The following is a 72,089-nucleotide window of genomic DNA, read 5'->3' as shown; positions in this document are numbered from 1 at the left end:
TTTGGAGACACGGTTTTACCTCTCTCTCTCGGCGCAGCCCTGCTCTTCTTTCTCCTCCTCTCTGTCGGTGCTTGGCGAAGCCCTGCCAGGAGACCTCGTCTCTCCATCGACACCACGCCGTCGTGCTGCCAGAGATCTTCCCCAACCTCTCCCTCCTCCTTGCTGGATCAAGGTGCGGGAGACGTCACCGGGCTACACATGTGTTGAACGCGGAGGTGCCGTGGTTCGGCACTAGATCGGAATCACACCGCGATCTGAATCGACGCGAGTACGACTCCATCAACCGTGTTCTAGTAACGCTTCCGCTTAGCGATCTTCAAAGGTATGAAGATGCACTCACCTCTCTCTCGTTGTTGCTCTCTCCATAGGAAGATCTGAATATGCGTAGGAATTTTTTTGAATTTATGCTATGTTACACAACAGATACTGCTTTGCCTGATGATGCTAGAGATGCTATTTTTCCTGATGATGTTATGCCTGATACTGCTAGAGATGCTATGCTTGATACTGCTAGAGATGCTATGCTTGATACTGCTTTGCTTGATGATGCTAGAGATGCTATTTTGCCTGATGATGCTATGCTTGATACTGCTAGAGATACTACTTTTCCTGATGTTCCACTAGGGGTGTTCCTTGATACTCATATTGCTAGAGTTACTGCCAATGCTCGTGATGCTTCTGATACTGCCGATACTATTGAGATAGAACCTGCTTTTGCTCCTGCTAGATCTAGCTCTCCTAGATATGAATTGCCTGATATACCTGAGGGTTATGTTATGGAGGGAGAGATAGATGAGGATTTTCTTGCGTGTAAGGATGCCTATGACGCTGCGAAATTACTTCTCAAGTGGAAGGAAAAATCTCGGGAAGCTAGGATGAAATACGACCCTAAGTTTGCCACTTCATCTATCTTTATCACTGATAAGGATTATAAATTCTCTGTCGATCCTGAGATAATCTCTCTGGTCGAATCTGATCCTTTTCACGGTTATGAGTCTGAGACGGTCGTAGCCCATCTTGCCAAACTACACGATATAGCCACCCTTTTCACTAATGAGGAGAAGATCCACCACTACTATATCCTTAAGTTGTTTCCTTTCTCTCTAAAGGATGACGCTAAAGCCTGGTTCACCTCTCTTGCTCCTGGATGTGTGAGTAGTCCCCAGGAGATGGTCTATTACTTCTGTGAGAAATATTTCCCTGCCCATAAGAAGCAAGCTGCCTTGCAAGAAATATACAACTTTGCTCAACTCCAAGAAGAGAGTCTTCCACAAGCTTGGGGGAGGCTCGTCCAGCTACAGAATGCTTTGCCTGATCACCCTCTTAAGAAGAACGAGATACTTGATATCCTCTATAACGGACTTACCTATGCCTCTAGGGACCACCTAGATAGTTGTGCCGGTTGTGTTTTAGGGAACGAACTGTAGAACAAGCTGAGACTTTACTGAATAACCTCTTGATCAACGATAATGCTTGGACAATTCCCTAACCACCTCCTAAGCCAACTTCGAAGAAAAGAGGTATTTTATTCCTCAGTCCCGAAGATATGCAAGAAGCCAAGAAATCTATGCAAGAGAAAGGTATTAGATCTGAATATGTCAAAAATCTACCACCTATCGAAGAGATCCATGGTCTCGATAACCCGATACAGGTAGTAGAAGTGAACTCTCTGCGTAGGTTTGATGAGAGTGATATTCCTTTTGACAAACCTGCTAGCCTGTGCTTTGATGAATTTGACAACTTTGTTGCCAAACAACAGAGTTTCAATGATTATGTTAGCAGACATTTGGAACAAAGTACTCGTATGCTTAGCCATTTAAGTGCTTGTGTAGACAGAAATGTCAATGATGTGAAGCTTCTGAGTAAACATGCCTCTATGATTACTACTCAGGTAGAACAACTACTTAAAGCTCAGAATGACTTGCTCAATGTATTAAATGACAACTCTGTCAGAGTCATTACTAGTGGAGGCAAAATGACTCAGATCAAGATTCTCAAGGAATCAATGCTGATACACCCAGTCATCCTAAGGAGAAGAAAAAGGATGATTGAAACCTACACGCCAGTTCACCAAATACTGTCACACCTGAAGAACCTAATGATATTTATGCGTCTGATGCAGAAACACAATCTGGTGATGAACATGAACCTGGTGACAATATGGACAGTGATGTTCATAATAATGCTCAACCTAGCAATAATGAGGATGTGGAGATTGAACCTATGGTTAATCCTGATAACCCACAACCTAAGAAATACGATAAGAATGACTTCACTGCTAGGAAGCATGGTAAAGAAAGGGAGCCATGGGTTCAGAGACCTATGCCCTTCCCTCCTAAGCCATCCAAGAAAAAGGATGATGAGGATTTTGAGCGCTTCGTTGAGATGATAAGACCCATCTTTCTACAGATGCAGTTAACTGATATGCTCAAGATGTCTCCGTATGCCAAGTACATGAAATATATCGTGACTAATTAACGGAAGATACCAGATCTTGAGATATCCAACATGCTTGCCAACTACACTTTCAAATGTGGAACTCCTAAGAAACTTGGTGATCCCAGAGTGCCCACTATACCTTGCTCTATTAAAGGAAACTACGTAAGAACTGCCTTATGTGACCTTGGAGCCGGTGTTAGTGTTATGTCGCTCTCCCTTTATCATAGACTTGAATTGGATAAGTTGACACCCACTGAAATTTCTCTGCAAATGGCCGACAAATCAACTGCTTGCCCTATCGGCATTTGCGAGTATGTGCCTGTTGCGGTTGCTAATACCACTATCTTAACAGACTTTGTTATCTTGGATATTCCCGAGGACGATGCCATGGTTGTCATCCTCGGAAGACCCTTTTTGAACACTGCATGGGCTGTTATAGATTGCAACAAAGGCAATGTCACTTTCCATGTCAAGGGTAATGAGCACACAGTGCACTTTTGAAAGAAACGATATCAAGTACATTGCATCAATCCTATCGAAAAGACTTCATCGATTCTCATTGGGAGCTTTGAATGCCCTATTCCTTGTGTCAAGATGAAGTATGATTTGCTTGTTGGGGAGATACATATCCCCATTGAGGTGACTTAGTGGTTATTTGAAAATTCTCCGTTCTCTCTTGCGATTCGAGAAGGTTTTGTCATAAGGACTTGATCAATCCCATTGACGGATTTCTTTCGATGACCATGAAATGGAAGAATCAAAGAGTCACATACCTGTGTTTTGAGCTTTCATTTGTTGTTGCTTAGAAGAAAAATGATAGAATTAGTTTAGTTTTTCCTGTTTTATGTTTTAGCGTCCCAGAGAAAAATACCTCGAAAATAAAAGTTCTCCGATGGTCCTGAAAATTTAGTATGATTTGTTTCTGGAATTTTAGAAAATTACTGGGCCTGAGAGCTGGCCTGGGGGCGAGACCAGTGGGCCACAAGCCCTGCGACCGCCACCTACCCCCCTGGTGGTAGAGTGCAAGCTTGTGGGGCCCACAGGGACCCCCTCCACTCATTCCAGCTCCCAGCCTCTTCTTCCACCTCCAGAAAAAATTGTTTCGCAGCTCAAACCCGTGTTCTTGCTCATTTGGCTGTGATTTTCGATCTCCTTGCTCAAAGCACCATTCTCCGAACCGTTTTGGGGAAATTACTCCTTGGTAAGTGACTCCTTCATTGGTCCAATTAGTTTTTGCTCTAGTGCTTTATCTTTCGCATATTCTTGCTACCTTGGTGACCCTGTTCTTGAGCTTGAAAGGTTGATTTTAGCTAGTCCCAAGTAGTTTTAGCACGTGATACAGTCTCTAGGCACTAGTAGGAGTAGTTGCTACAAGTTGGGTTAATCCTTATTCACTTTTCTTTCGAAGTCTCTAAAAATTTCAGAATTTTTCAGAGCTAGAAAAAGGAAAAGATGAGGAGGTTCTTGAGAGGCTCTTCATGTCGTAACCCCAAGGAGGATGAGAAGAACCACCCCAAGTACGTAGTCCCTCGAGTCACAGAAGTTCGAGCGTGCGAGTGGCCAAGTGATGAATTTTTGCGCACCGCCGGACTTTATGAAGACTTTTATTACTTGGTGGAGAACGCAGGTCTTACTGCATTCGTTGAAGATAAGTGCTCACAATACCTCCTCCTCACCAATATTTTCGTTCAAAGCTTCAACTTTTATCCGAGGAAGAATCCTCCCATGGTTGAGTTCATGATATACGATGTCCCCTAGTGCATGATGCTGCAGGATTTTTGCAATGTATGCAAATTACCTTATGTTGGGGATATCCGTGACCCTCGTCCACAGGACTTGGAGGATTTTATTGGTTCTATTGTTGTTGGAGAGGAGAGAGGAGTATCTCGCGCTAGAATTGCTACCATACATTTTCCTGTGCTTCGGTACTTCTCATTATTTGTGGGAAAATGTTTGATTGGCTGTGGGGAGGCTGGATCACTTAGTTCTCCAGACCTTGCGGTTTTGCGCGAAGGCCTTTATAACGATAAGACTTACAGCCTAGGTGCTATAGTGGCCCAGCGATTGAACCTGAACCGTTCTAACGGTGTCATCTATGGAGGTATCTACGCTACCCGTCTTGCCAGACACTTTGCGATACCCATTAGACTGGGAGAGGAAGGGGAGATGCTTCTCCGTGAGAAATATCTGGATTATGACAGCATGGTTCGCCATGATTTTCTGGATAGAGATGCTAGTAGACGGATGATTTATAACCTGGTATTTAGTCAGGGTACTCGAGAGACTATTACTTTGGCTGCTCCTTCTTTGTTCGATCTTCATGCAGACAGGTACACTATTATGCCCGCACACATCTACGCATATTGGGGCTTGGCCCAACCACAGGCGCCCGTGCCCGAGCCGCCAGTCGAGTACCAGACAGCAGTTTATCAGTGGGAGCCAGAGGAGCTCACACATCAGTGGCATCCACAGTCTGCTCCGGAGTATCCTGGAGCTGGTTATTTCCCACCTTGGGAGTAGACCAAGCTAGGCCAAAAGCCTAAGCTTGGGGGACTACATGTGCTCACCGACTTTACATTCATGCTTATGCTTTCTCTTTGTTAGCCGGTGTTTACACTTTGCCACTGTATTATCCATGCTTGTTTATTTTCGTTTTCTTGTTTTCTTGTTTTGTGTCCTTTTGAGAAAACCCAAAAAGATTTTTTTTCTTTCTTCTTTTGCTTGTTGGGAGCTTTCCTGTGTAAATAGTTTTCTTTTTCTTTGTGTCAAGGTAGAAGATATTGGTTACAATGTTTATTGGTTCTTACATGCTTACCTGTTTAGCTTTCAAAGAGTCATATTACTTTGTCTTCTCCTTTGTGTTTGCCTGCAAATTCAGCTTAGTCCAATGCATGAGCACTCTTATTATTGTTCACATCGTTCGATCGTGCAAATGAAAGGCAATAATGATGATATATGATGAAGTGACTGAGACTGAAAAGCTAGTATGAACTCTATCTATTTTGTTTTTGTAAATATGACTAGCTTGTCCACCCAGATTCAGCTTTGTTGTGAGAGAACCATGTTTGCAATGACAACTTAGAGATCATAGTTTCTGATGCCATGCTTATTTAGCTGAGAGCTTATAATGGTTTGTCTTGAATGCCAAAATAGATTTTGAGATGACTATGATGTAGTATGATAGGATGGTATTCTCCTTTGAATTTTTCAAGTGGCTTGACTTGGCGCATGTTCATGCATGTAGTTGAAACAAAATCAACATAACCTCTATGATGTTCGTGTTCATGGTGATTTATATCCTGTTCATGCTTGCATTCAATGTTAGTCAAACTCATTGCATCTTGATGACTATTGTCGCTCTCTAGCTGGTCGCTTCCCAGTCTTTTGCTAGCCTTCACTTGTACTAAGCGGAATACTGCTTGTGCATCCACTTCCATAAACCCAAAAGTTTTTCCATGAGAGTCCACCATACCTACCTATTTGCGGTATCTACCTGCCGTTCCAAGTAAAATTGCATGTGCCACTCTCCAAACCTTCAAGAAATAATCTGTTTTGTATGCCCGAACCGCTCATGTGGTGACAGGGGGCTATTGGTATCTTCCATGCTAGGAGTGTTATCCTCGACATGTGTTTATTCACTGTCATTCACGAGAAAGGGGCTGATAATTGGAATGCCCAGTTCCACGCTTAAATCGAAAACATAACTGTAAAACAAGACTCCCCCCGGATTGATGTTAGTATGGACGGTACCCGAGGATTCGGCTAGCCGTGGAGTGTGATTGATTGGTGGTGGGGAGTTAAAACTTTACTTTTTTGTTTGGGAACCGCCTATAGCATGAGTAGCATGGAAGATATTTAGAACTCTTGGTCATTGCGTTGACAATGAAAGCATGCCACCCAAAATTATTATGTCTGTTTTCAAAGCTTGAGCTCTGGGACCTCTGCAAATCAATGCTTCCCTCTGCGAAGGGCCTGTCTATTTATTTTCCTGGCGAGTCATCCTCCTCTTTTATAAGCACCAATTAGAGAGTACCTCTGTCATTTTTATGCTTTGCTTTTGATTGATATTGAGTATGACTATGACTGGATCTTCGTTGCTATGAATTACAATGTTTAGTCAGCCCTTGATCTTTGAAAGTGCTCTGCATTTATGTTTTGCGGTCTCAGAAAGAGCTAGCGAGATACGACCTATTCATATTGCTTCATGCTTGTTTTGATTGAAGTGTTGGTATTTGAAACTCATTATTATTTGCTCGTTAGCTGATTATGCCTTTGATATTAGTTTACCGTGAGACCTTTGTGTCATTTGCTTATGTGGTTAACTTGTGATCTTGCTGAAATTCTGGTTTTGAGTTAGACATAGTTGCAACAACAAGATCAGACAGAGTTTGTCAAAGTTTTTCTTTCTCTCTCAGTTTGTCAACTGAATTGCTTGAGGACAAGCAAGGTTTTAAGCTTGGGGGAGTTGATACGTCACCATCGTATCTACTTTTCCAAACTCTTTTGCCCTTGTTTTGGACTCTAATTTGCATGATTTGAATGGAACTAACCTGGACTGACGCTGTTTTCAGCAGAATTGCCTTGGTGTTATTTTTGTGCAGAAATCAAAGTTCTCCAAACGTCCTGAAAATCTACGGGGAGCAGTTTTGGAAAATATGAAAAATATCTACGCCAAGTTCCACCAGAGGGGCTGGGCCAGTGGGCCACAAGCCGTGGCTCCGCCACCACCCCCTGGTGGCGGTGGGCAGGATTGTGGGGGCCACACGGCTCTGCCGCCCCCAATCTCAGGTCTATAAGTTCACTTTCGTCCCAGAAAAAATAAAAAGAGAAGTTTTCGTCGCGTTTACGATACGGAGGCGCCGCCACCACCTGATCTTCATCTGGAGGGTAGATCTGGAGTCCGTCTTGGGCTCCGGAGAGGGGAAATCGTCGCCATCGTCATCATCAACCTTCTTCCCTCTCCAATTCCATGAAGCTCTTCGTCGTTCGTGAGTAATCTATTCGTAGGCTCGCTGGGCGATGATGAGTAGGATGAGATCTATCATGTAATCAAGTTAGTTTTGATGGGGATTGATCCCTAGTATCTACTATGTTCTAAGATTGATGTTGCTACTACTTTTCCATGCTTAATGCTTGTCACTAGGGCCCGAGTGCCATGATTTCAGATCTGAAATTATTATGTTGTCACCAATATATGTGTGTTTTAGATCCGATCTTGCAAGTTGTAGTTACCTACTATGTGGTATGATCCGGCAACCCCGAGGTGACAATAACCGGAACCACTCCCGGTGATGACCATAGTTTGAGGAGTTCATGTGTTCACCAAGTGCTAATGAGTTGGTCCGGTTCTTTATTAAAAGGAGAACCTTAATATCCCGTAGTTTCCTTTTGGACCCCGCTGCCACGGGAGGGATGGACAATAGATGTCATGCAAGGTCTTTTCCCTAAGCACGTATGACGACACACGGAATGCATGCCTACATCACATTGACGAATGGGAGTTAGCCACATATCTCTCCGTGTTATAACTGTTGCATGATGAATATCATCCAAACAAATCACCAACCCATTACCTATGAGTTTGTCCTACTGCTGTTGTTACTTGTTTTGCTCTGCTGCTGTTACTACTGTTGCTACTGCTGTTACTTGTCTTGCTCTGCTGCTACTGTTGCTACTACTGTTGCTTACTACTGTTGCTACTTGCTATTGTTGTCACTACTACTGTTCCTTGCCACTGCTATTGCTCGTTACACTACTGCTACCTGCTACAATTTTGGTTCGCTGGTCATTGACGGGAACTGACAATTTCCGTCAATGAGGCAACTTGGCAAAGTTGTGTCTTAAAAACCCTAAAACCTCTATTATAAATAGGAGGAGGGGAGGGGCTAGCCTTGGGGCTCAAGAGAACCCCTAGGGCGCCTGCCGAGTGGAGGAGGAGGGGACTCCAACTCCAATTCGGTTTGGCGAAGGAGGAGTCCCCTCCTTCCTTCTCACCACCCTCTTTTTTTCCTTTGATTTTTCTTCTAGCCGACATAGCCCCATTGGGCTGGCCTCACCAGCCCACCAAGGACTGGTGCGCCACCCATGGGCTATTGGGTTCTCTCCCGGGTGGGTGGCCCCCTCCCGGTAAAACCGGAACCCATTTGTCACTCTCGGTACACTGCCGGTAATGCCCGAAATCTTTCGAGAGGCCAAATGAAACAATACTATATATCAATGTTTGTTTCCGGACCATTTCGGAAACCCTCGTGACGTCCATGATCTCATACGGGACTCCGAACAACCTTCGGTAACGAACACCTATAACTTAACTATACCGAAACGTCACCGAACCTTAAGTGTGCAGACCCTGCGGGTTCGAGAACTATGCAGACATGACGTGAGACACTCCCCGGTCAATATCCAACAGTGGGACCTGGATATCCATATTGGATCCTACATATTCTACGAAGATCTTATCGATTGAACCTCTGTTCCAAGGATTCATATAATCCCGTATACCATTCCCTTTGTCCTTCGGAATGTTACTTGCCCGAGATTTGATCGTCGGTATCCCTATACCTATTTCAATCTCGTTACCGGCAAGTCTCTTTACTCGTTCCATAATACAAGATCCCGTGACTAACACACTAGCCACATTGCTTGCAAGGCTTATATGTGATGTTGTATTACCGAGTGGGCCCCGAGATACCTCTCCGTCACATGGAGTGACAAATCCCAGTCTTGATCCATGCTAACTCAATGGACACCTTCGGAGATACCTGTAGAGTATCTTTATAGTCACCTAGTAACGTTGCGACGGATACACACAAGGTATTCCTCTGGCTTCAGCGAGTTACATGATCTCATGGTCATTGGAATGAATACTTGACACGCAGAAAACAATAGCAAAAAAATGACACGATCACATGCTACGTTTATAATCTGGGTCTTGTCCATCACATCATTCTCCTAATGATGTGATCTAGTCATCAAGTGACAACACTTGTATATGGTCAGAGAACCTTAACCATCCTTGATCAACTGGCTGGTCAACTAGAGGCTTACTAGGGACATTGTTTTGTCTATATATCCACACATGCATCTATGCTTTCATTCAATACAATTATAGCATGGATAATAAACGATTATCTTGAAACAGGAAATATAATAATAACTATTTTATCATTGCCTCTAGGGCATATTTCCAACAGAAATGATCTCGAGTGAGGACAACCTCCACACCCCGGGGCTTAGCCGCGAACCACCTTTCGCCTAAGTCGCAAACGTTCCCGAGTGAGGACAACTTCCACACTTGGGGACTCGAACACGAACCAACATTCGGCCGAGTATAAACAACCCCAAACAAATACGACCAAGCGAATAAGATCCAAAATCAATTGCAGATATATCGGATCAAGTTCAGCTAAAGGTACTCAAAAGAGAGGGCTGAGAGCCCACCCAAAGTTTGAGGTTACATAAAATCAATCGGCATACCGAGGCAAATTAAAGCTTAATGTTTTTCCTCCAAGCATCACTCGGAGCTCGAATACTCCACCGCTTCAACGAAGGTGTCAAGATCAATTCCCTCTGTGATCCTTGTGGCCGCCGCCATGAACATCTCCATGAAGTCTTAAAACTTGGCGCTTTTGCGATTGATGACCCGAAGATTCTTGAGTTTCTCTTCATCCACTCCCTTGCAATGGATGTGGACGAGCGAAAGTGGAATGTCAAATTCGGCCCTTGCTGATGACTTCTTCCACAACTTGAGTTCACTGGGACTGACTTTCACATGGTTCACAATGGACTGGGCATCCTTCACACGAGCATCTTAAGGCACCTTCTCCTGGTCAATCTCTCCAACGGCCGACTGAAGCAGCTTGAAACAAGCCACTACATAATCGACGCGATCCTCCAGCCTGAGGAGAGACAAGGCAACGTTGTCCTTCAGAAGCCCTCTCTTGGGATTGAGCTCCTTCTCTATTCGCGTCGTCTCTTCTTCAATGTCGGCAGAAAAGGCTACACCCAGCGGAAAACGGAGGATGAGAAATGTTAGTCGGAGATTTCAGAATGACCATGGGGAAGTATTCGGACGTTGGACATACCTTTGAGCTTCTCACAGAGCTCCACGCTAAAGTCCTCGACGAACTTCTCCAGCTCAGCTTTCTTGGCAGTGGCTTTCTCGAGGTTGATTTCCCATTCGACGCAATGCTTCTTCAGCTTGGCAAGCTCCATCGTGGTCTTCTCCGCACCGGCTTTCAGAAGTCGATTCTCTTCCTCCAAAGTGCTAACCGACTTGAGTTAGGCCTCGACTTCCACAGTTTTGTGCTTAACATCCTTCCAAGCAGATGCGAGTTCTTCATCCCTCTTCTCGAGGGCTTCCTTCATTGTCACTATAGAAATGGAATTCTTCAGCCTCTCAGAAAGGCGATCGGACAAGATAGCCTCAATCGGATAAGAAAAGACAACCTAATGGAGTGTTAGTCGGATGGCGAGGCCATACCTTCAGTTGTTCGCTTTTCTTGCTCCAGTCGCTTGCTCTTGGGTTTCTCCACCTCAAGGCTCAGTCATAGTTCCTGCAACTCTTTTTCCATCGCGTCATCACGGCCCATGGGCCCACTAGCAGTCTGCAATCAACAAATACAAGAAAGGCATAACATTATGTCACAACTCTAAGACAACCGCCGACTGCCTCAATCGATGGTATCCTCGGGGACTACACCCAGTGGGTGCGCTCAGCGCACCCCCACTGGAACGATAGAGGATAAGGGATCCGTACCCGATCGGCCTCTATCAATCAAAACAAGGAAACTGAGACTACTGCCAACTGCTTCAGTCGACAGTAGCCTCGGGGACTACACCTAGTGGGTGCGCTCAGAGCGCCCCCACTGGAAAGATGGAAGAAAGAAAAGGGATTCGCACCCTACCGGACTCTGTCAAACATGCAAAGAACGAAAAAAGACTACCGCCGACTGACACAGTCAACGGTAGCCTCGGGGCCTACACCCAGTGGGTGCGCTCAGCACTCCCCCACTAACACCGAGTGGGTGTGCCCCTAGGCATGCCTACTTGGGATTCCTACTAAGGACCACATTTAAAAATAAATACGTGCGTAACGGACTTACCCAACGTTCTTTCCATGGCGTCACTTGCGTCGTACGCCTCCTTCAATCGCCTAACCATCATGCCCAGCTGAGCCAAGGCCTCCTTGCGTGCCCCCTCCTGATCCTCTGGATTAGGTGGAGCTAGAAGATGTTGCGATCCTTGGGGTCAGACGATGAAGTGATCAGCGGATACTGTCCAAGTGACGCCCCAACCGAAGTGACCTCCTACAGCACAGGAGTCTTGGCATTAATGTTCACTCGGTCGGGAGTTGGAGCCTGTTTTAGCACTTCTCCAACTGCAGAAGGGACATCAGCGTCGAGTTCGATCATGTCATGCGGTTCTGCACATTTCCACAAGATAGTCCAAAGACCACTCGAATATCCAAAGACCGAATTTCGAATAGATTGTTGGAAAATCTCAAGGGTTACCTTTTGACTAGGCGACATCAACGTCAGCTCTACCTTTGTCAGAGGTCTTGGGATCCAGTGAAGCAGTCAAAGTATCAGGCCTCCAAGAGAAACAACAAAGCCCAATCATCACTCGGAAGACATTGTTCGAACTGAGACAAATCACTCGGTAAACATACTTACATGAAGCCACATGCACGTCGACCTTGATGCGCGACAGAACAACCTTATGAGGTTTGGAGCTCGAGATCTTGTGTTGATTGGCGGCCTGCTCCAGCAGTGCCTCGGGCTCACTCTGACCCCGCTTGGAGCTACGAGTTGGCATGGTTGATACACTCGGCTTCACTGTCAACGGGGTCTTTGGGGCGCGTGTGCGGACCCCAAGGTCCTCGCACGCCTTGGAACGGGTCTCAACCTGTTTCTCGACCTAAGCTTCATCGAACGGAAAAGATTTTGCCTCATCTACGCACTCCTCCTCGCTCTCCTCCGCCTCCTCATCATCGCCTTCATCGTCCTCGTCGTCCTCCGAGCCCTTTGGAGCTCAGCGTCCTGGTTTTCTATGTCACTCTCCACGTCAATGGACGAGTGGTGAATCGCCGGTATGGAACTCACCAGCCTTGTGAACGTCTACCAAATGAAGGAAGCAAAATGACAAGTGGGAGTTGAAACAACAAAGAAATTCACTCTGTACGGATGCTCGATGACTCACCTCATTCGGTTGATTATCTGTCGTGAAGGATTTCACCTGCCTAGAGCCTCTCGGTTATCTCTCACTGGGGTAATGGCCGTGAGTTTATTCTCCACCGCCTCCTCCCCGAGCTCCTCAGGATGGACTCGAGTCGGATCATCCGGGCCTTCGTATTTCCACATTGGGTGCACTTTGGACTGAAGAGGTTGGATCCTACGCTAGAAGAAGACCTCCAGAAGGTCCATCCCGTTCACGCCCTTCCGGATCAAGGAAACCACCGCTATCATCAAGATATCTGTCTTCTCCTCCATGGGCAAGGTCAAGGTAGGGGTCTAGTGGATCCTAACAACAGTATAGGGGTGGAGGCCCGAGTGACCCTCGCCGACTGGGACGTCTCAGCAATAAAACCAAGAGTCCTGCCAGTTCTTCACCGAGTCCAGGAAACTCATCTCGGGAAGCTACTCTTGCCCCTGAGCTGAATGCCTAAGCCACCACAAAGCTGTACTACATTTGTTTTCCCCCCGAGGAGGAAGACTTCTTCACGGTCATCACTGGACACATGAACAGGCGCTTGAACAGACCCCAATCTGGATGACACCCGAGGAAGTTCTCGCACAAAGACACAAATGCGGCTAGACACGAGACAACATTGGGGAGCAGGTGATGGAGCTGAGCCCCGAAGAAAGCAAGAAATGCTTGGGAAAAGGGGTGCAGAGGCAGATAAAAACCTCTCTCGATGTGGTTGACCAAGAGCACTCGCTCGTCGTTCTGGGGCGCCGACTCTATCTCGCCATCCCCGAGCAGTCACGAGCTCCCTCTTGCGATCAAGCCTCCGCCCTCTAGCTCCAGCAATCGCCCCTCTGAGACTCGGGACGGCAACCAGTCGCCATGGATCCATCCTCACAAGAGAACTCCGGTGCTCGAGGAAGATCCGCGCAACCCTTTCTTTGGCCTGCACGGCCTTCGACGTTGCTCCCTTCACCCTGGTGGGTGACGGAGAGGTCGGGGCCGGGAATCGACGGAGGCAGGCGGCGATTCTTGTTTTTGGTGGCAAGAGGAGGAAGCGGAGATGGAAAGAACCCGATTCTGGGGCACGGTCTTCTCCCTCTTGTGCCCCACGCTTAAATACCCAACAGCAAGATTCCCCATCGAGCGCATCGCCGACGCGAGGAAGATATGCAGTATCTCGAGGATGGCACGCACCGTAGCATGACAGGGACATCAGAGGCGCATAAATTGGGGCTTCACCCCACTAATCCCACTACTTGCGTCTCCACCGAAACCGCCGCCCGCGCGCGCTCCCTCAATTCAAAAAGTTGCAAAAAACCCGTCTCGCCTCATATACCGAATGGATTCCGTATCCACGGGTGTGACGAGGTGAGCCGAATGTTCTTTTCATTCGTCCCTCCGTGGGACCCCGATCATTCGGGAAATCAGTGAGTACGGCTCGATCGTCCTTGCTTCAATGCGAGTGGGGATCTGTCCCTACTCGCCAATTGAGCACGCAGAGTTCAGAGCTCGAGTGCACCCAACTCAAGGAATCTATCTTCTCGAAAGATAGTCGATCACTACCGACTGCGAACATACCCATATGACTAGATAGTCATAATTCGTCACTCTTGAATCCACGGAGGTTTGCCAAGAGTCCGAATGACACAGCCCCAAGCTACATCCCAAGAATATCCAAAACACTGGAGACATCGAAGGAAGTCATTCACTCGGTCTGCAAAACCTCAACCAATTCGGGGGCTACTGATAGGGTTGTACATTAGGTGTCCTTAAAGTCACCATTGTAGCCTCGACCTCACTCGGTTTAGAAACCGTCACTCGGCTGCCTGGAGTCACTCGGATCCTAGTAGGATCGCATTTTTTAGACGTCCTCTAATTTTGTTGTTGCAAGTTTTACGTGGTGACCAAGGGTATCTAGTAGGATCGCATCTTACTTACGCAAACACCACAACGGAGATGTATGAGTTGCTATTTAACCTCATCCAAGGACCTCCTCGGTCAAATCCGATTCAACTAAAGTTGGAGAAACCGTCACTTGCCAGTCATCTTTGAGCAAAGGGGGTTACTCGTAACGATGAAACCAGTCTCTCGTAAGCGTACGAGTAATGTCGGTCCAAGCCGCTTCAATCCAACAATGCCGCGGAATCAAGAAAAGACTAAGGAGGGCAGCAAAACGCACATCACCGCCCACAAAACCTTTTGTGTTCTACTCGAGAAGACATCTACGCATGAACCTAGCTCATGATGCCACTGTTGGGGAACGTCGCATGGGAAACAAAAATTTTCCTACGCGCACGAAGACCTATCATGGTGATGTCCATCTACGAGAGGGGATGAGTGATCTACGTACCCTTGTAGATCGTACAGCAGAAGCGTTAGAGAACGCGGTTGATGTAGTGGAACGTCCTCACGTCCCTCGATCCGCCCCGCGAACAATCCCGCGATCAGTCCCACGATCTAGTACCGAACGGACGGCACCTCCGCGTTCAGCACACGTACAGCTCGACGATGATCTCGGCCTTCTTGATCCAGCAAGAGAGACGGAGAGGTAGAAGAGTTCTCCGGCAGCGTGACGGCGCTCCGGAGGTTGGTGATGATCTCGTCTCAGCAGGGCTCCGCCCGAGCTCCGCAGAAACGCGATCTAGAGGAAAAACTATGGAGGTATGTGGTCGGGCTGCCGTGGAAAAAGTTGTCTCAAATCAGCCCTAATAGCTTAGTATATATAGGAGGGAGGGGGAGGGAAGAGGCAGCCTCAAACCCTCAAGGTTTGGCCGAAATTGGAGGTGGAGGAGTCCTACTCCCATCCTACTTGGAGTAGGATTCCACCTTCCCACTTGGAAACTCTTTCCACCTTCTGTTTTTTCCTTCTCAAACCTTATGGGCCTTAGTGGGAACTTATTCCAGCCCACTAGGGGCTGGTTTATCTCTTCCCATAGCCCATGAGACCCCTTGGGGCGTGACACCCCTCCCGATGGTCCCCGGCACCCCTCCCGGCACTCCCGGTACACTACCGATGAGCCCGAAACTTTTCCGGTAATGCACGAAAACCTTCCGGTAACCAAATGGGGTCATCCTATATATCAATCTTCGTTTCCGGACCATTCCGGAAACCCTCGTGACGTCCGTGATCTCATCCGGGACTCCGAACAACATTCGGTAACCAACCATATAACTCAAATACGCATAAAACAACGTCGAACCTTAAGTGTGCAGACCCTGCGGGTTCGAGAACTATGTAGACATGACCCGAGAGACTCCTCGGTCAATATCCAATAGCGGGACCTGGATGCCCATATTGGATCCTACATATTCTACGAAGATCTTATCGTTTGAACCTCAGTGCCAAGGATTCGTATAATCCCGTATGTCATTCCCTTTGTCCTTCGGTATGTTACTTGCCCGAGATTCGATCGTCAGTATCCGCATACCTATTTCAATCTCGTTTACCGGCAAGTCTCTTTACTCGTTCCGTAATACAAGATCCCGCAACTTACACTAAGTTACATTGCTTGCAAGGCTTGTGTGTGATGTTGTATTACCGAGTGGGCCCCGAGATACCTCTCCGTCACACGGAGTGACAAATCCCAGTCTTGATCCATACTAACTCAACTAACACCTTCGGAGATACCTGTAGAGCATCTTTATAGTCACCCAGTTACGTTGCGACGTTTGATACACACAAAGCATTCCTCCGGTGTCAGTGAGTTATATGATCTCATGGTCATAGGAATAAATACTTGACACGCAGAAAACAGTAGCAACAAAATGACACGATCAACATGCTACGTCTATTAGTTTGGGTCTAGTCCATCACGTGATTCTCCCAATGACGTGATCCAGTTATCAAGCAACAACACCTTGTTCATAATCAGAACACACTGACTATCATCGATCAACTGGCTAGCCAACTAGAGGCATGCTAGGGATGGTGTTTTGTCTATGTATCCACACATGTAAATGAGTCTTCATTCAATACAATTATAGCATGGATAATAAACTATTATCTTGATACAGGAATTATAATAATAACTATACATTTATTATTGCCTCTAGGGCATAATTCCAACACAAGTGATCCCATGGTATGGTAAGCATTGTTCATAACGCTTTTGTGTACTAACCCATGGTCTTCGTGAGAGTTCTATGTGGGGTTAGGTGTGTCTCCATGGGTTTGCGTCAAGAGGAAGATCTCATTCAACCTATTAAGGATGACATCAAGTGGTGATTGTCATCAAGATTGCGGTGTGCAAGTTCAAGTGGAGCATCACGAAGATGTCATGCTTGAAGCTTGTCGTCCATTGTGGTGGCAATGGACTTGTGAAGATGTGTTGAAGAGTGGCTCACCCATAGTGAGTATGGGGGAGCAATCAACTGGTCTTCATCATACCAACGCAATCAAGAAAGGTGGTCTGTCTTGAGGAAGCAAAGATCATCATCATCTAGCTCAAGAGGATTAGGTGCAAGGTACAGGTTTGCCCTTGATAGGTTTTCTATTTTAGGATAGATTCTCGTACTGTTAAGGGGGGATCTCAAGTGAGTAGCTTGATCGTATCGTTCGTTGAGAGCTCAAACCATTTGCATCCTTGCATCATATTTCTTGGGTCTTGTTTGGTGTTTCTCTTTGTGAGTTTTAGAGCTTATGGTCATCTTCATGACAAGCTCGAGTTCATAAAAACGGAGTCCATATGCATCTTCTATGATGTTTTCGATGTTGGAAGTTTTTGTCAGTTCTTCAATCATAGAGGTCTCACATCTCTATATCATTGGCATTTTCATAACTACATGTTCTTAAGATTTCCATCAAGCTTGAGTTTGCTCGATTCGGAGTTCGTATGCGAAAGTTATGGCAGTTTTAGTGGACAGCGGTAGTAGTTTTTTACTACCGCTCTGTGGGTGGTAGTACCGCTCTCGGGGCGGTAGTAGTTTTTTACTACCGCTCCGTCGGACTTTTGCGCATCCTTTTGCCTCAGCAGTGGTAGGCACGGTAGTAACTTTTTACTACCGTGGTTGGTGAACCTACCGTGCGGTAGTATCGCTCCTAGCAGCGTTGGTACTGCTCCTAGCACCGGTAGGACCGCTCCGCTCGGGCTGTGAGTGGGGGTAACGATCAGATTCTTTCCCCCACTATATAAAGGGTTCTTCTTCCCCATTGGATTTAATGCATCTGTTGAGCTCGTGTTCTTCTCCATTGTTGACCTTCTTAGAGCTTGCTAACTCTCAATCTCTCCAATGATTCTTGCTAGTTCTTAAGGGAAAAGAGAGAGGAGATATAGATCCACATCTCCACCAATCACTTTCTCCTCTATGTGAGGGGAATCCCTTGGATCTTGATCTTGGAGTTCTTTTGTGAGCTCCTTGTTCTCCCTCTCATATTTCTCCATAGCTTGTGTTGTTGTGGAGGGATTTAAGTGTGAGGGACTTGACCACTTCGTGTGTTCTTGACATTTACATTAGTTGCATCAGTTTGAGTTCTCCACGGTGATACGTGGAAGTGAGAAGTTGAGAAGCTTATTACCCTTGGGTACTTGGTACCCCTAGAAGTTTGGTGGTGCCTCGGAGCTCAATCATTATGGTGTAAAGCTCCGGGCAAGCGTCGGGGTCTCCAATTAAGTTGTGGAGATTGCCCTGAGCATTTGTGGTCACCTCGAAGCCATATGCCATTGTGGTGAAGCTTCGTGGTGTTGTTGGGAGCCTCCAATTAAGTTGTGGATATTGCCCCGACCTTGTTTGTACGGCTTCGGTGACCGCCCTAAAGGGTCCCTTAGTGGAATCACAACATCTTGCATTGTGCGAGGGTGTGAGGAGATTACGGTGGCCTTAGTGGCATCTTGGGGAGCATTGTGCCTCCACACTATTCCAAACGGAGATTAGCATCTGCAAGGGTGTGAACTTTGGGATATATCGTCGTCTGCGCGTGCCTCGGTTATCTCTTACCCGAACCCTTTACTTATGCCCTTTACTTTGTGATAGCCATATTGTTTTTTGTCATATATCTTGCTATCACGCCATGTGTCTTTCTGAGTGCTTCCTCTATGAGTGAGAGGTAGGGGAGGTGTATATATAAACAACACCTAAAATCCAACCGTTACACCATAATTGACCAACTCGGTGACACCGAAGTTATAAACTCGCTGGTACCGACTTGCTCAAAAGGTAGCAACTTTGAATCTTGGTGGAACCAATATACACAACTCGGTAGAATCGAAAAGGTGACTAACAGTCAGATGACACAAATCAGTGGCACCGATACTCAAACTCAGAAATTCTGATTTTGTGTAACGAGGCAACAAAAAGTTGGCCACCTAAACTCGGTAGCACCGATGCAGTTTCGGTTGCACCGAAAAGGTAGGGTTTGGCTGGGACCTGTCTAAGTCTGAAATCGGTAGGGCCGAGTGATAAATGTTGGTGGCATCGATTTTGGATATTTGGCTTGGGACAGATGTGTTTTGTGGAGGAGTGGCTGAGTATTTTTGGTGGCTAACTCTAAGCACTTAAGAAACCAATTCATCATAACACCTCATCCCCTTTTAATAGTATTGGCTTTCCTATGGAAACTAAATGTGATTTCTCACAAAGTGTAAAATGAAGAGTCTTCTTGCTTGAAGCTTTAGCCAATCTTATTCCTTCCTTCATCAAGGGGAATCTCCACTCAATCCTATAGCCAAAGCATCTTTGTACTTTTCTAAAACATACTTGGAAAAACTCATTACTCCAATGATGCATATGTTGTGATTAATTACCAAAACCACCTTAGGGAGCAATTGTGCTTTCAGATTCACTCCTGGCCAGTGCATCACGGTCCTTGCAAAGGCCATCCGAGCTCCCTCTATGCATACGGAGCGCTTCAGGACCTCGAGCCGAGGCACGACCTCGCACAACTTTTGCACTAAGCCAAAATAACTGCTTGGCAGAGGCTCGGTAGGTCATAACCGGATGCAGAGGTCCTTCATGGCCGGATCCGCCATCCTATGCAACTCCATGAGCTGCTTCATATGATTGACAAGAAGGGGGTTGGGCTCGGGAGTCTGAAACTGCTCCCAGAAAAGCCTTTGCTTGGCGTCCCCCTCGTGAACCGCATAGTGCTTGGCCGCATCTGCTACACTCCGCGGAAGGTCCATAAATGCGCCTCGGGAACGCCATAGCCGTGTAAGAAAGGCAAACCTATTTCCACCAAAGGCACTTTGTAGTAAGTATGGCTTACTATCCACAATCTTCTTGGCATGACACACTTTTTCTTCAAAGAAGCGCCTCTCTACCCACTCCGATTTGAGCTCGGAGAACAGCTTGGAGAGCTCGGTTGCCTGTTCCTTGAACTTCTGTTCCAAGGCCTCGCTCTTGGCGCTCGCATCTTGAAGCTCCTGCTGAACCTCAGCCACTCTAGCCTTGTGACCGCCGCTCTCGATCTTCAACGAGTTTAGCTCGGCGGCGGTTTGCTCGGCCACCATCTTATGAGCGTCTGCCTCCTTCTTAGCCTTCTCTAATTTGGCTCGGAGTTTCTCCAACTCCAGGTCCATGGCTACAGACATAATCAAAATCATGACGTCATATAAAAAAGCGAGACAATACTAAACTATTCTAGTACAACAAGAGTCTCACTGGCATGCATTAAGCTTACCTTGTTTCTCGTCTAACCGACTATTAAGTCGGCTAAGTTCCTCATCGGAAACCTGGAGTTTTCGATTCAACTCGACTAGTTCAAGGGCATTAGTATCCACACCCGAGGACAAGGCATGCGAAAACACGATAGGATTTCATAAGCATTCATGTTAACGGGATTGGGTTATTTGACCTAAGTACCCTACTGCGTTGTGATAGTTCATGGGTCCCCGAACTAATTATACTCGAAGATAACAAGTTCCTTCGAGCCAGAGGCAAGCTTTTTAACCACCCATGGCTCGGGGGCTATCATACCTACAAGGCAGGTAAAAACCTTATAAATAAAATAAACACTAATCGGTTTACCTCAAAGCCTGTCAGCAAACCGCTGAAGGCCCCCTTCAGTCCGCTATCAATGGACTGAATGCTTTGAAGAATAGGGCCTCTTCAGTCCGCTATCAATGGACTGAATGCTTTGCAGAATAAGGCCCCCTTCATTGGCGATGGACGCGCCGGATAGGGCCTCCGCCATCATTCTAGGCCATTCGGCCACAGCCTGTTCTTTCACAGGCGGCGTCAGAGGCAACGTTGACGATGCCGGAGGAGGAGAGCTCCTTGGAGCTGTATACGGAGGAAGATTGAACGAATCAAGGTCCCCCTCTCCTCACGTTGAGAGGGGATTGACCTCCCGTGTCCTGGTGACCGGGCCATGAACCTCGGTTGAGACCTCTTGGTCTTCGATGGCCGAGGTATTTACCTCAGCCATCACCACCTCGTCCCCCATGTTCGGAGGGGCTTGGTGGGAAATCACCTCCACAACCTCATCCGACGATGGAGGGATAGTAGTGTGGGATGCATTCCCGCTTTCTGCCAGCTCGTCTGGTAGTGAACCCCACGGGACTTGATCCGTCGGGAGATCTCGGCCAGGGCTGCATCACAGAAAAGAGCATGTATGATTAACAACAAAAGCTCAGTATAATTTATTAAATACAAATTGTATTTCGTACCTTTGGGACAGGGGCTTGACCTCGGGGTTGATACGTCTCCAACGTATCTATAATTTTTGATGGTTTCATGCTATTATGTTGTCAAACTTTGGATGTTTTGTATGCCTTTTATATCTTTTTGGGACTAACTTATTAACTCAGTGCCAAGTGCCAGTTCCTGTTTTTTCCGTGTTTTTTACCCTTTTCACAGGAGGATTTTAAACGGAGTCCAAACGGAATGAAACTTCCAAAAAGATTTTTTCCGAAACAGAAGAAGATCGAGGAACTTGAGAACCAAGGCAAGGGGGCACCAGAGACCCCACAAGCCCCCTAGCCGCGGCCAGGGGGGCCGCGCCTCCCAGGCTTGTGGGCTCCCTGGTCCACCTCTCCCCTAGGTCTTTCGCCTATATATTCCCAAAAATTTCAGAAAAAATCACGAGATCATCGAAAGTACTTTTCCACCGCCGCAAGCTTCTGTCTCCACAAGATCCCATCTAGGGCACGTTCTAGTGCCCTGCCGGAGGGGGATTCGGATACGGAGGGCTTCTTCATCAACACCATGACCTCTCCGATGATGCGTGAGTAGTTCACCATAGACCTACGGGTCAATAGCTAGTAGCTAGATGGCTTCTTCTCTCTCTTGGATCTTCAATACAAAGTTCTCCATGATCTTCATGGAGATCTATCCGATGTAATCTTCTTTTGCAGTGTGTTTGTCGAGATCCGATGAATTATGGATTTATGATCACATTATCTATTAATCTTATTTGAGTTTCTTCTGATCTCTTATATGCATGATTTCATATCCTTGTAATTCTCTTCGAGCTGTGGGCTTTGTTTGGCCAACTTGATCTATGATTCTTGCAATGGGAGAAGTGCTTGGTTTTGGGTTCATACCGTGCGTTGACCTCATCCAGTGACAGAAGGGGTATCGAAGCACGCATCATGTTGTTGCCATCAAGGGTAAAAGGATGGGGTTTTCATCATTGGTTTGAGATTAACCCTCTACATCATGTCATCTTGCTTAAGGCGTTACTTTGTTCGTCATGAACTCAATACACTAGATGCATGCTGGATAGTGGTCGATGTGTGGAGTAATAGTAGTAGATGCAGAAAGTATCGGTCTACTTGTCTCGGACGTGATGCCTATATGTATGATCATTGCCTTAGATATCGTCATGACTTTGTGTGGTTCTATCAATTGCTCGACGGTAATTTTTTCACCCACCGTAATATTTGCTATTTTGAGAGAAGCCTCTAGTGAACACTATGGCCCCCGGGTCTAGTTCACACCATATTTTCAGCCTTACTCTTTTTCTTCGTTGCACTTTCCGCCTTCAGATCTCACTTTGCAATCAATATTGAAGGGATTGACAACCCCCTTTATAGCGTTGGGTGCAAGATCTTTTGTTTTTGTGCAGGTGCTTTGGACTTGACGCGATTCTCCTACTGGATTGATACCTTGGTTCTCAAACTGAGGGAAATACTTACTGCTCCTGTGTTGCATCGCCCTTTCCTCTGCAAGGGAAAAACCAACACAAGCTCAAGAGACGACAGAAGATTTCTGTCGACGTAGCAGAAGGATTTCTGGCGCCGTTGGCGGGGAGGATCAAGTCAAGAACTCATCCAAGTAAGTGTCGCAAACTCATCTCTTGCATTTACTTTTTTGCCTCTCGTTTTCCTCTCCCCCACTTCTGAAAAACAAAAATTTACAGAAAAATATTTGCCCTTTTCTTCGTTTGCCTTTTTTCGTTTGCCCTTTTCTCTCGCTTTCTTTCTGTACGCTTGTGTGCTTGCTTGCTTGCTAAAGTCACCATGACTGAAAACACCAAACTTTGTGACTTCTCGAATACTAATAATAATGATTTTATTAGTACTCTGATTGCTCCCGTCACTAGTGCGGAGTCATACGAAATCAATGCCGCTTTGCTGAATCTTGTTATGAAAGAGCAATTCTCCGGCCTTCCTAGTGAAGATGCTGCATCCCATCTTAATACCTTCATTGAGCTTTGCGATATGCAAAAGAAGAAAGATGTGGATAATGATGTGATTAAATTGAAGCTTTTTCCTTTCTTGTTGCGAGATCGAGCAAAAACTTGGTTTTCGTGTTTGCCCAAAAATAGTATTGATTCTTGGAATAAGTGCAAAGATGCTTACATATCCAAGTATTTTCCGCCGGCTAAGATTATCTCTCTCCGTAATGATATCATGAATTTTAAGCAACTTGATCATGAACATGTTGCACAATCTTGGGAGAGCATGAAATTGATGATTAGAAATTGTCCTGCTCATGCCTTGAGTCTTTGGATGATTATTCAAATCTTCTACGCTGGCCTGAATTTCGCTTCTAGAAATATCTTGGACTCCGCCTCAGGTGGAACGTTCATGGAAATCACATTAGGAGAAGGCACAAAACTCCTAGACAATATCATGACGAACTACTCTCAGTGGCACACTGAAAGGTCACCTACTAGTAAGAAGGTACACGCTATAGAAGAAATTAACTCGTTGAGTGCTAAGATGGATGAGTTAATGAATTTGGTTGCTAGTAGAAGCGCTCCTTTAGATCCTAATGATATTCCCTTGTCTTCCTTGATTGAGAGTAGCAACGCTAGCTTGGACGTTAATTTTGTTGGTAGGAATAATTTTGGCAACAACAATGCTTTTAGAGGAAAATGTGTTCCTAGGCCTTTTCCTAGTAACTCCTCTAATAACTTTGGCAACTCCTACAACAATACTCATGGAAATTACAATATATTACCCTCTGATCTAGAGAGTAATATCAAAGAGTTTATCAACTCATAAAAGATTTTCAATGCGTCCATAGAGGAAAAACTACTCAAAATTGACGATTTGGCTAGGAGCGTTCATAGACTGTCTAGTGATATTGATGCTTTGAAAGTTAGATGTGCTCCTCCCAAGATCAACATGGATGAAGCTTTGAAAGCTATGCGTGTTTCCATGAGTGAGAGCAAAGAAAGAACCGCCCAAATTCATGCTAGACATGAATGGCTTAAAAAGGCGTGTTTTCGTGATAAGAATCACGAAGATCTTAAAGTGCTTGGTGTGGCTCCCATTGAATCTTTGTTTTTTTGTGTCAAACCTAATGATGATGGGGCTGGATATGAATCCACTTTGGTTGAAAAACGCCCCAATGATTCGAAGTCCATCAATCTTGATGCTAAAAGCATTGAAAGTGGAGTAGAAGATATTAAAACTTTGAGTAGTAATGAAATTACTACTTTCGATTTCAAGGATTTCAATTTTGATAGTTGCTCCTTGATTGAATGCATTTCCTTGATGCAATCCATGCTAAACTCTCCACACGCTTATAGCCAAAACAAGGCCTTTACCGATCACATCGTCGAAGCTATGATAAAATATCTTGAAGAGAAACTTGAATTGGAAGTTTCTATCCCTGGAAAGCTTTATGATGAGTGGGAACCTACTATTAAAATCAAAATCAAAAACTATGAATGCAATGCTTTGTGTGATTTGGGTGCTAGTGTTTCCGCGATTCCAAAGTTTTTATGTGATGTTCTGGGTTTTTATGAGATTGAAGAGTGTTCTCTTAATTTGCATCTTGCGGATTGTACTGTCAAGAAACCCATGGGAAGGATCAATGATGTTCTTATTATTGCAAATAGGAACTATGCACCCGTGGATTTCATTGTGCTTGACATTGATTGCAATCCTACATGCCCTATTATTCTTGGTAGACCTTTCCTAAGGACTATCAATGCTATCATCGATATGAAGGAAGGGAATATTAGATTTCAATTTCCTTTAAAGAAGGGCATGTAGCACTTTCCTAGAAAGAAAATAAGATTGCCTTATGAATCCATGATGAGGGCTACTTATGGTTTGAGCACCAAAGACGATGATACGTGATTCTATCGCTTTATGCCTAGCTAAGGGCGTTAAACAATAGCGCTTGTTGGGAGGCAACCCAATGAATTTATCTTTTTATTTATGTTTTGTTGCGTCCACACCATCATAATTCTGTTATGATAGTGTCTTTTGTGTTTCTTTTTGTGTTTGAGCCAAGTAAAACCTTTATGACTAGTCTTGGTGATGGTTGTTTGATCCTGCTGGAAAAAGATAGAAACTTTTCGCTCACGAGATTATTTTTCATTTTTATTCAGAAAGATCTTTTGAGTTGATTCTTTTTCTGCTGGTTGATATGCCTTTTTCCGAGGCAGTTGTAATTTTTCAGAATTTGTGAGGTACCATAAGTATACGAAGTATACAAATTGCTACAGACTGGTCTGTTTTTGACAGATTTTGTTTTTGTTGAGTTGGTTGCTTGTTTTGATGAAACTATGGATAGTATCGGGGGTAATAGTCATGGAAAAGTGAGAATACAGTAATGTAACACCAATACAAACAGAAATCAAGATTGCTACAGTACTTAAAGAGGTGGTAGTTTGTTTTCTTGTGCTAATGATATCACGAGTTTCTGTTTAAGTTTTGTGTTGTGAAGTTTTCAAGTTTTGGGTGATGTTCTCATGGACAAAGGGATAAAGAGTGGAAATAGCTCAAGCTTGGGGATGCCCAAGGTATCCCAAGACAAATTCAAGGACACCAAAAAGCCTAAGCTTGGGGATGCCCCGAGAAGGCATCCCCTCTTTCGTCTTCAATCCATCTGTAACATTACTTGAAGCTATATTTTTATTCACCACATGATATGTGTTTTGCTGGGAGCGTCTTGCATCGTAGGAGTCTTTTCTTTTTGTTGTGTCACAATCATCCTTCTTGCACACCTTTTGAGAGAGACATGCACTCATCGTGATTTTGCTAGAATGCTCATCGTGCTTCACTTATATCTTTTGAGCTAGATAATTTTGCTCTATGTGCTTCACTTAGATCTTTTAGAGCGTGGCGGTGCGTGACTTGGTAGTTGGCTTGTGCTATGAAAACAGTCCCAAAGGTGATAGGTACCCAAAGAGGATACAAAAACCTCCATCTTCATGTGCATTGAGTAGAAAGAGAAGTCTTGATTCCTCTCAATTAGTTTTGAGACGTGGATTTGGTAATATTAAGAGTTATGTTAGTAGGGTGTTGTGAATCTAGAAATACTCGTGTTGAAGTTAGTGATTCCCGTAGCATGCAGGTATGGTGAACCGCTATGTTAGGAAGTCGGAGCATAATTGATCTATTGATTGTCATCCTTTGTGTTGAGGTCGGGATCGCGCGATGGTTAACACCTACCAACCCTTCCCCTAGGAGTATGTGTTTAGCACTTTGTTTCGATTACTAACAAAAACTTTCGCAACAAGTATGTGAGTTCTTCATGACTAATGTGAGTCCATGGTATAGATGCACTTTCACCTTCCACCATTGCTAGCCTCTCTAGTGCCGCGCAACTTTCGCTGGAACACAAACCAACCATATGCATTCCTCAAAACAGCCACCATACCTACCTACTATGGCATTTTCATAGCCATTCCGAGATATATTGCCATGCAACTCCCACCGTTCCGTCTCCTGACATGTTCCGTCACTCTCATATTGCCATTGCATGATCGTAAGATAGCTAGCGAGATGTTTCAACGTCATACGCCAAGCTAGATCGTTGCACATCCCGATACACTGCCGGAGGTTTTTCTATAGAGTCATCATCATTGTGAGCTTTGAGTAGTGAGTAAATAAAAGTGTGGTGATCATCATTATTAGAGCATTGTCCCATGTGAGGAAAAAAAAAGAGGCCAAAGAGCCCAAACAAAAAAAAGAGAAAAAAAAGAGGCCCAAGAGCCCAAATAAAAAAAGAAAAAGAGAGGAGGGACAATGCTACTATCTTTTTCCACACTTGTGCTTCATAATAGCACCATGTTCTTCATGATTGAGAGCCTCTCGTTTCCTCACCACCATATGCTAGTGGGAATCTTTATTATATAACTTGGCTTGTATATTCCAATGATGGGCTTCCTCAAAATTGCCCTAGGTCTTCGTGAGCAAGCAAGTTGGATGCACACCCACTAGTTCTCCTTTTGAGCTTTCACATACTTATAGCTCTAGTGCATCCTTTGTATGGCAATCCCTACTCATTCACATTGATATCTATTGATGGGCATCTCCATAGCCCTTTGATACGCCGAGTCAATGTGACCATCTCCTCCCTTTTTGTCTCACAACCACCACCACACTCTATTCCACCTATAGTGCTATATCCATGGCTCACGCTCATGTATTGTGTGATAGTTATAAAAAGTTTGAGAAAGTAAGAGTGCGAAAACAATTACTTGGCCAATATCGGGGTTGTGCATGATTTAAATTAGTTGTGTGAGGATGATGGAGCATAGCCAAACTATATGATTTTGTAGGGATAACTTTCTTTGGCATGGTTATTTCAAAAGTTCATGATTACCTTGCTAGTTTGCTTGAAGTATTATTGTTTTCATGTCAATAGAAAACTATTGTTTTGAATTTTCCTTGATCTGAACATTCATGTCACATGAAAGAAGTTACAAAGGACAACTAGCTAGATGGCTTCTTCTCTCTCTTGGATCTTCAATACAAAGTTCTCCATGATCTTCATGGAGATCTATCCGATGTAATCTTCTTTTGCGGTGTGTTTGTCGAGATCCGATGAATTGTGGATTTATGATCAGATTATCTATGAATCTTATTTGGGTTTCTTTTGATCTCTTATATGCATGATTTCATATCCTTGTAATTCTCTTCGAGTTGTGGGTTTTGTTTGGCCAAGTTGATCTATGATTCTTGCAATGGGAGAAGTGCTTGGTTTTGGGTTCATACCGTGTGGTGACCTCACCTTGTGACAGAAGGGGTAGCGAGGCACGCATCGTGTTGTTGCCATCAAGGGTAAAAAGATGGGGTCTTCATCATTGGTTTGAGATTATCCCTCTACATCATGTCATCTTGCTTAAGGCGTTACTCTGTTCGTCATGAACTCAATACACTAGATGCATGCTGGATAGTGGTCGATGTGTGGAGTAATAGTAGTAGATGCAGAAAGTATCGGTCTACTTGTCTCGGACATGATGCCTATATGTATGATCATTGCCTTAGATATCGTCATGACTTTGCGCGGTTCTATCAATTGCTCTACAGTAATTTGTTCACCCACCGTAATATTTTCTATTTTGAGAGAAGCCTCTAGTGAACACAATGGCCCCCGGGTCTACTTCACACCATATTTCCAGCCTTACTCTTTTTCTTTGTTGCACTTTCCGCCTTCAGGTCTCACTTTGCAATCAATCTTGAAGGGATTAACAACCCATTTATAGCGTTGGGTGCAAGCTCTTTTGTGTTTGTGTAGGTGCTTTGGACTTGACGCGATTCTCCTACTAGATTGATACCTTGGTTCTCAAACTGAGGGAAATACTTACTACTCCTGTACTGCATCACCCTTATTAACAAATCCTGTGTTGCATCACCCTTAGTATGAATTTGTAATGGATTTTAGAAGATTAAGGAATATGGGAAAAAGGATAAAGGGCTCATCTTTTGGGAAAAGCTCTCTTGCCACTAAGGCGTCAAATAGGCCTTCGGGCCGGCCCAGTGCTCGGTCTGGCCAGGGAGAAGGCCACGCCGAAGGCGCATTAGAGGAAAGCCGTCTTCGGCCTTGAGGAAGCGGATTCCCGAGGAAGGCGCTTCCACTTAAAGGAGAGGCCTGATGGGGAGAGGCTGACGGTGGGCCCCGCCCGTCAGCTCCGTCCCTAACCTCCAACTGGTACGGGAGAGCAGCAGGGCACGGTTGCCCTGGGGGGACGCCACGCCTCGGGCCACCCCCTGCCCAGGTGAGAGCGTCGGCGGGCTCAGGAGGCCGCACCGCCTCCATTCCCACCCACGGCGCCCGCGGAGAGGGGCTGCACAGGGGAGTCGGCGTGCATCTATGGGAAGCCGACGATGCCGTTGCCTCGGCACTTGCAGCGAGGAGGAGGGCCCGGAGGGGCTCGAGGGAAGGCGGTGCAGCGGCCTGGAGATCTCCAGCAGGGAGGAAGGAGGCGAAGGGAGGCCAGGCATGCCAGCCCGCAAAGGCCGAAGCTCCCCCCCTTCGGCCATGGCAGCAAGAGGAGGGGAGGGAGGCCTAAGGGAGAAGGGACAGCTCGAGAGGGTTCACAAGGGAAGAGGAGGAGGACCTGAGGGAACCAGATAGGCTTGGGGGGAGGGGATATGAGAGGGGAAGGCCGAGAGGGCTCGAGAGCTCTCTCGAGCTCTCGGTGCATGGATGCCACGCACCACAGGAGGGGCTTCGGAGGCTAGCTGGTGGATGGAGGTGCTTGGAATGGTCAAGGGGAGCGTCCTGGCGCGCTGGGGCATGCTGCCAAGGAGGGGACCGAGCTGCAGAAGGAGAAGAGGGTGCAGAGCACCAATAATGCACGCTGGAGTGGTGGTCACCACGGGCACCTGTGTCTACATGGTCCAAATGGCCAGCAAAACCTGTCCAGCACTCAAATCACACGCGCAGGAGAGTGTCTCTGGAGTTTGGAAGCATTTGAGGTTGGTTAAAGATGGGGTTGACTGATGTTAAGTTTGCAACAGCAAACTTAAGGTGGGTAGATAGGGCACTAACTTGGGAGATAATGGAATAAAAACATGTCTAGCACTCTTAGGCATGGAAGGACTTTAATACTGCAAAGTTTCAGATCAAACAAAGGAGGATAACTACTACTTGGTGTTCAAAGCCATGATTCAGCCAGAAATTTATTTGAAGAAGTGTTGCTCATTTTTCCTACATGAGCATGCCATCAATTGATTTGAAATGATGCATTGGGACACTAGAGAGGCTCTGGAAAGATGTGGGGGTGATAGCTTAAGCAGAAGAATGGAAAGAGAGGTAAAATAGTGCTGCCAAGGTGAAAATGAGAGAAAGTTACAAAGGGACCTTCTCCAATAATTGACCAGTGGCCATTGGGAAGTTACTGGAGGTGAAATGCAACTATATGAAGCTGTGGTAGAAAGTTGAGCTCAAGGGTAAAAGTAGAAGGGGCAATAGAAGCCAAATTAGTGAGTGCACACAAGGTGTTCGATCAGTGGTTAGGCTACCAGATGGATTCCAATGGCTATGAAACTTAACAGGATCAAATAATAGATGAAAATAGGCTTGCACACCAAATTTGGGATTTGCTGGACAAGTTTTCCAATGTAGACTTGAAAAACCCTAGAAAGGGGCAGAAATGGGTTTCTGCTTAGAACCCTGTTAAACTAAATTCCCACAAATCCAATATTTGGTGTAGGGGCATTATTTGAGCATTAAGGCGTGCACAAAAAGTTTGAGGTCAATTGGACAAACTTTATAATGTAAAGTTTGTCAAAGTCAGAAATCAACAAAGAGGGTTTTGAGGGTTTTAGGACAAGTTCCTCTATTCTCCTTGGTGTACCACTTGGTGTGGATGCCTCATTGGAGTACTGGAACATTTCCACCAAATTTGAGCACAATTGGAGACACTTCACAATGTAGAGTTGCTCAAATTTGATTCTGGACAGATCGGGTTTTAGAGTGATTAGGGGAGTCAAATCAACTTGGATTGAAATGAAACTTGGCAATACCATCAATAATATCATAGATGACATGCTAGAATTTTACTAGAATTTATTGAGGATATTTATTATATAAATATTCCAAAAGCTTGAAATAGACATGAATGGTTTTGGAGGGATTTGCCCAATATTTTGAACATGACCATGTGTTGAAACTCATAAATATGGAATAAATATATCCACTGAGTTTCCCTAATTTTTCTTAAATATTTTTAAGGCAATAATAATAACTTTCCTTCATAGGAGACCATTTCTGGCCTCACAGAAGGGCTTTTAAATAAAATAAGAAAATAACCTTTAAAATAATAATAAGATGGTTTTTGGAAGTCATTTTGATAATAGGTTTTAAATAAAACAATTGGTGCAAAAGAAACTCCCTAATTTGAGGACTTGCAGTGCAAACCTCATCTCAGGGGTTTTAAAGTTTAATTCAAAGAAAAGCTTTTTGGTGAAAATAATATTTGGTAAAAACAGATATTTGTTCTAAACACATGGCATGATCATTAGGCAGGAGATCATGGAGTAAGGAGGTGATTAGGAGAGTGGCAAGAATTAATGGGGATCAATCACATGCAAAACAATCAGACAGACAATAGTCACTCCAAGCATCACAAGCATTCACAAAAAAAATAATTGGTCCTAAATTTTGAAATAAGTTACTTAGTCAGGAAAGCCAAAAACTGGGATGTGACAGACCTTACCCCCTTAAGAGAATCTCGTCCCCGAGATTCCTGGGCTAGGGGTTGGTGAGATACAGAATCTTGAGTTGGAGGTAGTCTTCATGTCCCCAGGTTGTTGTTGTAGTCTTGAGGTGCTTGATGATACAACTTCGATTGTCCACACGTCCATGACTGGTCGTGAGCGAGATCTGGCAATAAGTTATGCTTGACCGAGGTCAAGGGCTTGGTGAGCTAAGTCCGTGCAAGGTTCTGGTTTGCGAGTGTATTCCAAGTGAGAATACGTGGCAAGATGGTGTGTCTAGGATCTCGTCCTGGGGTTTCGCATGCCGGTTAGTGACATCAAGATGTCTCGTGTTAGAACGCACTGCCAAAGTCTTCGCATGGCTTCCTGCTTACGGGGAAGTCCTTGACTTCCTTTCGGCGGTCAAGCTATGGTCGCAGTTAGTCTTCGTAGGCTTCTCGTGAAAGGGTCCGGGTTGGGTCTCACCTATGAGTCTAAACTCGGAGGCTCAGGTACCGAACAGGTCCTGCCATCTTGGGAGTTGCGAGGGTTTCTGGGTAGCTGGCTACCCAAGAGTATAGACCAGTCGTCCATTCCCAAGGTCTGCGACTCGGCGAGCGGGAATCACCTTTAGCAGGTTTCCACCACGACCTACTAGTACTCTCGTCCTTGATTTGGACCAAGGAGAGGTCGTCTGGTTCTTCGCTTGTCCAAGGGCTTCGTCATCTTGAATCATCGAGGCTTCTTGACATCGTTGATGTAGTCGGTGCGTGGTCGGTGGTTGACTTCTGTTGCTTCATTGTCGTTGTCGGGCTTCCTCGTCACGGCGGTTCTTCTTCTTGACTTGAGTAAGATAGACTTCCGTCATCTTGGGACTGCTTCGAGAAGTCCACCTTCTCGAGATATCACGGTACCCTCGAGAGGTATAACAATCGGCGTTCCCGGGTTCGACCAAACACGGCTAAGGTGTTCTTCCTCTTACTGGGTGAGTAAGTATGTCATCAGTAAGGATGACAACCTACCTTCCCAAACATGACATAAGCATAGTGCTCAAAAGTCAGGTGAGGAGAACGGGACTTGCTATGGGCGGGTACTGGCCACATTTCAATGACTTAGAGTCGTCTTCTATGGTCGTAATCCGTCCATCTTGTGACTCAGCGAAGCTTTAGGGTCTTAAGGAACTTAGGATGTGGGCGAACATTTATCATCTTATCTCTAAGCACATTCCTTAGATGCCAATAGCTCGACTGCTAACTTGAGACAACATCACCTCATCTCATCAAGGATATCATCCTACGTGAGTCAACTCCACACCGCTCAAGCTAGTCAACTCCGGGTTGAGGAAAGAACTAAACCCAAACACTTACAAGTATGTCATAGCCCCAACTGTACATGCATTACTATGCAAGGACCTTGGGGAGACATACAGCTACCACGATTGAATCTGAGGCACAACAAATCCAGTTGTCCGCCTAAGTCATCCAACGGACAAGGTACTACACTACTATATTAAGGAAACACGTAGTAGACCAATCCAATATTTTGTTTCCTTCCTATGAATCCGATCAAGTAATCCATCAATCTGATCAATCATCACTGGACCTATCACTCCAACAAATCCAACATTGACGAGGTTCCACATAAACTCTTAGAGTCCTCGTAACTCACATATTACTGCAAGAATTACGTCATAGTATATCCACCAACTTCAATAATCATGGCCATCTAATCTCCAAGGCCAACTACATAGGTTGTAAATCAATTGACAACTCCAAGTATACGCACTCTATATCCACCGAGAAAACATGGTATCATGATCAAGATTAACGAGCTAAATCCAATTTACTCCGAATCATGTGGTCTTTGTCATCCTCCATATTCTATTAAGATTACCTATTTAAATCCAAGACTCAACCCAACAAGAAGTCTACTTGATACTCCAAGTCATCACGGTAATTATCTCCAAACCATGCAAACTACTGGCTAAAGTCATGTATACCACCAAGAATAAAGTTCGCGATCATAATCATCCTACTAAATCCAATCTTATTCCAGATTACGTAAATTATACTACTGTACTAACTTGTTCCACCAAGTTCACCTACCTTCATAAGGGTCTCACTATCCACCAGAATAGTCTAGCTATATCCTCAAGACAACTATCATCATCACAACAATCTTAGTCTAATGCTCTCATATCGGAGATCGGTCCTCTTATGGCATCAAGGTTACAGTGCTATCTTGGGATGGAAGGATCCTTGTTCACGGTGATCACTTGTTCCACAACGAACCCGGTGCTCAGCGGGGTTTATCAGGGACCTACACGTGTTCTGGCAAGTACATGTACTAGACACGTGACCAGAAAATTTGAGTCGGAAAGGCTTGTGGAGGTTAGTCTGGTCTAGTGTGGTTTTCCAATCTCGAGGGGAAAACACACTCCTACGGTCTGCGTGCGGTTAAGCATAGCACGATCAGTGTCTTCAACGTCAGCCGTCCTTCGAAGTGGATTCTTGGTGCGTCTTGTCTTGCTGTCTTCAGTTGTCGAGAGAGGTGAGGGATAGAGAGAGCACAGAGGGGAGTGTCTAAGGGTCTCAGTGCAATCAAACAAGCGTTGAAAAAAATCAGCTCAAACAAGTGCTAAAATTGTTTTGAACATCAAAATAACACAAGTGATATAACCGCAGGCTTGTTGCCTAAGCAAAAGTGCGACTTATATCAAAGCACAAACAAAAACAAGCAACACACAACATGGTCCATCCGAACCATTCCACGGACTCGACTTCGCATAGGGGATTCACGACTCTACCTATCCTAGGTTCTGGGACTCGACAGTCGTGCTTGCTTCTTGTTCCGGAGAGGACTCCGCGAAGTCTTCTGGACCTTCTCATGGTGTTGTCACGCCTCTTGTTGTCGCTTGCTGAAGCAATTCGCTTGAGTTGTACGGAACTCTGGTTGTCTTCTCGTCTCGGAAGTTGTTAACGAAGGTGGTTCTCATAACTGTCACTGACAGGGTCTTCCTTGTCTTCATGATCTTGTCATCGTCTTCCTGTCTTCTGAGGCTTCGAGGGTCTCAAGGGGACATCTTCATGCATCGATATTCGCATGACATGATAGAGTTCTGATCTGTCAATCATACTAATTGCGATATCGACACCTAGAGCGGGGGATGAAGAGAACCGTTTTCCTGCTCACTAAGGTGAGGCGGACCAAATGGCAAGATTCTCATCCACCGGTGGTGGTCGACACAATTATTTATAACTGACACGGTCGCTCTATTAGTGATGCAGATCAAGGTTTGCATATATTATGTCCAGATTATCGTGGGCGAAAGTGGCATCACTCTGGAACAGTGCCCAGGGTTTCACCATCTTCTAAGCCTCGATGTACTCGTTCCTCTTAGAGGTACTACTGTTGGTGTCGTCTGGTCGTAGAGTTGTCTTCTGTGTCCTTCAGCACAGGTGTTAGTGTGGAAAGGTTACTTCCTTCCGGGCTGCCGCTAGCTCCTCCTTTTATTGGATTATAGCCCTTCCTTGGGGATTTACTATCCAAAGTAAATCTTTCCAGTTTCAAATGTGGAATACCAGGCAATCCGAAACTCTCTTAACTAATATTCAAGAGAAAAGGATTCTAGAAATATTCATAGAATTAGAAGAACTTTCTCTCTTGGACGAGATGATAAAAGGGAAACTAAAGACACATGTACAAAAACCTGGCTGCCCACGAGGATTTCAATTTATCCCGTGGCCAGAAGGGCATAAGGTACTAGCGACCATTAGCAAGTTTTGTAGAAATAGACGAGGAGTGTCAAGAAAATAAGAGTGGAAGGCTAGAGCATAACCTTCAATTTCTTTGAAGTTTTGGGAGAGTTGAGAAAATATATAAGTTTTGTAATTATTTTGAAGAATCTGGAAAGTATTTTTATCCTAACTAACGTCCATGCTAACTAAGGGCTTCCTATAGTCACGATGGCTCTGATACCAGCTCTGTGGGGACCCCAACTGGTAAGTCGAGATCGTCGTGCCCAGTGATCCCAAGGATCAATGCTCACTGAACACAGATACTGAATAATAGAGTCTTACATCCATACATACCGTTCGATACAATAAATGACCACTTCGGTCGGGTCTTACATACATAGGGCCTTATAGGCCAAAGCACCAAACTAGACCAATAGAGGAATTATTGGTTGAAAGCGTGAACCCATGCCATCAGCCTTAACCTACAGGCATTCTGACTGGGAAGCGTCCTAGCTCGCAAGAACGTCACCGAGTTAATCTTCACCATATCCTGTCTTTCACACCTGGTCAATGAAATAACCAGTGGCAAGCCAATGTGTACTTTGAATTTACTCGCAAACAGTCCATGATACAAACAATGAAAGTGAAGGATAACAGTATCATGCATCTTTAGTGTAACTCAACTGGGTGGAATGATCATGTATATGCATCAAGCTAAAGAATTACTTTTGAAGAACAGGTTACAGATATCAACATATCTGCTAAGGGTTGAACCATCCGGTTTCACCCTATATGCCAAGTCATCGGACTTGTCATAACCTCAATGTATCAGCTGAGGGTTAAACCATCCGGGTTCACCCTATATGCCAAGTCATCGGACTTGTCATAATCTCAATGTATTAATGAGGGCTAAACCATTCGGGTTTACCCTATATGCCAAGTCATCGGACTTGTCATAACCTCAATGTATTAATGAGGGCTAAACCATCCGGGTTTACCCTATATGCCAAGTCATCGGACTTGTCATAACCTCAATGTATCAGCTGAGGGTTAAACCATCCGGGTTCACCCTATATGCCAAGTCATCGGACTTGTCATAATCTCAATGTATTAATGAGGGCTAAACCATCCGGGTTTACCCTATATGCCAAGTCATCGGACTTGTCATAATCTCAATGTATTAATGAGGGCTAAACCATCCGGGTTTACCCTATATGCCAAGTCATCGAACTTGGTCATATTATTGTGATTATCATAACAACACCTTTTTAACACCACACACACACACACACTTGGTTTATGTGGAAACCCAGGACGTAGTTTAAGCAGCACCACCCAACTGTCCTTGACCGTGGACACGGCTATTCGAATAGTTTACACTCTGCAGAGGTAGTACGCTGGACCCACGAGATCCGGGAAACTTCCGTGTCATCCACGACTCGCGGTATATCACATATACCCGAGGTAAGTACCCCATCATCATCTTTCCCCTGACGATACTAGACAAAGAGGTCCACTCGATTGGTACCCAGCCCACATGTTGTACGTCTTACGAGCACCAATTCTGGACTGTATCAACCATGCAGGGACCAACGGTGTGCCCGGAACTCATAATAATGGCATAGTCGTCCTACCTGGCACGACCCCATCACGAGAGTGACACCGATCACTCTCGCCACTAGTAATGTGGTTCTTTGCTAGCACCGACCAGAGTAATCAACAAAGCCCCGTCCCATAAAGGGGTATCGTGGTCGTACTGGGTAAGGTTGGGACGGTTGACACATCATAAATCTAATCCATTTCCGAAACCATACTCACACCAAAATCACCGGTGCATCACTTCATCAAAAGTGATCACCAACTCATCATCACCCTCGGGCATTAGTGGCACCCGACGGGGTTTTCATAAACTCTTTATTTAACTCATCATCATGCTCATGATAAAATTCTCTATTACTATTACTTGTCAACATGATAACATCATGATAAAATCATGACCCTCACGGGGTAGGGTCAAGCTCAATGCAGTGATTCTACTCTACTAGCCAACATGACAGTAGCATGATCCTCGTAGATGGTAAGATCAAGCTCATCATGTCTGTGCTCCGAGGAGCCATGTGAATATCACTACTATAAATGCAAGTGCTTCGGAGAAGCCTTCGGTACCATCACATCAATGATGAATCGGCATCGTGATCACATGCAACGGAAAATACTTGCTATTCTAGCATGCATCATTTTATTTACTTAAGTCATGGCAAAAGGGCATGCTTGCCTTTCTCACGTAAGTCCTCGGAGTCTTCGAGGTCTTCCGCTCCATCCCCGAATACTCCGTGTACTGTCAACTATCGTCGGAAACAACTATAGTAAGCCATATATCCAGCAGAATAAAAGTGTTCTATAAATAGAAGTTATATTTTTCTTGGACCTCTCTGGTCATAAGAAAAATACCTGAATCCTTGCCAAGGGGTTTGAATCATCAGGGGTGTCTAGATGGAAGGAAAGGAGGGATAGGTGACCTTTGAAGAGGTCAACAGAAAACAGTCTGTTAAAAATGAGTGGAGGCACCCATTTAACAGAGGATGCTTTTAGAAATATTTAGGAAGTGGTTTCACTGGAATTGGAGATGGTATGAATATACTAGGAATTTAACAATGAGGATTAAATAGCAATATAAGCTATTTATTTATTGCAACAGAATGAAGTTTGATAAAAATGTTGACCAAGGCTCTAAAAATAGAGGATGATTTTAGAAGTCTCTGGAAGTTTGAATCGCTCCATTCGGAGTTGAAATGAAGCCTATGGGATTTTCATAAGGTGGGGTTCAAAGTAACCAGAATTGGATTTAAATAAAGACACCAAAGTAACATGTCTTGGAAAAATGTGCAAAGCACATGTGTGGATAGATCTTGAAATTAGGAACCTGCAGAAATTTGAACCATGCAATTTGGAGTTAGTATGAATTTGTAATGGATTTTAGAAGATTAAGGAATATGGGAAAAAGGATAAAGGGCTCAGCTTATGGGAAAAGCTATCTTGCCACTAAGGCGTCAAATAGGCCTTCGGGCCGGCCCAGTGCTCGGTCTGGCCAGGGAGAAGGCCACGACGAAGGCACATTAGAGGAAAGCCATCTTCGACCTTGAGGAAGCGGATTCCCGAGGAAGGCGCTTCCACTTAAAGGAGAGGCCTGATGGAGAGAGGCTGACGGTGGGCCCCGCCCGTCAGCTCCGTCCCTAACCTCCAGCTGGTACGGGAGAGCAGCACGGCACGGTTGCCGTGGGGGGACGCCTTGCCTCGGGCCACCCCCTGCCCAGGTGAGAGCGCCGGCGGGCTCAGGAGGTTGCGTCGCCTCCATTCCCACCCACGGCGCCCGCGGAGAGGGGCTGCACAGGGGAGCCGGCGTGCATCTATGGGAAGCCGACGACGCCATTGCCTCGGCACTTGCAGCGAGGAGGAGGGCCCGAAGGGGCTCGAGGGAAGGCGGTGCAGCGGCCTGGAGATCTCCAGCAGGGAGGAAGGAGGCGAAGGGAGGCCAGGCATGCCAGCCCGCAGAGGCCGAAGCTCTCCCCCCTTCGACCATGGCAGCAAGAGGAGGGGAGGGAGGCCTAGGGGAGAAGGGAGAGCTCGAGAGGGTTCACAGGGGAAGAGGAAGAGGACCTGAGGGAACCAAATAGGCTTGGGGGAGGGGATATGAGAGGGGAAGGCCGAGAGGGCTCGAGAGCTCTCTGTGCATGGATGCCACGCACCATAGGAGGGGCTTTGGAGGCTAGCTGGTGGATGGAGGTGCTTGGAATGGTCAAGGGGAGCGTCCTGGCGCGCTGGGGCATGCTGCCAAGGAGGGGACCGAGCTGCAGAAGGAGAAGAGGGTGCAGAGCACCAATACTGCACGCTGGAGTGGTGGTCACCACGGGCACCTGTGTCTACAAGGTCCAAATGGCCAGCAAAACCTGCCCAACACTCAAATCACACGCGCAGGAGAGTGTCTCTCGAGTTTGGAAGCATTTAAGGCTGGTTAAAGATGGGTTTGACTACTATTAAGTTTGCAACAACAAACTTAAGGTGGGTAGATAGGGCACTAACTTGGGAGATAATGGAATAAAAACATGTCTAGCACTCTTAGGCATGGAAGGACTTTAATACTGCAAAGTTTCAGATCAAACAAAGGAGGATAGCTACTACTTGGTGTTCAAAGCCATGATTCAGCCAGAAATCTATTTGAAGAAGTGCTGCTCATTTTTCCTACATGAGCATGCCATCAATTGATTTGAAATGATGCATTGAGACACTAGAGAGGCTCATGAAAGAAGTGCGGGTGATAGCTTAAGCAGAAGAATAGAAAGAGAGGTAAAATAGTGCTGCCAAGGTGAAAATGAGAGAAAGTTACAAAGGGACCTTCTCCAATAATTGACCAGTGGCCATGGGAAAGTTACTGGAGGTGAAATGCAACCATGTGAAGCTGTGGTAGAAAGTTGAGCTCAAGGGTAAAAGTAGAAGGGGCAATAGAAGCCAAATTAGTGAGTGCACACAAGGTGTTTGATCAGTGGTTAGGCTACCAGATGGATTCCAATGGCTATCAAACTTAACAGGATCAAATAATATATGAAAATAGGCTTGCACACCAAATTTGGGATTTGCTGGACAAGTTTTCCAATGTAGACTTGAAAAACCCTAGAAAGGGGCAGAAATGGGTTTCTGCTTAGAACCCTATTCAAATAAATTCCCACAAATCCAATATTTTATGTAGGGGCATTATTTGAGCATTAAGGCATGCACAAAAAGTTTGAGGTCAATTGGACAAACTTTATAATGTAAAGTTTGTCAAAGTCAGAAATCAACAAAGAGGGTTTTGAGGGTTTTAGGACAAGTTCCTCTATTCTCCTTGGTGTACCACTTGGTGTGGATGCCTCATTGGAGTACTGGAACATGTCCACCAAATTTGAGCACAATTGGAGACACTTCACAATGTAGAGTTGCTCAAATTTGATTCTGGACAGATAGGGTTTTAGAGTGATTAGGGGAGTCAAATCAACTTGGATTGAAATGAAACTTGGCAAGACCATCCATAATATCATATATGACATGCTAGAATTTTACTGGAATTTATTGAGGATATTTCTTATAGAAATATTCCAAAAGCTTGAAATAGACATGAATGGTTTTGGAGGGATTTGCCCAATATTTTGAACATGACCATGTGTTGAAACTCATAAATATGGAATAAATATATCCACTGAGTTTCCCTAAATTTTCTTAAATATTTTTAAGGCAATAATAATAACTTTCCTTCATAGGAGACCATTTCTGGCCTCACAGAAGGGCTTTTAAATAAAATAAGAAAATAACCTTTAAAATAATAATAAGATGGTTTTTGGAAGTCATTTTGATAATAGGTTTTAAATTAAACAATTGGTGCAAAAGAAACTCCCTAATTTGAGGACTTGTAGTGCAAACCTCATCTCACGGGTTTGAAAGTTTAATTCAAAGAAAAGCTTTTTGGTGAAAATAATATTTGGTAAAAAGAGATATTTGTTCTAAACACATGGCATGATCATTAGGCAGGAGATCATGGAGTAAGGAGGTGATTAGGAGAGTGGTAAGAATTAATGGGGATCAATCACATGCAAAACAATCAGACAGACAATAGTTACTCCAAGCATCACAAGCATTCACAAAAATTTTAATTGGTCCTAAATTTTGAAATAAGTTACTTAGTCAGGAAAGCCAAAAACTGGGATGTGACACCTGCAATCTTGTCCCCTTTCAAAATTGTCATTGTGGCAACCCTTCCCGCCAATGTTTTCGTAGGGGAAGAGGACCAAGGCTAGTATAAAAGAGAGGCCCATCCTTCGTACTAAGGGGACGAATCCTCATTATCTCCACTAGGGCGAGAACCCGCCTTTGTACTTGTCTTCCACCTCAAATAGTCCAGAAAAGTAGGAGTAGGATTTTACACCGCAAGGTGGCCCGAACGTGGGTGAACTGCTCGCGTGTTCTAGTTCCTTTCCTTAGCTCGAGCCACGGGAGAGTCGCCGTGAAGTTGAGAGATAGAACATGGTAGGAGAGCGAGCGCACCCCAGAGTCCGAACCTTTTGGGTATATGGAGCCTCGATCCTGACATACTGGTTGCTGAAGTTCTTGTTCACATATTTGAATTGCACCAAATCTCAGGAAAACACAGACAAAGCAAAATCCAATCCTACACAACCTCCACAAAAAGTGAACGGGCGACTAATGAGAAGCGATCAGTCCATAGCGACTCGAATTGCAGGATACTGGTCCATCAAGGATGTCTTTCCGACTCTGGATTCGTAGAAAAGAGCCAGTCAACATAATGAACACTAGAAGAGGCAAAAATCGAGTTTTAATTAACCGGGCACCACGTAAACGCATCAACAAGCAAAGCAAAGGGGGCGGTTTCTGGGCTAGAGGCACTCGACATAGACGGATTGGACGGGTACTTACCTTTCTGCGGATGCCATCAGCGGCAAAGCCGAGCGCGATGGATAGGACGTCGAGGAAGCCCCCAGCACGCACACCCCCACGGCTTTCCGCTCCATCCCCCTCCGCTAGTAGCCTCTCCACCAACTTCCCACCAAACCTTCTTGCAAGCCACGCCCGCCGGATCTGCCCTTGCTTACTTCTCCCCGATTCGAGCTCCACTAGCGCTGATCGCCAACCAGAAGCTCGTCGTGGGCGCCTAAAAAATCAAGTTTTTGACCTGGGTGCGCGGTGGGAGGAAACGGGGTGCATAGTGGGAGGAAACAGGGTGCACGTTGGTGGGGGGGGGGAAAGGAGGCAAGGAGAGGCTAACGACGACGACGAGGAAAGGCAGGCGGTGACATGGATCTGGAGGGGAGCGATAGAGGGGTGGATGAGAGGGGAACGAGAGTGATATTGAGGGGAACAAGAGAGTGAGCGGTGGTGGGAGGGCATTTCTGAAAGGTAAACGTTTGTAATCGGTGAGCCAGCCGAAACTGGGTTGGACTCCTTGCTGGCTAAAACGCTCGCGCTACCGGGTATGCGACGTCACTCTGGGACCACGCGCACCTTTTCTCCTTCGTCTTATCTCCCCTGACGCAGCAACAACCACTCATTTTCCCCCATCTCTTTTCTCCCAATTCCCCTTCCCCCAGACTCCTAGTCCCAGCCATGGTCAAGCACGTCAGTCTTTCCGAACGAGCGACCTTTCCTGATGTGGTTCTCGCACTACTCCTGCCTCCTCACGGTTGCGGGCGCTACAACCGGCATCAGACGGTGCTACATCCGGTGGTCGGGGAGCTACAACGTGCACGGGGACGGTGCTACAATAGATGGCCGGCGAGCTGCAACCGCGTTGTCGTTGTCAATGTTAGAATCAACAATGCAAAAAGCTAGAACTAGCGGCGCAAAAAGCTGCAACTGGCAAACGATTTTGCTACATCCATCACGACGAAGCTGCGACCCGGTGACGGCGATGACATTTTTGCTGCAACCGTCATAAATTTTTGCTACTACTCATGAGGGAATTTGCTACCTCCATGGTGGCGGAGCTGCGACGGCGACAACAGTTTTTTTGTTTTGCTGCAACCTTGGTGCTTTTTGCTACTACCGGCGATGGAATTTGCTACATCCATGGTGGTAGAGTTGTGACGGTGGCAACTGTTTTTTTTGTTTTGCTGCAACCGTTGGTGATTTTTGCTACTACAGCGAGGGAATTTGCTACATCCATGGTGGTAGAGTTGTGACGGCCGCAACCATTTTTTTGTTTTGCTGCAACCGTTGGTGATTTTTGCTACTACCGGTGAGGGAATTTGCTACATCCATGATGGCGGAGCTACGATGGCGGCGACCATTTTTTTTGTTTTGCTGCAACCGTTGGTGATTTTTGCTATTACCGACGACGGAATTTGCTACATCCATTCAATGTAGTTTACTGGTGGTCGTCAGTTGCACCGAGCGTCGACGACGACGAGTGACCGCGGCGACGCATCGGGTGCTGCAACCATGGAGCATCGATGACGAGTGGCTGCAACGATGCATGTGGTGCTGCAACCATGTAGGGTCGACGGTGGGAGTTGTAACCTTGTGAGTTGGAGCTTGCAACTGGAATTGTACTAGCGGGAAGGTTCTCCGACGAGCAGCAGAGGGACTACGAGGCATCGAGGTGCAAGCGCCTGACGACCAACAGTCGTTGCCCTCGCCGAGCTGCACACGAAGGCGGAGCAACGGTGTGGGTTTTTTTGGGGGGGGGGAGGATTCGTTGGGAGGAAGAAGACGGGTCAAAAGAAGGCTAGATCGAGGTTGACTGGGCTTTTTGGACGGCTGTAGTGCACGAAATCGAATGGCTAGGACCCGACCGGCCGAACCTGGCGCCGGTCACCGGCGCCTAGCACTGACCTTTCTGAAAAGTGAAAAATATTGATAGCATTGTAAAATTTGTACATAAAATCTTTCAAGTCATATATTTTAGGATGCAAGGAGTATATTAGTAGCATATATGTATGTTATTAGTGAAAGTTATCCTTCATTACAAGTAGTCTTGAAGTGAACCTGCATCGCACATGTATGAATACCGGTCATTAAAAGTTCTTTTTAGATCCTTGTGTTGTGTGTTTGTTTGATATTCTCATTTTCGAAAGCTAAATTTGATAATCAATAGCAGCAGCCCAAACAAGCCACCTCAGTAAGGCCTCGTTTGGTTAAGGGGGATTGGGGAGGTTTTGGGAGGGAGGGATTTCAGGGGATTGGGTGAATCCCTTCCTTCCACCCAATCCTCTCAAATCCCCTCAAATCCTCTCAAATCCTCTCACATCCTTTCTATTTGATACACAGGGATTCATAGTTCATACAAAAGGATTCATACACATGAGTATAGTATAATTAAAAATATAATTTTTACAACTTCAACTTCGCACACATGAGTATACTATTATTCAAAAGAAGATGCTACACGAATCACCATATAGAATTGGATTCCAAAACCAAACGATTCACAAAACGTGAGAAATAGTGAACTAAAATATAAAGGCATGAACACAAAACCAGGTCCACAATAATAATAAGATAATATATCTGACCAAAATTCATCACGGGTATAATATAAATCTCCAAAACAACCGATATTGTCTGGCAGATAACCACTAGGTCCACAATAATAATAAGATAATTTAAAAATAGAAGTAGTCTCCAAGCAAAAAGGAAATGTTTGGCATTTCACTAGTTTCACGTTTCACTAGGGGTGAGTTGGAGTTTCTGCGCGGTTTCAAGGGGAATCACGAAGCTCAGTCATCACCAAAAGTTATCTTCTTCCCTACCAAAGAAACAACAAACAAATGTCAAAACCAGACGCATCATTATAGAAGATACAAATGCGTACAAACTCCTACACCAAAGGCTCCAAACGACTTTTATAATTTACCAATGGTGCTGGCTAACTATTCTGATACAACCAGTGTATCCTTTTCTCAGCACAAAAAATAGTCACAAGATCAAGATATTAGCAATAAAGTTCGTATTGCTCGCCGCCAGCAAACTCGTTGCTGCTAACAGGATGGTATATGCAGAGCAGGGATGGCTTGCCATTTTGTCCCAATGGTTAAGAGGGTGACCGGGACGGGAAGCAACTGAATTTGAAGCAGTTTACACAAAAACAAAATTTTAACACAACAGACTCTAGCAAGTAAAAGAAAGAGCTCATAAACTGCATCAAAATCATAGCCAATAATGGCACCAGTTTTCTGCAATCAGTGGGAAGGGACAATGCACCATCTTGTTGTCAGCTTATTGGCCCTATTGTTCTCATTTAAACATGTTGGCAACTGGAAAGACACCAATTGGTTCTCACTATGATCAAATATATAACATAATCTCCCCTATGTGGCTGGTGGCAGCTGAAGACAATGCCACGCTCATGTCAGGTTTTGCACCTGCATTTGAATCGGTGCCTGAAGGCTCACGTTTCCACTGGAAACTTCTGGCACCCGCTTTCATGGGAGTACGCCCTCTAAATGAGCTACCAGGGAGAACACCCCTTGGGTATGCCATCCTACCCCTAGCATATAATGGATGACTGCTATCAAGCACAGCAGCAGCAGAAGCTATCGTGCAAGCAGCAGCTATCAAGCATAGCAGCTACCAAGCACATCAGCAACAGCAGCTATCAAGCACAGTAACAACTACCAAATTCTACTCGTACCACCAAAGCAGCAGTGGAGTATTTTTTTTCAGACACATAATCTGGCTAAGACTAGCAGACACATAATCTGGCTAAGACTAGCAGACACATAATCGAGCTAACCAAGTAATTGAAAGTAAACACACAAGAGTATGAAGAACATAGAGAAATCTTACCTTAGATACCCCGAGGTAAGTCTGCCATTTCGCTCCGAAGGAACACGACGGCGCTCACTTCATCTTCGGCGGCGGCATTGAGGAAAATCTCACGATTCTCAGCATTTTTGAACACCTTGTATGCAGCGGCCCTTTCTCCATGTGAGATGCTTTCCATCTTGTGCAGAACAGCAATGCACTTGGTGATGGTGAACTATTGGGCATTTTTTGACCCTGCGAACAAGGTAGACTCCTCCTCTGCTTGCTTCCGTTTGATCTCCACATAGTTTGCCATCACTTCCACCATGGGATCATCCCGCTTCTTCTTCTTGGGCTCCTTCACTAGCTTTTTATTGGAACCACCAGGAGCACCTGCTCGAGTAACATCACTTTGAGTACCATCTATTGGATCATCACTTTGAGTAGCTCCACTTGGACCATCACTTTGAGCCGCATCTCTTGGATCATTATACATGAGTAAATCATCTTCGCACTGATTCAGATCAAAAGAGAACCCAATCTCATCTCTTTCAACTTCAGGATCATCGTCAATCACTTGTGTAGCCTCAATTGATGTAAAATTGAAATTACCTTCTGCTATATGTCCTGCACAAGCACCCAAGTTCTCATTAAAGGTCACATAGCAATAGAAATTCTTTATAAAGGTAAGAAAACGGTAGCAAATGAAAATCCATTAAACTCACCATCATAAAGATCACCTAGCTTGTCATACAAAGGAAATTGCTTTGTTTGAAACTTGCTTATGTCTGGCCAAGACTGTACATAAGAGAAATGATTTATCAAACCTAGATCACCCGAAAACAAGAGGAAACAAGTTGCATTGTATATTATCAAACTTACAATAATCAAGTTCTGCCAAAGATGTGGGTCGGCCTCTATCATGTGTGTATGATAGTTCCAGCTAACACCACTTTGCTTTCGAGCATCCTTGATTAGCCTGTATTGACTCTTCAACTCTTGTTGTTTCTCTTGGATTTCTTGTTTTGTGAAATTTGTATGGCGATATCTCTCATGGAATATTTTTGTCATTCTGTTCCAAGATTCAGCAGACCAACCATTTTGACCTCTATGATATGGATTATTGTGCTCATCAAGTAAATCTACCAGAGCCTTTTCAAGAGCCGGGTTCCACTGAGCTCTGGGCTTCTTAACTACACATAGCACAAATGTATAGAGTAAAATACTTGATCACACTCAACATGACAAGAGTTGCTATAATTCAACAAGCGGAGATGAAGCATTAAAATACCTTTTGGAGTAGTCTTTTTAATTTTGGGTGTCAACTTCTTCGCACCGTGTGAAGCCTTTTTTCCAGTCGCTTTCATAAGATTGTACTTTGGAGACCCCTTTGGATACATATCTGAATTCAACAAGGATTACACTGTTAGATGATGAAGACGACATAAGTTGATTAATGCATATGTATATATGATTAAAAACACACCACAATGTTGGTTATTCAGGATGATATGCCTGCCACATTTGCATTGCGATTTCATCCCTCAAAGTGTTCCCTAAGCCATTGCTCCCACAGTTATTCTCATCACCATTTGGGAGATCAACAAAATCATTTGGCGCTATGTTATTGGGCTGGTTGTCAAGCCAAGTCTCGTCTCCATTATGCATCTTGATGATATTGTGAAGAACTGCAGCAGCAACATGAAGTTTCACTTGGTTCTCGATTGTATGCAGTGTGCCAACATGAAGAATTGGAAGCGCTTTTTAAGAATTCCTAGGGACCTTTCCACATGGTTGCGTAGAATAGCATGCCGATGGTTGAACAATTCCATGTGGTTCTGTGGCCGAGCGTGTCCATGACCAAATTCCTTCAAATGATATCGGACACCCCGATAAGGTGCCAGAAATGACTGAGTGTTTGCATAACCCCCATCAACTAGGTAAAACTTGCCTTCGGGTACTCTAAATCCTGTCATCATCGCAGACTGAAGAACTCTAGCATCTGTTGCTGAACCCCCCCAGCCACATGATATGAAAGTGATTCGTAGATCGAAGTAGCATGCAATCATGATGTTATGACTGAGGGTGCCCTTCCTATTCCGAAATGGAGCGGCAATCCCAGGTGTTGCAGTTATAGGTACATGTGAACCATCAATGGCTCCTAAACAGTTCTGAAAATAAAATGGATTGAAGGTCAACGAAGAACTTCAAGTTAGATAAGTCAAGAAATTGTGGAATTGTTACTGATGGAAACCTGGAAATAGGGATAAAATCTTGGGTCCGTTGAGATTCTTGGATGTGGCTCATCAATGCTCGGAGGCTTCAAAAATCGACTAGCTAAGAGAGGAATAATGTTGAAGAACTCGTTGATGTACTCATGGAATGTTTGACCACTATGTTGAAATTCTAACTGGAGATCTTCATAAGACGCGTTGTGGGACACCATGTACAAAAAAGGCCAACTTCTCCTCCACCTTAATTCTTGTATCCAATATCAACTTTTCTCTTCTAAGGTAAGATGCCAAAGCCCTAAAGACATGTGGCTCCATCCTATAAGCTACGAGACAGTTTTTAATATGCACTGTAAGAATATCATGGACACGCTTCTTTCCATATAGGATGGAGCTATGTCGTTTCTTTCTCTCGATTGATCCTCTTTTACGCATTTGATGCAATACAGGCCAAATGAAGGACATCAGGTCTTCATCATCCTCTCTTCTTCCCTTCCGAATTCGGTCGATGATTTCGGAATTCATCTCGACACTAAAACTAGAATCGGCAAGCAACAAGCAGGATAATAAATGACATGTAAGATAACACATAATCACTCATATAAATATATGTAATGTAGAAATCTAGTTGGGTCTCTCATTTTACACAATTGAGTCAACAATAAGTCTTCAACATTTGAATAAGAATAAGCTTGCAAGAAATAAGAATAAGCATGCAAGAAATAATAAAATAAGCATGTAATAAGTCAACAATATATATAACTCTAAGTCTTCAACAATTCCTGAACTTATTACGTTGTGAGTGAGATTATCTTGGAATTCATCTCAACACTAAAATTAGAATAAGCATGCAAGCAAGTTTCTCATAGAGACATGATAGAAAATCATAAGAGGCCAAGGAGTACCGAAGTTAGGCGTCACAACTGGATCCCAAGATGGAGGCAACTCATTCAGCCCAACAAGAACCCGAACGGCAGGCTGTCAAAATAAAAACAAGGTCAAAAGGAAACTTAGAACACTACACAGCCATGGATTAGTGAATCAAATAGCATTTTCACCAAGATAACCAAAGATCAAACTATTGTGTGCACCTAATACATTTTCACCAAGATCACATACCCCAAAATATTGACCTTAATCCCAAACACATAAGAGCATTCTTTGTAAAGGTCAATCCCACCTTCCCACTGCATGTGCACTACTTGTCTAAAAAACAGTGATATCTCAAAACAAAACCACTGCGTCTCACTTAGATCATTGTCTAAAAAAAGCAGTGATATCTTTCAGTGTTCAGCCCCATACTTGAACAAAGCGTCAGCTAGTCGAAACAGTAACCTAGGTCCTGTAAAAAGAAAATAATCTGAAACTGCAGGCATTCATGGAAGCACATAATGTTTAGTCAAACACCAATGTACATGAATGCCTGCTCCTGGGTTACTGCAGTTTCACATTATTTGCTTCCAGGATTGCCTGCAGTTAAGGTAGCATGTACCAAGGCCCAAAGGATCTATGCGTGGACCGGGGGAGGACCAGACCAGCATGGATCGAACGCAGATATCTGAAACCTGCTCACTGCACTACACTGCACACATATGAATGAAGGCTATCGTTTGCTGTTCCCACCCAACCATTCCATTCCCAAGCTTGTTCACGAAGTTCATCGATCTTTCCCAACCCCGAAAAACATCCATCACCAACCGTCATGCACTGGCTACAACTGCTGTTGGAGCTGAGATCCAAATCCAAGTGCAGCAAAAGCAAGAACCGTCCGGCCTCCCGCATGAACGAACGGGCTCGTTCACGGTCGGGGAGGGATGGATCCCTGGTATAACCCCGGCAAAAGTATCCCCGGCCGACATGGATACTAACCTACGACTCGCTCCTAGCTAGTTCCTCCTGCGCATGCACCGCCCCGCCGGCAATGAAAAAGCTAGACACCCGATCCGTGGTGGTGCAGCAGCACCCACCGCGGAATCGACGGATCGAACGCAGATCGGGACAGGAGGGGGAGGAGGGGAGGGGCGACAATGACTTACGACCGGGGACAAATCCAGTTGGGGTCGCCGGAGGAGTTCGCCGGCGTCGAGGGGTTGGGCGGCGGGGTGTCGAGGGGTTGGGAGGCAGGGCCTCGAGGGGACGGCGGTGGCGGTGGCTGCGGGTGTTTCCTCGAGGTCGGGCGACAAATCTACGAGGCCCCCCTCGAGGGCTCTAAACCGCGTGAAAAGGAGGATATAGGAGGGGGTCGGAGCGGATTGGGCCGTCGAAACCCCTTGTACCAAACGGGCCCTCGAGGTTTTACGGGGTTCGTGGGCCACCCGAGGAAATCCCAATCCCCCCTCGATCCTCTCCTACCAAGCCCACGATCCGCCTCCCATCTCTCTCCTCCCATCTCCCTCCTCAATCACCATCCGCCTCCGGCGCCGCTGCGCATCTACATCACCCACCCCGGGAATGACCACCGCACAATAGCCCTCCGCGCCATGCCCCTGCCCGTTCCCACCTCCCGCCTCCTCGCCGCCATCTCCGCTGCCGCGTCCTCAACTGCAGACCTCCGTCGCCTCTCCCACCTCCTCCTCACCCCCTACACCCCACTCCCCCCGCTCCGCTGCCTCAATACCCTCCTCATGGCGCTCGCCCGCCACCGCATGCTCCCGGACATGGAGTCCTTCGCATCCCGCATGCCCGCGCGCAACCTTCGCACGTACACCACCCTTATCAATGCCTACTGCCTCGCCGGCGACCTCCCTGCTGCCAAGCGGCATCTTGCCTCCCTACTCCGCGCTGGTCTTGTGCCTGACTCTCATGCGTATACCTCATTTGTTCTTGGATACTGTCGTGCCGGGATGCTTGCGCACGCCTGCCGGGTGTTCGTGCTAATGCCGCTCCGAGGATGCGCGCGCACTGTGTTCACGTACACTGCGCTGCTCCATGGGCTGTGTGGCGCCGGTATGGTGCGTGAGGCTGTGGCAGTGTTTGCTGGGATGCGGGCAGATGGGTGCACCCCTGACACGCATGTGTATGCCACGATGGTGCATGGACTGTGTGGGGCGGGGCGAACTGGTGAGGCAGAGGTTCTTCTCGCGGAGGCAATGGCTGAGGGTTTTGAGCCGAATGTGGTCGTCTACAATGCGCTGATTGATGGCTACTGCAATGCTGGGGACCTGGAGCTCGCGGTTAAAGTTTTTGAGAGCATGAATGTTAAGGGGTGTTCAGCGAACGTGCGAACGTACACTGAGCTGATATGTGGGTTCTGCAAATCTAGCAAGGTGGACAGAGCCATGGTGCTGTTCAGTCGGATGGTTGAGGCTGGTTTGGCACCAAATGTGGTGACATACACAGCCTTAATTCAGGGGCAGTGCAATTGTGGGCAGTTGAAATGTGCTTTTAGGATGCTCCAGTCAATGGAGGCCACTGGGCTAGTTCCTAGTGAGTGGACTTGCTCGGTGTTGATTGATGCTCTGTGCAAACGTGGAAGAGTTGGGGAAGCTCAGTTGTTTCTTGGATCTCTTATACAGAAAGGATACAGGGTGAATGAGATTGTCTACACCAGCTTGATTGATGGATTGTGCAAGGCAGGAAAGGTTGATGCTGCTGACAAGTTGATGCAGAAATTGGTTTCGCAGGGGTTTGTGCTAGACGCTCACACATACAGTTCACTAATTGATGGATTATGCAGGCAAAAGGAGTTGTCACAAGCGATGCTGGTGTTGGATGATATGATGGTGAAAGGAGTACAACCCAGTGCTGTCACGTATACCATTCTAATTGATGAACTTGTTAGGGAGCTAGGATCTGAAGGTTCAAAGAAGATACTTAATAAGATGATTGCGGTAGGAATTAAGCCTGATGTTTTCACCTACACAATATTTGTTCGCTCCTACTGTCATGAGGGAAGGATGAAAGATGCTGAACATATGATGGTTGAAATGGTTGATCAGGGCATTTTCCCTAATTTAGTGACATATAACACTTTGATTAGTGGGTATGCAAATTTAGGACTAGCCAGTCAAGCATTTTCAGTTTTCAAGCACATGGTTGCTAATAGGTGCAAGCCAAATGAGGAGTCCTACACGGTTCTGCTTAGATTATTGGTAAAGAAAAAATCCTCTAATAATATCCTTGCCAGCTCTGTTGACATATGGAAAATAGCAGAAGTAGAATATCTCCAGGAGCTTTTGGAGGAGGTGGTTAAGCTTCATTTGCTCTCAGACATTGAAATTTATAATTGTTTCCTTAGGTCTTTATGTCGAGTTGATAGATTGGAGGAAACCAAAATTTTGCTCAGTGAGATGCAGAGTGCTAACTTGATCCCTGGTGAGGATGTATATACTTCAATTATAGGGTGTTGTTGCAGACTAAAAATGCCAACAGAAGCGTTGACATTTCTTGATTCAATGACCAAGAGTGGTTATTTACCACGTATAGAGTCGTATAGGCATATTATTTGTTCTCTTTGTGAGGAGGGAAGTATTAAGACCGCTAAAAAGGTTTTGGGTGACATGTTATTGGAGGAATACAACTACGATGAGATTGTTTGGAAGATTCTGATTGATGGTCTATTGCGGAAGGGCAATGCTGCTGAGTGCTCGCTTCTGCTCTCAGTGATGGAGGGGCAGGATTATCGCCCTAGTGATGCATTGTATGCCAAGCTTACAGGTAAAGTAACAATTACAAATGATGCTCATGAAGTTACTCAATAAAATTATTAGACAAACCAATAAACTGCCGTGTTTTGATGGTCCATTGCCAAGGCATATGCATTTTCATGTCTCAGTTCCACTCCAGCATATCTTCTGCCCATTATTGGTTTCCTTTCCACAATTTGTGGCTTTCAGCAATGTATATAATCGTATGGAAGTTCTCAGTCATTTTATTTGATAGATTGTATGGAAGATGTCTAGTGGAATATGTTCATAATTCAGTTTAGTAACACTGGTAGATTACAACTCATACGATATTATGTAACAGCATAAACTATGAAAAGTCTTTCATCAATGGCCAAGAATTTACTACTTACTAATATGAAGGAAAATTTGATGTAAAAAATCACGCATTGTGTTCTGTAATGGAAACTGGGCTTTAGCTTGTTTGCATTTTTTTTGATATCATATTGTGTAGTTAAAAAGATTTGGATCTCATATATTTAATGCATTATGATGTAAAACTCTGTGATATAGCCCATATTAGTAGTATTAGACTTATTAGTCATTAGCAGATTTATGACATACTTTGTTGTGCCCTATTTTACTGCCGCTTGCCAAATTTTTTGCATTCCAGTATTGGCTCAGTATTGTTACCATCTGGAACTTCTTTTCTGTAGCCCCCCTTGATGTACATTTTCTATCAAAGTAGTGGTTCAGTCATTGTCGTTATACTGCAACAGTAAGTAAGAAATGCATTTTGCATCTTTCCTGTAATAGTCACTTGCTCTTTCGGCGGGCTGTTTCATCCCTTGGAGGAAGCACACCCTTTCAGAAGACCACACAAACTCCACATAGAATAGCTCTCAGCCAATGGCTAGACTTGTATGTGTCATGCATGCAACAGATTCTCAATATTGGGAACTTCTCCACCAACTCAGAGAGGAACGTGAGCAGTGCATTCTATTTTGCAGATGGCAAGGCCGTTGTTGTAAGAGGAAGAAAGAAGGTATTTTTTCAAATTATCTTCTGATTATGTTGTGTTTAATTGCCAACCATTGCTTCCTCTTTATCTTTTATGATGCACATTTTGCTTCGTCACTTTTGAGACAACTTCCTTTGTTGTTGAGTTATATTAAAATGCACGCAGTTTTATTGTTGTGCCCTGTACAACGTTTGTGTCTTGTACACTGAAGGATGTGCTTTTCTTTTTTCACCCCCCTCGGTATTTTGTTTGTCAGGATCAGGGATATTTAATTACCTGCTCGAAGAGATATATAAAACACCGAAGTTGAATTCTTTGCTGAGTTGATTGCTCTAACTTGGTGAAATTACTAGTTTTTAATGGTAAAGAACATGAATATTGACAATTATCTAAGTATGTTCCGGACAGCTCCTCGAAGAATACTTGAATGGTAAGCTGCATTTGCTTATTGCTTTCACCAATTTTGTACTTGAAATCTAATTATTTATAATTTCTATTCTGTAGGTAAATAGGATAGTCAAATTCTGGAAAATGCCATGGATTCAACTCATTGCTAATGCACCGAGTCAGCTTCTGTATATATATGCCGGTTCATAATACCGGCAGTGACCTCGATAGGGTGTTACGGATAACTGGAAGGTCAAAAGGGAGTCACACGAGGCAGTTACCCAGGTTCAGGCCCTCAAGGTGGAGGTAAAACTATACTCCTGCTTGATTTAATTGATGGTGATAGCCTGGTATGAGATCTATGATGTGGTGTGCAATGGAGAGATCGCTAATGATCACGTAGGTGTATCCAGATTAGATAATCTATGATCTAGTCCTAGGCCTTGCTTATACAGGGGACGAGGCCTAGGGTTTACAAAGTTCCAGGTTGGTTACGCCTGGCCGGGGATCCGCGGAGATCCCTGGGATAGCTTGTCTTGATCGCCAAGTAGATGGATGTTACCTGGTAAGGGCACCAACCTTTTAGAGGGCCTGGGCCGCACCATGGCCTGATGGGTCGACTTCCGCTCTGCTGGTGTACCCTTGTACATGGCATCGTCAGTAGCCCTCGAGTGCATCATGAGCTCGAGTGGATCTGGGTTGCAATTGAAATGAGTGTGCCGCCAGCCGGTAACAGGCTTGGGCCGCAACGTGGTCTGATGGGCTGATTCCTGGCCTGGTGGGCTGTCGGTGCACCAAAAGTTTGGGCCTTTGATGCCCCTTACTGGTGCACGGGCAGTTAGAGCCACATCCACGGCAGGGCTTGCCGGAGTCCGCGGGAGACTCGCACGAAGACACCCAAGACCACGAGCCCAGAAGACCGAAGACATAGCCCCCCGGCAAGACTCTTGCCAAGGGGGGCCAGCGAAGCCCCGGCAATGCCCTTGCTGGGAGAGTTAGCAACGCCCCAGTGCGACTCGTCCCCGACAGGATCTCAGCTCGCCCTTGTGCCAACGCAGCGGCCAGCTACCACCCCCGCCACTTGATACGTGTCGGTTCGCACGACGCGTGTCGAGCGGTATCTGGGGAAAAGAGTGCCGAAGGGACGCACCCTTGTCCCATCTCCGGGACACATGATGAAGCATTAAATGCGTCTGCTTAGACGCCGTGGACACCGTGTTTAGCTGTATATCTCGTGGGTGCACTGTGTCACTGTGCATCCCGTGAGAACCCTGTGCTGCCACTGTTGGTGACCCCTTAGACCTATAAAAGGAGGCCCTGGGCATGCACGAGAGAGGAGGTTAGCTAGTCAGTCAACCGAGACCTACCTAGCAATTCGTCTACTATCATCAAATACACACAAAGCAAGAGTAGGGTATTACGCTTCAGCAGCGGCCCGAACCTGGGTAAATTGTCCGCATTGTGCTGGCCGTTTGGTCTGCTCTTGGTGCATCCTTCTCCCCCGTTGAACCACAAGGGATCCTCGAGGTCCCATAGGTGCTCGTTCCGCACGACATCTCTGGCGCGCCAGGTAGGGGGGAAGAGGTGCGCTAATCTGACCTGGCGGTCGGAATTTCAGTTCCATCATCGTCAACGCCATGCCTCCCAAGAGAAGGGATGCAACGGTAACCGACCCACCCACGCCCGATATGCCTGTAGCTGCACAGGCTGGCGACGGGGCGGGAGTGGTCGGAGGAAGCGGAGGTCGCGAGCCTCCCCGACACTCCAGCGGCCAATCCTAGGCGAGCGACGCTGTTCGCAGCTACACCGGTGGTCCCCGCACCGGTGCGTCTGGAGACGGAGCTGCGCGACCCACGGGCGGCGCGGCGAACTCCAAGGACGGGCGGGCGCCCACTCAGGCACCCACGCCAACGCACACGCCGCGGCATTCCCAGGCCGCGTGCGATGAGCGACGCCGCCGCGGGAAATCTCCTGTGCATCCCGAGACCCAGGGCCACCACACGTCGGGAGGCTGGTGGGAGTGGCACACACGCATGGGATCATGACGGAGCTCCTTCTAACTCAGTTCGAAGTAAGAGCACCCCGCGCCCCTCACACCTCACGTCGATGCTGACGCTGGCGAAAGCGCTGGCCAGAGCGCAGATGCTCCTGGATTATCCTCCGGAAGCGAATAGGCAGGAGTGGAGGGCTATGATCCAGAGCCTCATCGCCCACGCAAATGGCGATGGACCGTTGCAGGGAGGGCCCTCGGGGCAACCATCCGTCGGGCCGACCCGCACCCATGGCGAGAAGGCCGCGGGCGGAGCGACCACGGTGCACTCCCCTCACGAGCAGCAGCGGCCGCCGCCTCCACGAGTCAACGTCTCCGATGACTCGACGGCATCGTCCGACTCACGGACCCGCCGCTACCAGCGCTAAGTCCTCAAGGAAAGGCGCAAAGAAGATGCCTGTACCAGAATCGAACGCAACTGGCAAGCGCGCCACCATTCGGATAAGCGCGCTGGGACCACTGTCGATGCACCCGCGCCAGGGTATCCTGGCGACCTGCCTTACGAGGTAGGCTGCCCAGCGTTTACTCGTGAGCTGCGGCGTGTCCAGTGGCCCAGTTCCCGCACCTTCAAGCCGGAGATTCCGGAAAAGTACGATGGTAAGACCCACCCGTCCGAGTTCCTGAGCATCTACACCATTGCGGTGCAGGCTGCCGGGGGCCGCGACGACAAGATACTAGGCAGCTACTTCCTGTTGGTGCTCAAGCCCAACGTTAGGTCGTGGTTGATGCACTTGCCCAAGAACTCCATCTCTTCTTGGACAGAACTGTGTCAGGACTTCGTTGGTGCCTTTACTGGTGGCCATCGAGCTCCTGGCTAGGAAAGTGACCTCCACCTCATTCCCCAGAAGGAAGGCGAGACTTTGCGCAAATACATTCAGAGGTTCAGCCGCATCCAACACAACATTTCGGACGTCCACCCTGCCGCCGTCATCAGTGCGTTCCACCAGAACGTGCGGAACCGCAAGATGCGAGAAGAGAAGGCAATGAACAGGATCCGGGATGTCGCCGAGCTCTTCGCTCTGGCTGACAAGTGTGCGAGGGCTGAAGAAGGGAGAAGGCTTCCTGGCGAGGAGGCTGGCGCGGAAACCAACTTTGAGGAGGAGGGCGCCGCCACCATGGCCAAAAAGAGCCGACGCAAGAAGCGCAAGAGCAAAGCCGTGTTTGCTGTCGAGGGGTCCGGCAACCCCGACACCGCGAAGAAGGCCAAGGCTGATGCCCCCGACAAGGATATTGCCGGATGTGCACCCTGCCAGGCCTTGGCGGCTGCCTACTGTTAGGAAGTATTAGTATTAGTCTAGGAGTCCTTATTAGTCTATTAGTATTAGTCTAGAAGTCCTTATTAGTCTATGTTTACTTTCCTTGCACTTCAAGTCTTGTGTAATATATATGTGCCCCTTGGGCCTTCAATAAACATTAGTTGCTTTCCTAACATGGTATTAGAGCTTAGGTTATTTTTTTCGGGCGCCGCAACTCGCCCACCCGATCCAATCTCGCGCGCTCCACGCCGCCTCGTCCTGCTCGATCTCCTCTCGATCTGAGCAGGGGCGGCTCGTTCTGCTGCTCGATATGAGCAGGGGCGACTCGTCCTGGACTCTTCTCAGCCTCCAGCCGCCGTCGCCTCTAGCCGCCGCCGCCTCCACCCGCCGCCGCCTCATTCCGCTGATCTCGCTGCTGTCCGCCGCCAGCTCGGGCTCCCGATGGAGGTGCGATCTCGCGCCGGATCCTGCTGTCGACGCGCGATCTCGCGCAGGATCCCGCTCGCGTCCGCCCGCCGCCGCCCCACCTTGCCGCTGCCTCATCCTGCCTGTCCGTCGCCGTCGATCTTGCTGCTGTCTGCCGAGCTCGAGGCGGCTTGGATCAAGCTGTCGACGCGGTTTCAGATCACGTCTGACTCGGTTTTTCCTTCTTCCGCTGCTGCTTCACGACACCACTAGCCCCGCGATCTGCCCGGCGCGTTACAGCTGCGTGGGCGTGTGACTGCTCGCCCCTGCTTCGGTGTGGGCAGCAGCTCCTGCTGCTACGTGGTGGTCCTGTTACTGTTCCTTGCAAGTAGCATGATGTTCCTGCTATGTGGTGCTCCTCTTGGCCGCCGCTGCCTCTGCTCCACACGTTGCTGCTGCTCCGCACGTTGCTGCTGCGTGCTACCTTCGTGCGGCATGTGCAGCTTTGCTTCCGTGTGCGTAGCTGCTGCTATCTTCTGCTACGCGGGCTACTGCTGCATGCATGTCTGCGCTGGTTGCTGCTAAACCATGAACCACATCTCTGTTTGATGTTCTCTTAATTACCATTAGTCCTTCCCGTTAGCAGCTAGCTTAAAAAAATAAATCCAATGTGGTTGTTTCGCAACTCGCCCTCCTGATCCAATCTCGTCTCGCTCGCAGCGGGCCTCCCCGCTCGATCTCCTCCACCCCGATCGCAGCCGCCGGCCTCGATCTCCTCGTCCCGCTCGAGCTCCTCATCCCCGGCTCGCGCTCGAGCTCGTCCCGCTCGAAGCTCCCGGTCCCGCTCCTGGCCGAGTCGCTCCTGTTGCTAGATCGAGGCCGTGCTCCCCGTCCTGCTCACCAGCGCTGGCCAGATCGGCATATCACGTCGCCCGTCCCGCCAGATCCTCGGCCGACTCCAGCGCTGCCTCGGCTCCAGCCGCCGGATCCTGCCGCCTCGCTGGCCCTGCTGGCTCTGCTGATCTGACTCTCCAGGCGCGGCTGCGGGCTTCCCCCAACGCGCCCCACCCTCTGCGCCAACAGGCTCTCGCAGCACGAGGCTGCCGATCCGCTGGACTCTGCCTTCCAGATCGGATCCGCTGGATCACTGGCTCCCCCTCCTGCCAGATCTCCTCTTGCGTGCTGCTGCTGCTGCTGGTGCTGGTTCTCCTCCTGCTGCCGTGGTCAACTGCTGTTGCCGAGGCCTGCTTTCAAAAAAAAACAAAACAAAAAAAAACTGCTGCTACGTGGTGCTGCTATATGGTGCTATTGGCCACCGCTGCCTCTGCTACACACGTGCTGCTTGCTGCTGCATGCTGCCTTGTGGTGGCGTGTGCTGCTTAGCCCCCGATTGCAGTCAATGTACATGCAGCTTGGTGGGTGATGTACTGCTTAGCTCCCGATTGCATGCTCTGCTCCCGCACGTCTAGCTCGCGTGCTACTGTTATTCCCTTCGCCATATATTATTTTTTCTCTTCCGCTGCCATCATCCCTAATCTAGTGTGTGTTTTCTATTAGCTTCCTTGTTTTCCGCTGCGTCCACCAAATCCGTTGATATTTTGTGTTTTCTCATGCCATGCGAGTCCACCATACCTTAGTCCGTCGGCCTTTTCTTTGGTCCTGATCCTTTCTATGCAACTTTTGTGGCCTACCTGCCCTTGTTGTTTTCTATAGGATTTTCTGGACTTCTTTTGCATTGTCGATCTACGTCCATCGTGCCTTATCCGCCGAGCTTCTTTCGCCGACGGTTGTCCTGGACTATGATTTTCTGGGCAACGCTTTCTTCTCTTGATGTGCCATCTTCTTTTGACAACCCATCTTCTCTTGATACTTATCTTCAAGTGATGCGGTGTCTACCTCTGATGTGCCATCTCTTCGTTCTCTCCTTCGGCGACTCGACAAGTTTTGAAGACTCTTTATGCTACGACGACACTCTCAAGACGCGGATTTGGATTATCATTTTTTTTAGTATGACACTTCTTCAAATGCAATGCTATTGCATACGCTTTGCATTTGAAGGGGGGGGGTGTTAGGAAGTATTAGTATTAGTCTAGGAGTCCTTATTAGTCTATTAGTATTAGTCTAGGAGTTCTTATTAGTCTATGTTTACTTTCCTTGCACCTCAAGTCTTGTGTAATATATATATGCCCCTTGGGCCTTCAATAAACATAAGTTGCTTTCCTAACACCTACAAGCCGGAAGGCTCCGTCAAGCAATACTGCAAGATCCATCGCACCAAGGGCCACGACCTCCAGAACTGCCGACAAGTGGAGCAACTCGTCGAGAAGCAAAAAGCTGAATACGAGAAGCGGGACAAGGAGAAGGCCCAGGAAAGTGCTGAAGGATCCGGCAAGCAACGGGACGGCCGCCGCGGCAGGGCCAAACAGAGGAAGGAGAAGCCCGCCCGTGGCAGCGACAAGGGAAAGGAGGAGGAGGAGGAAGATGACGCCAGCCAGGAGGACGACGGGTCCAGCGACCAAGAGTTCCCGAAGGCTACGGATATGATGTGCGTTGACGGAGGCGCTTCGCTGTATTCTTCTCACAGCCGCCTTAAAAAGTGGACTCGTGAAGCGAATGCGGTAGAACCCTCTATCGATGCCCGCAAGCCGCTTAAATGGTCCCACACGCCCATCATCTTTGACGCTGAAGATCATCTTGATAGCACAACAGCGATCGGGTGCTTGCCGTTGTTGGTTTCCCCAACAATCCGCAACCTCAAGGTGACAAAGATGCTGGTTGATGGTGGGGCCGACATGAATATGATCTCGCCCGACGTGATCAAGAGGCTGCAGATCCCCGATGAGGATCTCGAGGAGACAGGCTCGTTTCAGGGGATTGGTCCCGGGAAGATCCAACCAAAAGGGAAGGTTTCGCTGCCGGTAACATTCGGCAGCGACATGAACTACAGGACGGAGAAGGTTGTCTTTGACGTTGCCGAGATTCCATTGGGGTATAATGGGATCCTTGGCCGCCCTGCGCTGGCCAAGTTCATGGCCGCATCGCATTATGCCTACAACACGTTGAAGATGCCTGGGCCGATGAGCGTCATTGTCATCAACTCCGACAAGAAGGATGCGCTCATCTGCACCAACCAGCTCTACCGGCAAGCAGTTACAATGCTTGCCGCCAACACACCCGCTCCTGCCGCTGGAGCAGGAGGAAAGAAGAAGACTGGCAAGAAGGCCTCCTGCACACCCTCTGGCAAACGCACCTCCTTGCAGTGCTGCGTGGCTGTCGACGATGTGCCGGAGAGCTCCAACGTCGGGAGCAGGAAGCCCAGGGCAGCTCCACCAGAGACCAAGAAGGTGCCCGCCAAGGAGGATGGCATGGGGGGGAACTTTCACCATAAGTTCCACCCTTGACGGCAAATAGGAATGCGCGCTCATTACTTTCCTGCGGGTGAATCTCGATGTGTTTGCATGGCAACCATCTGATATCCCCGGAGTTCCCAGGAAGGTAATCGAGCACCACCTTGCCGTCTGCCCTCATGCGCGGCCCGTCAAGCAGAAGGTTCGGTAGCAAGCTCTGGAACGGCAAGAGTTCATCGCCGAGGAGATCGAGAAGCTAGAGGCGGCAGGTTTGGTTAGGGGAGTTATCCATCCTACATGGTTGGCCAATCCAGTTGTAGTGCGCAAGGCGAATGGCAAATGGAGGCTGTGTATCGACTTTACTGATGTCAATAAAGCCTGTCCGTAGGATCCCTTCCCCTCTCCGCGCATCGACCAGATTGTGGACTCCACTACTGGCTGTGACCTGCTATCGTTCCTAGACGCATACTCAGATTATCATCAGATCTTCATGGCCGAGGAAGATGAAGAAAAGACCGCGTTTATCACCCCCTGCGGCACGTACTGCTTCGTACGTATGCCCTTTGGGTTGAAGAACGGCGGTTCAACATTTGCAAGGGCAATCCAGATCTGCTTTGAGCCACAACTCCATAGAAATATGGAGGCTTACATGGATGATGTAGTGGTCAAGACCAAGGACAAGGCGACGCTTGTACAAGACCTGGAGGAGACGTTTGCCAACCTGCACAAGATCAACTTGAAGCTCAACCCCGAGAAATGCGTGTTTGGCGTTCCATCCGACAAGCTTCTCGGGTTCTTTGTGTCTCAGTGCCGGATTGAGGCGAACCCAGACAAGATCAAGGTCATCGAACAGATTGAGGCACCCAAGCGCGTCAAGGATGTGTGTCGCCTTGCCGGCTGCGTTGCAGAATGGACTGCGACCATTCAGAGCAGGGCCCTGGCGGAGTTCATTGCAGAATGGACCCCAACGCCAGACGAAGAAATTCAAGAAACGGCTCTCCCCGACAAGGAAACGAGCCAAGAATGGATCATGTATTTTGATGGAGCTTTCTCACTACAGGGTGCTGGTGCCAGCGTGCTGCTTGTAGCACCCATCGGAGAGCACCTCAAGTACGTAATCTAGATGCATTTTCCCCGGGAGAAGTCAACAAACAACACTGCTGAGTACGAAGGCCTGCTTGCCGGTCTCAGGATCGCGGCAGACCTCGAAATCAAGAAGCTCATCGTCAGAGGCGATTCACAACTTGTTGTCCGCCAAGTCAACAAAGATTACCAGAGCCCATGGATGGAAGCCTATGTAGACAAGGTGAGAAAGATGGAAGAGCGCTTTGATGATCTGCAAACAGAGCACATCCCACGTGCTGAAAATACCATTGCCGACGACCTGTCAAAACGCGCCGCCCTCAAGTTACCTGTGGAACCAGGGACTTTTGTGCTCCGTCTAACTCAATCGTCCGTAGCACCGTCAACATGGCCAGACAAGAGAAGGAAGCTGAACTCTGGCCAGTACTTCCCTGCAGAGCTCCCAGGAGCCGCCGGCAAGAGTGTCTCGACTTGAGGATGTCGGGCTGCAACTAGGTTCTTGTGTTAATGCTTTGAACTTCTTAGATCATAGCATCTAGTATCAGGTGCACGCCCTCTCCGTCGACGGCCATACCATCACAGATCAGGAAGAGATGGCGCAAGTAGCGTTCGCGCACTTCGACCAACTCTTCGGTCGTCCTTCTGTCGCGAATGCTCGCTCAACCTGGACAATCTCATCGAGCCATGCGACTTAGCAAGTCTAGATGCACCATTCAGTCATGAGGAGATATGGAATGCCGTCAAACTGCTCCCGGCGCGGAAAGCGCCTGGGTCGGACGGGTTCACGGTCGAATTCCTGAGAGCTTGCTGGAGTATTATTCGACAAGACATCCTGGATGTCTTCCAACAACTGTATGAGCTACGCGTCCGTGGCTTCTGCAAACTTAACCAGGCGCTATTGATCCTGCTGCCCAAACGCGCCGACGCGAGCGAACTTGGCGACTATCGGCCGATCTGCCTGATACACCTCATGGCAAAAATCTTGACGAAGGTGCTATCGCTCCCGCTAGCTCCCAGACTTGGTGGTCTGGTTAGCCGCAACCAGAACGTGTTCATCCCCAACCGGAGTCTCCATGACAACTGGTCCTGGTTAGGCAGTTGCTCAAGATGCTACACGACCTAAAGGCTCCGCGGATCATGTTGAAATTGGACCTCGCGCGGGCCTTCGATTCCATATCATGGCCTTTACTCTTTGGGGTTCTCACCCGATATGGTTTTGGAACCAGGTTTCGGGAGTGGTTGGCGATCTTACTTGCGACGTCCAGCACCCGCGTCATGCTCAACGGCGAGCCCAGGCCACCGAGCCCGGGCCACCCATCTGGTTTCGCTGTGGCCTGCGCCAGGGAAACCTGACGTCCCCACATCTCTTTGTGCTCGCCGTGGACACCCTTAGCCGCCTCATTCGACGCGCCCATGAGTGCAGAATACTTCGCCCGTTCCACCATAGACGTGACATCCCGACGATCTCCGTTTATGCCGACGACGTCATGGTGTTCTGCCACGCCACGCAGGAAGACGTGGCTGCCATCAAGGGGATCCTCACCTTGTTTGGCAGAGCAACCGGGCTTAGAGTCAACTACGTCAAGAGCTCGGCTACCATCATCCATGGCAACCCCGACACTACAACGATGATCACTCAACTGGGATGGCTGGTGGTCGAATTGCCTATCACTTACCTGGGCATCCTGCTGACGCTCCGCCGCCCCACTGCAACCCCTCGTCGATTCGGTGGTGGCTAGGCTCCCGGCATGGAAGGTATGGTTCATGAACAAAGCTGGGCGACTAGCGCTGGTAAAGTCTGTTCTGAGCTCAATACGGATCCACCAGCTGCTCGCATTTGCCCCTCCAAAGAAGACCTTAAAACAGCTCGAGAAACTACAATGGGGATTTCTTTGGGCCGGCCGCGCCACTGCCAACGGAGGGCGCTGTCATGTCAACATGCGCCACACCTGTCGGCCCGTTGAATATGGTGGCCTTGGGATCCACGATCTGGAGTGCACAGGTCTGGCGCTTCGGCTGTGATGGATGTAGCCCGCACGGACACCGAACAGGCATGGCTAGGACTAGACCTACAGTTCACGAAGGAGGAGAGTGCGATGTTTTTTGCATCCACCAGTATGGCCCTTGGCGACGGATTGACAGCCCTTTTCTGGAAGATCCGATGGATACATGGACAATCAGTCCGGGAAATTGCCCCCATGCTATACCAGTGCATCCCCAAGCGGCGACGCAGAACGAGAACGGTGGCAGAGGGCCTCCACGGGAACGCCTGGGCCCGCGACATTCAAGGAACCTTTGGGATACACGAGATAGGTCAGTGCCTGCTACTCTGGCAGGCTGCCCAACAATTCGCCCTCTCGACTGAGCCCGACCGGCTGCTTTGGAAATGGACGGCCAGCGGCACATACACGGCGCAGTCTTGCTACGTCGCCACATTCCAGGGATCCACTCGCTGCTCCTCTTGGAAGCTCATCTAGAAGGGTTGGATGCCGCCCCGCGTCAGATTCTTTCATTGGCTCGCCAACAAAGGCCGATGCTGGACGGCAACGAGACTTGCCCGACGCGGCCTGGAGCACCACCCGAGGTGCCTCCTCTATGACCAAGAGCCAGAGACAATCCATCACTTGCTTCTAGCATGCCCATTGGCCAAGCAAGCTTGACACACCATTCTGGACTGGACGCACATACCAGTGCAACCACCAGGTAACAAACCTACCTTGCATGACTGGTGGCAACGAGCGAAGGAGCAAACCCCGTCCGCACTCCACAAGGCTCCACAATCCATCACAATGCTTGTCCCCTGAATGATTTGGAAACAACGGAATGATTGTGTCTTCAACAACGTGAGACCCTCGATAGAAGCATTAGTTGATAGGATCAAAGTAGAAGCCAAATGTTGGGCACAAGCTGGGGCACAAGGGTTGAGATTTGTGCTGCCCGCCTCCTGGGACGTCCATTGATGACGAACTGGCCTTGTAACAATCACCTCTTAGGAGGCCTGTAATCTCTCACCTTTTCAATGAAACGAAACGCAAGCGCTCCTTGCGTTTTCTTGAAAAAAAACTTAGAAGAAATCTTTAAACTGCAGGAGGAAGCTAAGTTAAAAACATGCATATTACTTTGGCGATGGTGGCATGAAAGAAATAATGCAAGTAAAGGGAATGTTGTGAAAACATCAGATGAAATATGCTCTTCTATTGACTATCACTTCTTGAATATCATGAAGGCACATGAAGGAAAGACGCTAGTTCAACAACCAAGGCGCAAATGGTCAAGTCCACCCGCTGGAATCCTAAAGATCAACACTGATGCAACTTTCCATGGAAACTCAAACGATGGAGGCCGTGGCTTTGTGGCTTTGTTATTAGAAATGATAAAGGTGAAACTCTAGTTGCACGTGCAGGCAAACTAGAATGGGTGGCTGATACTTTCTAATCTGAAGCTATGGCCAAATGGGGTTGTAACAAAGTAATGCTAAAGACAGACTCAGTTCAGTTAAAGAAGGTTATATGTAGTGAAGAATATGATCTGTCTGCACTTGGGACCATGTTTAAAGAGATTAAGTATCAGCTTCATGTAGGGTTTTCTGAAGCGTGTGTTGTAAATTGCCCCAGAGCATATAATCTCGTGGCACATAGGTTAGCAGCGTTCAGTGCCAGTTTAAACTTTGATGAGTGTGTTACTTGGTTGGGGCATCTCCCAGAGTTTGTACTGAACTTTGTAGCTGGCGACCTGCCTAGCAATGATATGTAGGAGGAATGCAATCGTGTTCCGTTTAAAAAAAAAGGCACCGGTAACCCTTGTGATCGGATTGGTAACCTAAGAAAACGCACGCAGTCGCTGAGGTGTTGGGACAGTAGAGGCACCCGAACACCCGGAGATGACCGTAGTTTGGTTTGGTACGGTAGAGGGCTTCATAAGGGGTGGCTTGTGCATCAAGAATTTTAGCGGGTTGAAGATTGAGAACATGGGTGGCTACGCTGAGCGCTTCAGCCCATAGACGTGGTGGTGCGGAGGCCTGAATGAGCAAAGTGCGAACAACGTCATCGGAAAAATGAATGGCACGTTCAGCTTTGCTGTTCTGCGGCGAGGTGTAGGGGCATGAGAAGTGCATGGTGGTGCCGACAGGGAGGAGGAAGGAGCGGTTGGCGGTGTCGCCATTGTCACACTGGATCATGCCGGTGGTGCGGTGAAAGTGTGTGCGTATGAAGGCATGGAAGGCACGTCAAATTTAAGATGAAGAGAAAAAGTCCAATGAAAATGCGTACAATCATCTATAGTAATGAGATAATATTTGTAACCGGATGCACTGGGGAGAGGGGATGTCCATAAGTCGCAGTGTATTAACACAAAGGGATCCGAAGAAGTTGTATTAGATGATGAAGAAGGAAGGTGAACGTGTTTGCCTAATTGACAAGCATGGCACAAGCACCCGACACCGTCACGTTTATTACAAGAAGTAAAAAAGGTTATTAAACGACGTATGGGCTCCGGGATGTCCGAACCGGCGGTGCCAGAGATCCATGACCTGCGTGACGGCGAGAGCAACTCGAGGAGACGGGGCGAAGATGTTGCATCGAAGAAGTTCTGCCTTGGTGATGTAATCTTTCACAGATAAGCCGTACGGATCACATTGCACGGAAGGAGATGGGCGGAAAGAAGATTTTTGATGATTGAGAGTGCAACTAGAACATTGCTAAGATGCAAGGGACGATCAAGACTACATATAATACCTGCACCAGTATGGGTAATAGGGATGGAAGCACCGTTCCCTACATGGGATAGCTGGATGACTCGGTCGAGAATGTGAGCATACCTGGGTTTGAGGCGCGGTGAGTCGAGGCACCAAAGTCGGCGAACCAGCTGCTGCCCGGAGATTGCAGGGACACTTTGTGCAGGTCACCTATTAGAGCCATCTGGCTGATGCCAGAAGTGTCGGGAGCGGGTGAGGTAGTGGCGCCGGCAGCATGTACGGCTGCGGAGGAGCGGCAGTGTGGTGCCCGTACTACCCACCGTTGTAGTGGAGAGGCGCAAAGGCGGAGAGTGGTGCGGACGAGACCCGAGCAGGCCCGACGCCGTGGTTAGAAGCTGTGTGGGAGACGCTGAGGACAGAGGTCAGCTCGTCTTGCAATAACATACCTATGGCGACGTCGAAGGGATACGGAGGCGAGGCCTTCTCACGAACCAGCTGACTGACGAGATTGTCAATTTACGGGCTTGCCGATGTTTCGGAGCTCATCGGTGACCTTCTTGAGACGAGTATAGTACGTTGCCACGGAGGAGTCCTCTTGCCGGGCGTTGTGGAGCTCGGCTTTGAGGTGGATATGCTGGGATCGCCTGTTGTTGATGAAGAGCGACTCTAGCATAGACCAGATGGCATCAGCCGTGGCGCGGCTGTCTTGGACGAGGCCGAGGAGGTCGAGACGTGGTCCATCACGCGGTAATGCTGCATGGTCTCCACCATGAGACCCCGCCACATGGTGTAGTGTGTGCCGGCCATGTCAAGGATCACATGCGGCTCGTTCCGGATGACCACGCCGTCAACTCGAGCTGCATGGGCGAGGGCTGCAGCCTGTGCCGTAAGGAAGGCATGAGGTTAGGGCGCAGTTTGGAGAGGGAGCATTTGGGTAGACAGGGGAGAAGACGATGGAGGGGAGGTGGCCGGCGGAGAGAAAGACGACGCCGACATGGAAGCCGTGGCGGATCATGGCAGAAGCGGTTGTCTCAGGAAGAAAAATCTGATACCATGTTGAATGAAAATGTTGAGCTCAAAACACACATTATATTAGCCTTCGAACCCAGTAACTGGTCGACAGTCAGGTCTATGATAGGCTGAATCTGCGCTTTAGTTAATAAAACTTTCTCATAGAGGGTGGAACGCCAAGATGTTTACAAGAAAAATCAAGCATCTCACATGGCAGATGTTTTTGAATTGCAGCGACCTCTTATCTCATTGCATTGGATAAGGAACGCATTGTTTTTCTGCACATTTATCCATAGACCCGAGGCTTCACAAAAAAGCTGCAAGATATCAAGCACAATATCGATATCTTAGCAGACGGGCAGAGAAAGATGACGACATCATCTGCATACAGGGTGATATACGGTGTTGAATCACCGTAGAGGAGAGGAGAGGCTGCATGTAACGACCAAGATGCGGTCTTTTCCGATCTGGGGGTCGAGGCCCCCGATTAGGAAAGAAGCGCATCTAGGTGTTTTGCAAGCAAGTAAACATAGCACTTAATAAAAAAATAAAGTAGACAATCTGGGATTCAACTGTCTTCTTATTAAAATACAGAGTACAACGCAGATACAAACAAGGTAGTTCCGGTACGGACTACAAAACAAGGAAAATGCTATGCTACCCGCTGCAGGCCCACGATCACGACCACGGCTCAGTCCTCTGGATAGTTCACGTAGAGGCGATCTGTCTCCTCGTCGTACTGCCACGCCAGCTGGGTGCCGTCGGGATCATCTGCCTCTGGGGTACCTGTACCTGCTGGGAGTTTCGGAGGAATCCGTGAGTCACGGGGACTCAGCAATCTAAGACCTTGGTGCCAGATCTAGTCATGTTATTGGGTAAGGAAGGGATGAAGTGTGTCAGGCTGCTGCATCCGAAGGTTGAATAAGTGGCTAGCTTACGCGAAAGAAGAAGCGACAGTGTTCTATACTACCGGTCGTGAATACTTGATCAGAAAGTGATCCTGAACACCTACCTACGGCATTCATAACCCCACCGTGTTCTCGATCGAAGAGAGATCTTCGAAGGAACAGTCACGGTTACGCACACAGTTGGCATATTTTATTAGTTTATATTTAAGTTTTCTAATACCGGATGTTAACAAAATATTCCAAGTTGTCACATAACCGCGGGCACGGCTTTCCGAAAGATTAAACCCTGCAGGGGTGCTCCAACTAGTCCATCACAAACGAACACAGGCCGCAAAGGCATCCTATATCACGAATCTCGTGATCTCGTCGGATTCCTTAGGGGAAAACCTCAACTCCGGGGAAAACCAAAGCTTCACCGGGATTCCGTACGCAAGATATACCGCTAAGGCAAGACAAGACTAGCAGGACCTCCCGACGTGTCGACGACCCTGATAAGAGCCGCGTATCTCAGTCTCAGGACACGCCGGATGAGTCACACTACAGGTATACCAAACCTCAGGTTGCCCTGTGGTGGCCCCATAGTCTGCCCAGTTTGGACCAACACTCATGAGGAGCACTGGCCCGGGTTGTTGATTAAGAAACCTCGGGGTAGCTATTCCCTATGCAGTTTTTTTATTAAGTGATTAGCAAATAGTACCAATGTTGGGTCCTGCCGGACAAGCCTTAACACTACGCGATTTATCAAGGGGGTCCCCATAACAACCCCGAACGTGTTAGGAGCGATCATTATGGAATCAAACACCGGTAACCGGTAACTAAGGCGGCAATAACGGAACAAGACACCCGGCAAAAGGCTAGGCCTCCCGTCATTTACCAAATATATAGATACATTAATTAAATAACAGAAATTAATATAATGATATCAAGCTCATGGCAACTCATGAGTTATAAACACCTGCAACTAACAATGCTAACATTAGTAGCTGAGCAAGCCTACCTAGCCATACAAATTTGCTAGGAAAGAGTAAGGTGTTTGGGCTCATGGCATATGAAGAGGCAATATATTTTCAGTGGTAGGCAGCGAGCAATATGACGTGGAATCGAAACTAACATAACAAGTCTAGATATGGGATCAAGGTCATGTCATCTTGCCTGTGATATCCTCAGCTTGGAATGGTTCTGGATCGTCCTGCAAGTACTCTCGTGACTCCACGTAATCGGTCTCCGCTCCCGGTGCTACCCAACACAAGAATAACAGCCAATGAACAGCAGCACCACAAAATGCAACAATCACATGATGCATGAGATGAAAGTTGAGCATGCACCACTATTTCTAACACTAGCACAAGCAAGATAAACTACAACGAGTTCCTGGACAGAACTTTGCACTAAACTATTTGGACATGCATGGAAATGATATGGACAGATGCATCTCGTTAAAACGGTGCAAAACCATATAAAGAACTTTGCAAACGGAGCTACGGATCAACGGGAATCAACGAAACACGATATGAAGCCCTACGTGAAAGATTCATCACCACACACACAATCGGCACAAATCTGGTGTTCCCAGGTTGCCAAGACATATATTAACCCAACATGAACGAAATGGAGCAAGGTAGAACACCCCAACAACAATTAAACACAAACTTTGAACAAAATGTCAAAACTACGCAATCTGCCAGTTTCTGCATCTTAGCTGTTTGAGAGCAACATGCAACATAGCTACAGGTCTTCAAACATGACAAATAATATATGTGGATGTTGCCAACCAAGAACACTACCATCTCCAGCAAGAATCACAGCAAAAGGAATTAAACCCTAGAAGATACAAGGCCACAAACTTTCCCAAAACCATCAGTTCTCAGGGACTTAGTGAAAATTTCTGCACCTGAGTTTCTGTTTCTGTTCTGAAGCCTTTTGACAGCAATCAAAACACAAGCTACTGGACTCCAAATGACTTGAAAATTGACAGGAAGCTGCACAAACATACCAGGTTCAAAACACTAGCACTGAACTAAGTCCAGTTCTCAACATAATGACCAGCACAACCTTATCTACAGGGGAAGAAAATGTTTTCAGCATTCCAGACTTAGTGAAATTTTCAGAGTTCAAAATCTGGAATTTTTTTTCCAACCACATGCCCACTTTGTCTAGGCATAGTTTGCACACACAAGTTCCCAAGAGGTGTTTGACACCACTATGGTATTGAGCACAAACCCCTACAACTAACACACCAAGATCCATGCCTTTGGGCTCCATCTACCATGGAGACAAAGCCCAAACTTTCAACAACATGAAATGCAAACCCATAAGGTATTCTTCTAAGAAGACAACACATAGGAGAGTTTCATGTGCACAATGACAAAGTGACATGGGGGTTTGAACCCCATGTTTGTGTCATGCACATCAACAACTCCAACACCACAATTCCTCTCAAGCACTAGCATCAAGCCCACACACAAGAAATCTTTATATAACAAGAGAGTATACACCCCCCCCACATATGGGCATGTGATGGTGCACACTCTCACAAGCACCACTAGTATCTTCCTGGTATTCATGTCACCATCATTATGCAAACTACCACAACAAACCACACCCTCACATGCTAACACAATAGCTATCTAGTGCTACTCCTCGCCTCAAGACAAGTGATGAGGGGGAGGCACCCACACCCCACTATATCAAGGCAAGATAATAAATCTACAAGATCCCTTATACCACCTAAAACTCCCAAAGATGGGCTCCACAAGAGTAGCTAGTGCATCTTATCTCCTTAAGGCACAACACACACAATGAAAACACCTCACATGCACAACTCCTACCAAGTGTACTCCACACCACTAGATGCAATCCACAAGGCTCACAATGCTAGCATTACCACATCTAATCACTTGCAAGTGTGCAACTCACACACAAAGGGAACTGTTACTAACTACACTAGCAGGAGAAAAAAAAATGAACTTAAATCCAGCTTGCTGCCCAAGCCCAAGGAAGAGGTAGAACAAATAAAGGCAGCAAGAAAAGAAGGGAAAAAAATAGCTACAGCAAATAACAGGGTCCTGGGATTCGAACCCTGCATCCCCTGGTACAGGGGGCACCACCTAGCCACTGCACTAGCACCACCATCTCGACAGAAAGGGGGAGGAGTACAGGGAAACATGTCCCTTCTCCTCTTGCATAGGATCAACAGGGAAAAAAATCTGACAAAAAAAATATACTCCGCGCCGAGGGGGATTCGAACCCACAACCTCTCATCAGGCGCATGCATATGACAGAGAGATACTACCATCAGGCTACGATCCGGAGTCTGACTAATACTAGAAGGTAAAAGAGAAGAACACGCCCCTCACAGAAGCATCCCGCCGGCGGCCGGACCCGAGAACGCTGGCGGCGCCGCTCCCGGCCACCACCGGCGGGGAAAACCAACGGCGGGGCCCGCGGGACTCTCGGGGGCTCCATTCCCGCCCTGAGCACGGGGAAAGGCCCCCGCTTGACTGCCGGGACTCCATGCCCGCCCTGGGAGCACAGCGACAGAGAGCCTGACGGGCCTCCCTGCTAGCGCTGCCGCGCTGCACTACCGACGACGAGGGGGGGGGGGGGTCCCTCTGGTCACGCGCTACCGTCGAGGGAAGGAGGAAGCCCCTGTTACCACCCCTACCTCTAACA

General features: G+C 47.1%; 2 protein-coding genes across 6 annotated transcripts; one reads left to right on the top strand and one right to left on the bottom strand.

Annotated features, from left to right (window-relative positions):
• Positions 1-45,463: 45,463 nt before the first annotated feature.
• LOC123408765 lies at positions 45,464-47,279 on the bottom strand. The gene is made up of 6 exons (XM_045101809.1): positions 47,204-47,279; positions 46,713-46,823; positions 46,519-46,614; positions 46,147-46,248; positions 45,666-46,048; positions 45,464-45,560 (listed from the first exon to the last, which is right to left on the bottom strand). The coding sequence occupies exons 1-6, from the start codon at positions 47,277-47,279 to the stop codon at positions 45,465-45,467; spliced, it is 864 nt and encodes a 287-aa protein (XP_044957744.1). The 3' UTR covers position 45,464.
• A 2,719-nt stretch (positions 47,280-49,998) lies between these two features.
• LOC123407438 (pentatricopeptide repeat-containing protein At5g65560) lies at positions 49,999-65,569 on the top strand. 5 transcript variants are annotated; one of them, XR_006612606.1, is made up of 5 exons: positions 49,999-52,308; positions 53,267-53,301; positions 53,534-53,707; positions 53,782-53,970; positions 65,032-65,569. XR_006612606.1 is itself a non-coding variant. In XM_045100574.1 (2 exons), the coding sequence occupies exons 1-2, from the start codon at positions 50,133-50,135 to the stop codon at positions 53,002-53,004; spliced, it is 2,208 nt and encodes a 735-aa protein (XP_044956509.1). In that variant the 5' UTR covers positions 49,999-50,132; the 3' UTR covers positions 53,005-53,060. The 5 variants fall into 5 exon arrangements, 2 of the variants coding, with proteins under 2 accessions (XP_044956509.1, XP_044956508.1); XR_006612607.1 differs by lacking the exon at positions 65,032-65,569 and adding an exon at positions 64,894-65,025; XR_006612608.1 differs by lacking the exons at positions 53,782-53,970; positions 65,032-65,569 and having other exon boundaries at positions 53,073-53,301; positions 53,534-53,598.
• The last annotated feature ends 6,520 nt before the right edge of the window (positions 65,570-72,089 follow it).

The sequence above is a fragment of the Hordeum vulgare genome, chromosome 7H (genome assembly GCF_904849725.1).
Source record: "Hordeum vulgare subsp. vulgare chromosome 7H, MorexV3_pseudomolecules_assembly, whole genome shotgun sequence".
Taxonomy (NCBI): domain Eukaryota; kingdom Viridiplantae; phylum Streptophyta; class Magnoliopsida; order Poales; family Poaceae; genus Hordeum; species Hordeum vulgare.
Note: the sequence above shows the minus strand (reverse complement) of the source record. Positions and strands in the feature narration are given on the sequence as shown.

Excerpts from the sequence above, each read along its gene's own strand:
- LOC123408765 (XM_045101809.1), bottom strand. The coding sequence starts at position 47,279 with ATGGACACGCTCGGCCACAGAACCACATGGAATTGTTCAACCATCGGC. Across the intron at positions 46,049-46,146 it reads GCTAGGTGATCTTTATGATG|GACATATAGCAGAAGGTAAT; the intron begins GTGAGTTTAATG and ends GTGCTTGTGCAG. Across the intron at positions 45,561-45,665 it reads TGTTCGCAGGGTCAAAAAAT|AATCGTGAGATTTTCCTCAA; the intron begins GCCCAATAGTTC and ends AAAAATGCTGAG.
- LOC123407438 (XM_045100573.1), top strand. The coding sequence starts at position 50,133 with ATGCCCCTGCCCGTTCCCACCTCCCGCCTCCTCGCCGCCATCTCCGCT.